The 72,089-nt window shown below is 35.0% G+C and overlaps 1 protein-coding gene across 4 annotated transcripts; it reads left to right on the top strand.

Moving 5' to 3' along the window:
- Positions 1-11,766: 11,766 nt before the first annotated feature.
- On the top strand, positions 11,767-44,425 carry LOC149564450 (uncharacterized). Of its 4 annotated transcripts, XM_089818001.1 has the most exons (5): positions 11,767-11,841; positions 12,072-13,932; positions 34,862-34,929; positions 35,366-35,509; positions 43,887-44,425. In XM_089818001.1, the coding sequence occupies exon 2, from the start codon at positions 12,204-12,206 to the stop codon at positions 13,578-13,580; it is 1,377 nt and encodes a 458-aa protein (XP_089674127.1). In that variant the 5' UTR covers positions 11,767-11,841; positions 12,072-12,203; the 3' UTR covers positions 13,581-13,932; positions 34,862-34,929; positions 35,366-35,509; positions 43,887-44,425. The 4 variants fall into 4 exon arrangements, with proteins under 4 accessions (XP_089674127.1, XP_089674123.1, XP_089674124.1 ...); XM_089817997.1 differs by lacking the exons at positions 11,767-11,841; positions 43,887-44,425 and adding an exon at positions 36,069-36,884 and having other exon boundaries at positions 12,068-13,932; XM_089817998.1 differs by lacking the exons at positions 11,767-11,841; positions 43,887-44,425 and adding an exon at positions 36,069-36,884 and having other exon boundaries at positions 12,068-13,932; positions 34,862-35,005.
- The last annotated feature ends 27,664 nt before the right edge of the window (positions 44,426-72,089 follow it).

The following is a 72,089-nucleotide window of genomic DNA, read 5'->3' as shown; positions in this document are numbered from 1 at the left end:
AATTCCCTCCACAGATTCAGAAAGAATTACCCTTCATTAATTATGTGGACTTCCAGCTAGAACTACAAAACTAGATAGATATGACGAGAAACAAATACTATGAATTGGCTCGAGATCTCCTTGCAGAGGATAGTTATAGAGATTTGCATAGGGAAGATATCAATCAACCTAATAGTAGCACTAGTAATGACACAAATATATTAACAGGTAATTGGGAGACAAAAGTATCTTATGGAGTTGTTTATACTAGTCCTTCTAATGAGCATATTGATGGCCCAGGTAGAAGAGTTGACCAAACCGCCAACGTTGGTAACTCGCCATCTTATTTAGACATGGAAAACACTAGCCTCTTATTTTGTGACATGGAAATTAACTTGGGTAAATTTTATAGTGATACTAGGTTGGAAATTATGTCAGATTTTGAGGAGCAAATGAACTGCAATGTCGGCAAAATAGATGATCAAGCACATGTTGAGTTTGAGGACATATCTAAAAATGTTGATCCTCTGGTGATGAAAAATCAAAAAATTTCATAGAGAGAAGCCCACTTGTGTTTTAAGGAGATGGTCAAAAACCATTACCACTCCTTGATTTATTGGATATGCTTTTGGTCAAAGAGGACAAGATTGTCCAAGTGTTGACAAGGATGGATGATTCTTCCAATTTGATTGAGGATCTCATGTGGAAGATTGTGATAGAAGAGAGGCATGGGAATGTATGCGGCGTCACAAGTCCTCTTTTACATACTATCTTTGAAATGTTGAAAATGATAAAATATGAGTACTTGCAACTATTAATGGATAGAGATCTAGCAATAAAATTTGGAAGGGAAAAGGAGAGTGAGGTAGATGAGCTATGCCTTCAAATGAGCTTAACACATTTTTCCATCCACAAAGCTGAAAATAAAATGAGTGGGGCAGCCACTTATGACGAAGATAATTGGGGTTCAAGGGTATAAGAAATCATACAAATCATTGAAGGAATTCATGAAGTGGGTAGATGTGAAGGCGAACAATGTGATTCAGTCATGTGTTCCCCGTTTGAAACCTTCTATGGTGAGAAAAATTCTATATTTCAGTAGGTTGATGAGTCAGAAAATTCTAATTTTTATGATAGCAGTTGTAAATCTCCACATGGGCACATGGGCACATGGTTAGTGATACAAAGAAGTGAGGGTAATTTAGAGATTTCAATTAATGGTGAACCATTCTCTTATGAAGACTTAGACATAAGTGAGAGTACTTACAGTGGGGTAGGAAGTTTAGATTTATCCTTAGCATGCTTGGATGGATTTTTCAACTTACCTAGAGTTTTATCACCCAACTCTTACAAGATGGCCACGACCTACTTGTTGATTGGTGATTTTTCTTGTTTGTATATTTCCACTATCAATGATTTGCCTGTGTATGTTGTAATATATTTGCTGATTCTATTTGGCCTTCCAAGGTCAAAGAGTTCTTTGCAGGTGAGTGGGGAGATCACACATTACCCTACGTTCCACATGAGGTGTCTACTTTTTTTATTTAGCAGGGTATTGAAGACAATGTCAGCACTCATGGTGTTGGTGATTCACCGATCACTCTTTCATTTACCCAGGATCATGTTGATTGGGTAGTAGAGGATCCAGGAGTTAATAGTATCTTACATCTGGTGGATTATGTTGTGTTGCTACACAACCACATGATTATGATCTGTGGGTTCCAGCCTTCTAACATGTCAGAGTTCCAGAGATTAGGATTACTCCTTTTCCACCAGAGTGATATGGTGGTAGAATCGAATTGGCTTGATCTATCATTGTCATCGAAATAGTTATTGCAGGAGTGGTACAGTGGTACACATATCATAGGAGCTAGTCAATGGTATCCCATTTAGTGCATGAGTTCTCATTTGGGATCTAGGGGGAGCATCGTTATGCATTATCTTTTATCAAGAAGCTAGGAGGAGGGTTTGGTCATTATCATCTTGGGGTGGATATTGGTATATTGCCGAGCTTCCATCATCACTTGATAGTAGAGACTTGTAGGGTCACTCATAGAGTGAGGCATTCATTCTGACTAAGGGTAGTGGCACATGGGTTAGCAACACATGGTCATTGGTGTCCCTTTGTGGTGAGACTTGGGATCCTAGCATTCAGTTATCTAGAATATTGATTCCTATTGCACTGTTTCACCATTCTAAGGTTGGCAAGATGCATGCTAGGGTACATCGGCTGAGGAGTAAAATCACATTCTTGATGCGAGTATGGGATCTTGGCATTTGGTTTCTACAAGTATGAGTGGATTGCTTGAGGGAAAGCAATCTTTGAGAGGGGAGGCTTTGTAATGTTCCTTTTTTTTGGGACATTATAATTCTTTGTGGCCAGCTCACTTCGCCTAAGTTTTGGGGGAGAAAAGGTTCTTCACGAGGTTTGGTTCGAGATTTGGCCTAGACATTTCCAATCCCAGATCCATCAAAGCAATTTTGGCAGGTTGTCCAGATGCTTACTATTTTTAGTAAGTACTCAAAGCTTAGTATTTTTGGTACCTCAGTGCTAGGTTGGAAGCGTCTCGCCGAGAGCTTTCCAACGAGCTATTGCACATGCTTATCAAAGTTGATTTGGTTAGTTATTTTAATGCTTGATGACTATAAGGTTTACTGACTAAGTGACTATTAAAGTTCATTTAACTTGTCACTTTATTTAAGAAGGTACTATGTTCACGTAAGTGACTAAAGGACAAAAAATGTGCTTTATCCCACATTGCTTGAATGAGCGTGCATCACATTGGGAAAAGTAATAAAGATACAACAAGCTCCACACGTGAGGATATATGAAGAATATAATATTTAAAACAAATATTGATTTGGGAGCTGGAAGCAGTTAATGGTTATTTCTTCGAGGATGCAAACCCTTGAAGAAGCATTTGAAGGTTGGATGCAAACCTAACCTTCTTATAGGTTTAATCTACATTTCCAATATGACTGTTATTTCTATTTATAAGATTGGATCATTTGGATTGTTGCATGTTATTGTATTGTTGTTGTATAGTACAATAACATTGCTTAGTGGCTATTTGTATTAACTGCTGGTTATGTATGTACATTCTGATTATTGGAGAAATAAAAAAAAGTTTTCTGAGTTCCTTTGAATGCAAATCTGCGGGTTACAAGTTGTTTAAGGTTCTGGAATTTGTATCAAATATTAGTTTGCTATTCGGATTTAAATCTACACGTATATATCACTTTTTTTTGGAAAAACATCTAGAAAGAGATATTTCAAATATCAACACATGATACTCACCAAGTACTCAAAAGGTTTTGATATCACATCTAATATCAAGAGCATTGGTCTCCTAGAATATCAATGATATTCACCAATTACTCAAAATAAGGTTTGATATTACATCTGATATCAAAAGTATTGGCCTCCCAGAATGTTAATGATATTCATCAAATACTCAAAATAAGGTTTCATATATGTTGGTAAATAGATTTGTCACTTAGAAAGTATGTGATTTGGCCTAGTGGAATGTGCGGCAAATTAATTTCTCCAGCAATTGGAGTTGGATAGACCCTTGGTATACGACCTTCAACTCCCTCCTAAGATGTAATTTGGATTTTAAAATCAAGATATTTTCAAATTTAGAAAGATATGAAGAAAGCTATTGAAAATGAATGCACCAAAATATAACACCTCAATTAATTTAATAACCATACAAAATATTATAGAAAAATATAGTATTTAATATTTTTTTTAATAAAGCAGTGAAGCATTACAACAATCCACTTTAAGTTTAGACTTAACAAAATTTCAAGGATGAAGATACTATAGAAGTTTTAAATATTGCACACCTTTATGATATACACATGCTTGACTAAATGATCAAACAAAATTAATCATCAAACTATACTATACAAAATGAAGGCTATTTATGCACTAGGGAGACTATTAAACCCGTACAATCAATATTAAATGTTTTAGTGTATAGTATAAATATATAGTATTATAGAATATTTATGATAAAATATATAATTTTAAAATATTTTAACATGACAAAATATGAATGTTTCTAATTTTTTAAATGTTCTTAAAAAAAATTTAAATACTTTTATATGAATTTAGAAACTTGGTAAATTTATTTTTCAAGTATTTTTAATTCTATCTAGTTTTTCAAAAAAAATCAAAATATATGGATTTAGAAGTTGTTTCCTAAATTATAATTATTTTCTTATTATATATATATATATTTTTTATTTATGATCAATAATTTATAATTTTTTATAATTAATTAAGTCGAGAGGCTTTCTACAGTAGAAGCATTCTTCAATGTAAACATTTGCCTATTTTAATAAAATTTGACGTTTGTTTTCATGTCTTGTGAAGTGCTCAACTGATAAAATGGTGAGTTGGCAGATTGCACTTATATTTTAAGAATTAATACTAATTTATAGCCTGTCCATTCGGCTATAAAGAAGGGTGTCCATAAAAAAAAATTTAAATAATATAAAATGAACAAATTGATAGTGGCAGTAAAGATTATATTTGTAATTAATTTGCGTTACTTTTACCTGGCATTTAATTAATGTGCGCTTGTCACGCAGATTGCCAGACTAGGCCAGCGTTACCTCTACCAAAACGTAAATGGTTGAGTGTTATAATGAAATCAAGTACCATAATTGTTTCAAATGATGGCCACATTGATTGATGGAGATTCCAAAAAATGCTAATAGTTTGTGTTGAATTGAAATGGTTTATAATGGATTGTTTCAGCTTCTTAGCTTATTATATATAATGTATTTGTGCGTTCTCATTATATTCTATGAGGATTTCATCAATGAGATCAAAATCTAGTTGTTTTTAGTTAAAGGTTCAGCGATCATCATATAATTTTTTTAATGCATAATCCCATTCTAACATTTTAATTTTTCTTGCTTTGATGTTCAATGATAGAATTTTATATTTTATATTTTATTAAATGATGAGTTGCACGGTAACATGATAGTTAAACAATTTTAAAATTAAAGAGAATTACTTTGAAGGGTTGTCGACTGCATTCTTGTATGTAATCTATAAATTATGGCTTTTATGATATGTAATTGCACTTGTCTTCTCCTCTTCAATTCTTGATGAGATATAATGCTTTTTAATACTTCATTTTTCCGCATCAACATAGGTTTAATGGATATTGTGAGATAGATTAAGTTCTTTTCGGTTTTGAATATGGGTTGAGTTATTTGTTGATCAGGTCTAAATTTGCATTCTTCATGTGGGTTCTAAAATCTAAAGTAATATCTTAGTAATAGAATGAATGTGGAGAAATACTTACAAGCACACCTAATGTATAAAATGATTTATAAATATTCATGTATTTATAAGTAGTATGTTTTTAATTTTGGTTCAAGTTGTTTTGGTAATTTACTTTCTAATATTTTGGTTCTGCACAAGATTTAGACATATTGAGGTTTACAAATTCATTGAAGAGATTTTTAACTCATGAAATTGTGGAATAATGCTAGAGGGACTAGGGCTGGTTTGAATGACCAAAATGTATGGAATTATATGAAGTTGTCCACACATAGGTTCGAATGACCAAAATGTATGGAATTATATGAAGTTGTCCACATATAGATTATATCTGTAATCATGCTTATTTGATAGACAACGCTAAAGTCTTTAAAAAATATTAACGAAGAAATTTTTAACATTTCATGAAATATAAAATTTGAATTCCTGATGCCTCATTTTAAGGTGTATTTTTTTTATAAAATAAAATGGACGGAGCCACTATATATATTATTTAAGGTGTATTAATCTTTCAGTTTTAATTAATAGTACTAATGGAAAGTTTTAGTTAAAATAGGAAGTTTTAATTGATAGTCCTAATGGAAAGTTTTTATTTAATAGTTATGAAAAGATTCTATTTTAATTTTATAGAAATGTGATTCTATTTTAATTTCATACACAATTGATCTGGTTTTTAATAGATTCAATAGAAAGTTTCCTTTTTTTAATTTATAGATTCTATTATTTAGATTTGTTTTTATATTTATTTTAATCTCATAGAAATCTAATTTTGTATTTTGGACTTGATATAATATTGAAGTGTTTTAAATTCCACCTTAAGTGAAACTTGCTAAACATTTACCTTAAATTATGAATCATGTGTTTCTAATATGCATAAAATCCAATCAAAATGAATGCTTTTTAATTTAGTCACTAATGTAACTAAATTTTCAAACAAAACACATAAGAACTGAAAACAAGACCAAAACTATGATGTTACATATAATTTCATTCAAATATTTTATAAAATAATTGTTAAATGTGAAATTCATCCTTCATTTCTTTCTCTACCGCAAGTCTAGATTAATTATTTGTATTTTATCACTTTGAGAAGAGTCAAACCCAAGACCTCCCACATACTAGATTATTTAGTATCATTTATTACAATTTATTATTTTTATTACCATTGTATCATTCAAATAAGTAAAAAATATATTGAAAATGGTATGTATATGTTAATTTCATTAAATTACAATTATATTTTATCCTTGAATTTAGAAGAATCAAATATGGTCATAAATTACAAAGTATTTAGATGTTTAATGAACAATCAATTATACAATAAAATATAAATTGTATAAAACTTAATATATAATTTTTATCTATATATGCTTATGTGAGCTCTCCATTTACATGACTAAAACAACACCTTCTAAAATCTACTCCAATCTAAGATGATGAAATGTGATCACTTGATTAATAAGACCATAAACCTAATAATCTAATTCACAAAAAATAAGAGTAACCAATACTATAAAAAAAAAAAAATTAAAGTAATATATAAATTTATTCTTAGTTGGAGAAAAAGGATAAGTAAGTGGATGAGATGGTGAATTTACATAGGGGAGAGAGTGTACAAAGCTAATTATTGTGGGGGGGGGGGGATAATGGAGGCAGGGAAAGGGATATGGGAGAAAGGGAGAAGGCAAGAGGGGAGATATTATTTAGACAAAGAGATAACAAGGATGGAGAGACATTTTAGGTAGAGAGAGAAAGTGAGTAATTATGGCATGAAATATATTGACATGATGATGAAGGAAGAGGGGGGAGAGAGAGAGAGAGAGAGAGAGAGAGAGAGAGAGAGAGAGAGAGAGAGAGAGAGAGAGAGAGAGAGAGAGAGAGATTAATTATATTAGGGGGAAGAGATGGTTACGAGGGCAAGGATTTAGAAGAAAGGGGAAAGGGGAGAGATGAGGTAGAGAGAAAATAGTGATGGGTAGATCGATGAGGTAGAGACAAATATAATAATTAGGGCATGGAATAGATGGACATGGTGAGGGAAAGAGATAGAGAGAGTTTAAATAATGAAAGAGATGGTAAGAAGGGGGAGGGGAGAGACTGAAAATGAGAAATTAGAGAAAGAGAGAGAAGAGGGAGAGGAGAAGATACAAATGGTAATTAGGGGGAAGAGATGGTGGAGGAGATGGATGTGTGTGTGTGTGTGTGTGTGTGTGTGTGTGTGTGCGTGCGAGAGAGAGAGAGAGAGAGAGAGAGAGAGAGAGAGAGAGAGAGAGAGAGAGAGAGAGAGAGAGAGAGAGAGAGAGATGAGGCAAGGGACACACGTGTGAGAGAGAGTGAGACAAGAGGATATAGGAAATGAGGTATGAGGTTGACATAGAAATAGTAAGAGATAAAGAGATGTGTGTGTGTGTGTGTGTGTGTGTGTGTGTGTGTGCGTGTGCGTGCGAGAGAGAGAGAGAGAGAGAGAGAGAGAGAGAGAGAGAGAGAGAGAGAGAGAGAGATGTACTTTTAAGAGGGGACATGTGTGAGAGAGAGAAAAGGGGATTTAGGTGAGGGATGAAGTAGACACCAAGAAAGAGGGCTAGAGAAATAGATAAATGATACAAGGAGAGTAGGTAGAAATAATATGAGGGGATATGATAGAGAAAGTGAGACAAGGGGAGAGATTTTAAGATACATCATGTAGACATAGAGAGATGATTATTTAAACAGAGAGAAAATGATGATGGGGATACATTTTAGGTAGAGAGAGAGAAAGTGAATAATTATGGCATGAAATATATGGACATAATAACGGGGTAAGGAAAAGGTGGGGGGGGGGAGAGAGAGAGAGGGGGAGAGGGAGAGGGAGAGGGAGGGAGGGAGGGGGGGCACAGAGAGAGAGAGAGAGAGAGAGAGAGAGAGAGAGAGAGAGAGAGAGAGAGAGAGAGAGAGAGAGAAGGGTGATATACAATGATAAGATAAATGATCATTAAGGGGATGACATGGTAAGAGAGGGTGGAATGTAGGAGAAATGAAGAATAGGAGAAACAAATGATGTAGAAAGAGACAATGTAAAGAGGGAGAGATAAAGGAGGAGAGATAATAATTAGGGCATCAAATAGGTCGAGCTTATGTGAGCTATCCATTTACATGACTAAAACAACACCTTCTAAAATCTACTCCAATCTAAGATGATGAAATGTGATCACTTGATTAATAAGACCATAAACCTAATAATCTAATTCACAAAAAATGAGAGTAACCAATACTATAAAAAAATATTTTAAATAAAGTAATATATAAATTTATACTTAGTTGGAGAAAAAGGATAATTAAGTGGATGAGATGGTGAATTTACATAGTGGAGAGAGTGTACAAAGTTAATTATTGGGAGGGAGGGAGGGAGAGAGAGGGCGGGGTGGATCATAGAGGGAGGGAAAGGGATATGGGAGAAAGGGAGAAGGCAGGAGGGGAGATATTATTTAGACAAAGAGATAACAAGGATGGAGAGACATTTTAGGTAGAGAGAGAAAGTGAATAATTATGGCATGAAATATATTGACATGGTGATTTAGGAAGAGGGGAGGAAAAAGAAACGTCAAGAGGGAAAGAGGGAGAGAGAGATTATATTAGGGGGAAGAGATGGTTAGAGGGGCGAGGATTTGGAAGAAAGGGGGAAGGAAAGACATGAGGTAGAGAGAAAATAGTGATCGGTAGTCCGATGAGGTAGACAAAAATATAATACTTAGTGCATGGAATAGATGGACATGGTGAGGGAGAAATAATAAATTAGGTAGAAATAATATGATGGGACATGAAAGAAAAAGTGAGACAAGGGTACAGGTTAAGACACATAATTATTTAGACATAGAGATAATGAGGACGGGGAGACATTTTAGGTAGAGAGAGAGAGTGAACAATTATGGCACATGAAACATATGGACGTAATGATGAGGTAAGGGGGTGGCGGGGGGGGAGAGAGAGAGAGAGAGAGAGAGAGAGGTGATATACAATGATGAGATAAATGATCGTATATTTTTGAATTGAAAATAAAAAAACGTATAATATATCCTAATAATATTAAAAATTTAATAATTAAAATTTTTCATAATAGATAAACTATAAAGAATTATAATTTAAAAAATAATGTCTTTCATTTTGCATCGCCAGTGCTACTAGCTTTTATATATATATAATAAGCCGAGAGATATCCTTTTCAAGTATTTTTAATTCTATCTAGTTTTTCAAAAAAAATCAAAATATATGGATTTAGAAGTTGTTTCCTAAATTATAATTATTTTCTTATTTTATATATTTATTTATTTATGATCAATAATTTATAATTTTTTATAATTAAGCCGAGAGGCTTTCTACAGTGGAAGCATTCTTCAATGTAAACATTTGCCTATTTTACTAAAAATTGATGTTTGTTTTCATGTCTTGTGAAGTGCTCAACTGATAAAATGGTGAGTTGGCAGATTGCACTTATATTTTAAGAATTAATACTAATTTATAGCCTGTCCATTCGGCTATAAAGAAGGGTGTCCATAAGAACATTTTTAAATAATATAAAATGAACAAATTGACAGTGGCAGTAAAGATTATATTCGTAATTAATTTGCGTTACTTTTACCTGACATTTAATTAATGTGCGCTTGTCACGCAGATTGCTAGACTAAGCAGCGTTACCTCTACCAAAACGTAAATGGTTGAGCGTTATAATGAAATCAAGTACCATAATAGTTTCAAACGGTGGCCACATTGAAGTACCATAATGTTCTTAAAAAAAATTTAAATACTTTTATATGAATTTAGAAACTTGATAAATTTATTTTTCAAGTATTTTTAATTCTATCTAGTTTTTCAAAAAAAAATCAAAATATATGGATTTAGAAGTTATTTCCTAAATTATAATTATTTTATTATATATATATATATATATATATAAAATTTATGATCAATAATTTATAATTTTTTATAATTATTTTCTAATTTGACTTTTTTTTTTTTAATGGAGGTCATCCACAAAGACGTTTTAGGTACCCGATATGAGCCCACACGTAATTGCCAAAGACTAAGGAGCATCCACGCTGCCAAATTCACCTAAGGCATGATTCCAACTTCATCCCTTATTGATGTCTTTGGACTTTGCACTCAACAAGACTTGATCCCTAGTGAGCTCTTTGTAAGCCATTCAACTTTACTAGTAGACCAAGGCCCTCTTGACCCTTTTTTTGTTCAATAAATATTTTTTCACAAAACATAAAACTAGCAGTTGCACGTTTATGTACGTGCAACAATGAGTCGATAGGTTGTGGCATGTAAAATAAATTATGAAAAATATTTTAGAAAAAATATCATAGAACTCTTAAAGATTATTGTCTTTAATAAATTTATATAAAAAATTGGTTATTAAAAATATGTCATTTTATAAAGCAATCAAAATTACTTAAAATTGAAGTGTAACAAATTCATTTTAAGGAAAATCAAATTTCAAAATTAAACTAATTGAAAATGAGCATAATTTATATATTTATATAATTATTATGAAAACAAATAAATTAACATTTACAAAATTTTAATTATGTGATTTGTTCCATATTACATTTAAATAACTCTATCATGTTTAATGTCAAATCTAATTTTTAATATTAAAAGTTTATATTAAAAATTTCTCAAAATATAATATTAATAAAATTGTTACATTTTTTATATCTCATATATATTTCATATATATTTATAAAATCGTATGTGCATCAATATTTGAATTATATGATTTACAGCAATTCACAAAAGACATCAAAGAATTAACAACTTAAAATAAAAGTAGAAAGTAGAGAATTAGCAACATAACAAAAAAATAGAAAGTTTATATAAAAAGGATATTTATTTGAAAGAAGAAAATAAAAACTATTGGTTATAGAATTTTTTTTAAAAATGATGTTATCAAAAAGCTACCGTGAAATAGAAAATCGATTGAGCTGACAACTTTTCCGTCGAAATGTAATTTTTTGAGGAGCAAAGCTCCCATTTAAAGCCTATCGGTTTAATTAAAAAAAAAAATCGTATGTGCATCAACATTTGAATTATATGATTTATAGCAATTCACAAAAGACATCAAAGAATTAACAACTTAAAATAAAAGTAAAAAATAAAGAATTAGCAACATAACAAAAAAAAAAAGTTTATATAAAAATGATATTTATTTGAAAGAAGAAAATAAAAACTACTGGTTATAGAAAATTTCTAAAAAATGATGTTTATAAAAAGTTAACATGAAATTAAAAACAACTTTGACAACTTTTCTGTCGAAATGTAAAACAACTTTGACAACTTCTCCGTCGAAATGTAATTTTTTGAAGAGCAAAGCTTTAATGAAAAGCCTGCCCGTCAAATTCTAGTACTGCTCCTGGGTACCTTTTACTGATTTTGAAAAACCTCGGTTTTCTCCTATAAAAATACCCTACGGACATTAGATAACATCTCATAGTGAATTAAACAGAGCGGGCTGGAGGAGAAGAAGAGGAGGAACAAACAACGACGGAGGAAGGAGGAGCGATCAGAGCAACACGAGATTGGTAACAAATTTTTACTAGTATCATCATCGACTTTATTAGTGACATCGATTATCTTAGCGACGAGCAGATTGAAAATAATAATTTTAATTTCCTCAGCTGCATGTTTGCTTCAATTTGAACAAATAATGAGAGGTGTGTTTCTGTTTTGCGTCGAATTGGGGAAGGGTTTACCGTGCCCTAATTTCAGTAGTAGAAGAATACACTAAGTGGGTTTTACTTTTCAAGATTAGTTTTATTACAGGCTGATCTTGGTTGCGGATTACGAACGCTCGGAACAAGTTAACTCCGGGCATTTTTATTCGTTTCGAAGAATTATTCTAGTATTGGCTATTTCCTATTGGATTTTGAAATTTGGGTTAGGGATGAGGACTGTAGCAAAGAGAGTAGAGAAATCCACATGGCATTTCCTGCCTGAAATGGCACAACAGCAACAATGTCAGCATGTAAACTTAGCAGAGTTGAAAGCACAGTTTGTGAAGAAAATTGGACCAGAGAAGACTAATAAGTACCTGGAACAGATTGAGAAGTTATTAAGTGGTAATCTGGTTAAGATCAAATTTGATGAGCTGTGCTATATGACTATTGGTAAGGAAAACATTCGCCTGCACAATCATCTTATAAATTCTATTTATCGGAATGCGAAGCATTCGCAGGATGCAGCTTTCAACAAGAATCTATCCAGAGGCCTTATCAATGGTGTAGCGAGAAAAGCTACGACCAATTCTACATTGCATGCGAATGGGGATTATTTGAGCTCTTCCATTGGAGATGGTCATGCTGCTTTTGGTGGGTCCCATAGGAAGATCCGGTCTGATAGAAGAACAAGGTACAGTCTTTCTGTAAACTCTCCTAGGCCTGATGATTCTGCTGCTCGTCGTCAAGGAGTAGTTGTCAAGACTGACACAGTATTGGAGAATGGTGATCTCAAGCCCTCTAGTTTGTCAAGACCATTGACACTCTGTTCAGCACGAGTCGGGGCCCCTCATTTACCTGCGGCAGAGTTTAATCCTAACAGCAAACGGCAGCGGCCTGAGGCAGAGGCTAACCCTAGTGTCAAAAGGCAACGGCTTGAGGTCGTAAAATCATCATCGGTGCAAATTCCAACGGATGATAAAGTTGTCATCGAGGGTGCTGATGTTGGAATTGAGAACGTGGAAACAGTTGGAGAGTTGAACGAACAGGAATTTGCTGTTTGGGTAGACAAACCAGTAACTGCACCGTTGGGAATTCCATTCTGCCCTGGGTCCATTGGTTCTGCGAGAAAACCAACTCATACTAGGTTGAATCACGATTCAACATACTGTGTAGATTCTCGGCAATTGCCTGATACAGAGACTCTTCACAGAATGATGGACCGGGCAGCCAAAGCCGAGGACCTGCAGAATATGAATTTGGACTGTGCTATTATATCAAACTATGGTGTAGATGCCTTATTAAAGAGACTTATAAAGTCTGCGATAGACCTAAAGAAGGGGGCCTTAGCCAAGCGAAGTCAAGAACCTTATAGTCAGATTCCTGGTCAGTCAACACAAGGTTTAAACATTTCAAGGGCTGTTTATCCTTTGCATATGGACATTGCAAGTATTGGAAAGGATGCCATCCAGACAGAGCGTTTTGACCAGTCTTCAGTTTCGCTTCTTGATTTTAAGACAGCAATGGAATTAAATCCTCAGCAACTGGGTGAAGATTGGCCCTCAAAATTGGAAAAGATATCTTTTTATCTTTTGAATCGAGAGTAGAGCCTTGACCTTTATGACATATTTATCACTTTAATTTTCACTTTTGCACCATATGCCCTTGCGAGTGGCACCATGTACAGATTCTGTAACTGAAACCAAACTGGTGCCACATTGAGAGAGAATGTTTAAATATTGAGTATGACAGTGCTACATTATTGATTGCAAGTGACAATAGTGGGGAAAACTGAAAGGGAGTCGTAAAGCATTATGAAGGAGAAGCAGATTATGGCCAGAGGAAGATAAGTTCTAGAGCATTGCAGCGGCAAATCCATCAGTGCTTTTGATTGACACAGCCATACAGTTACTGTCTAGAAGCTGACAGGAGAAGACACATAAGTTCCTTTGAACCTTTGTAAGTGCTTATACTCTTGCAACTGTCCCTACAATGATTTGGTTTGTTGATTCAATTTTTCCAAAGATACAGAAGCTGCTTTTTGTTGGTTTTGTAACTAGACTTGATTTTATTAGTAATTCTGACTTCCTCATAAGTAAAGCTCTCATTTTGCATCTGTTATCATTGACAGTCTTTTATGTTTTTTATCATAAGTGTTCTTAAATCTGTTTGAGCGCTTCTAGATGTTATGAAAAGGATTAGGACTTTGTATTTAGACGCAAAATTTTTCTTTTCTTTTTCTATTGGACAGTTTGGCAAGGTATTGCTAGTCCATTTAGTTTCTATCTTTGAAGATTGTAGCTGCAATAGAGATCTTTATCTCTGATTTTGCTATTGAGAGAATACCTCTATATTGTATTAACAATTGGAGAAGATATTTATGATAATATTTGAGATAATGTCATATGAAAAAAGAAGTGTCATACAAAGAGTCATGCATTTGGAAACATGAAGAGCCTTGTATTTGTAAATTGAAGAGACCTTTGGGTGTTATATGAAGAGTCTCTCATTTCAATTTATATATGTGATTGGTTAGTGTAACGTGATATGGTATCAAGTGGAAAGCATTGTACTTGAACATTTTATTATCAAGCAGCCTATGTCTTGGCTGCTCCTTTCTGCATGTTCTATGTTTCTCATATTTTTGGTGAGCTTAAGTTCCTTATTACTTCTATTTTCTTAGTTTATTTTTGTTCATACGTACGAAGGAAGCATCATGACCACTGTTTCTTGTATCGGGCTTACTTGGCGTATTGGTTACTTGGCATAATAATTGTCATGTCACCGCTGATTAGCTGCCAGCAACCACATCATCTTTGGTTCTGTGCTCTTCTTTCATGGTGTCGGCTTGTATTTTCTTAACTGTCGTAAATGTATTGTAACAGCTGTTGATTGCAGTATATTCACCACTTACCATTATTGGGAGGTGCCTGTTGATGGCTCGTTGTATTCTTCTCTTACCATTATTGGGAGGTGACTATTGTTATGGAAATGACTTTTCGTGCTAACCATACATTACTTTCATGCTTTTGGTGTTCACTTCTTGAAGTGTGAAGTGAAGATTTCAATCGTGGCTCTATGTGCGAATAGAGCTCTTTATTATTCTAAGTATCGTTTTTAAGCTTGTCATAGTTCCATTTTGTATGGTGTTCATTCAGGTCTCTGTAGCTGAACTGCAGAATTATATTCTTGTGCACTACTGATTGGATTCATCAGCTTTGTCTAGACTCCTCTCATATGCTTATGGTGTTGTCTTAAATGCTAACAGCCTTCTCTCCATTCTTGATTTTTTTTGGTTAGTTGCCTGGGCTCAAATTTTATGTTGTGAAATTTGTTGTATTCCATTTATGCTGTATTACTCAGAGTTTGTAGAGGAATGAAGCCTCTGTCACTTCTATGAAAGATTCATCACTGGTTTTCAATAGCAATCGAGTTCTTCATTTTTATGGCAAGAGATCAAAAGAAAAGTTTTCGTCCTTGCATATTTATGCTTGTTGTCAGTTACTCCTTGTCCAGCTGTCAACGGCTATTCCTTCTGTTGTTTTTTTAGGATCATTTCTGCAAATGTAATAACATTGCCAATGTGATTGATGATTTCCAAATGCAGATTTAGATCTTATATAAATATGAGAAGTGGAGACATGTTCCTATAGTTAATCATCTTTAGTTAACTATATGTATACTCGCCTTTAAGCATATATGTAATATTAATATATTAACCATATATATAATATATTATTATATATATAATATATTACATATATAATATATATTTTATATATATTATATAAATCATGAATACAAATACTCAATGTAATGAGTATATCACTTCAATTGATGCTATACTTCAACACTCCCTCGTAGCAAGGGAGAAGTGACAAAAACATTTTATGACATATCAGTATCAAGGATATCTATACACAACATATTATTTGACTTTAACACTCTGAAATAGTGACTTGTCAAATAACTACAATCACAATGTTGTGAACACTATCATAACATATATTTTGATCTCTAATTGTTCGAAACAATATCTAGAGTAATCATAATGCTTTTGTTATAAATGACTTTGACGCAGAGGATAGGGTGATGGACCTAAGTAACAACCCAAAATGAGCAAATTTGTAACAATGTGCCAAGTGACCCTTCTAGGTCCTAATGATGAAATCCCACAAATGGTCAACTCCGGGAGGTTTTAAGGCTTCAATGAGTTTGTTTGGACATATTCACCATGTTCCAACCCTTACCCTTGAGTTTCAATACCTTTCAAGCCAAAATGCACAACATGCCAAAATGTTGTCAATGCAATTTTACAATTCTGTGACAGCAACAAGACAAATAGGTGGATAACTTTTGTTTTTCTCAAAAGACTCCTTGAATAAATGGATGTTTTAGATACCCTTTATTCTTATAAAAAACATATGTAAAACTGAGGTACACTTCCTTTGGCAAATATCAAAGTTTCTTCACAATGACCCCGTCTTTAACAATGGAACAACTAGTGCATTTACAAAGCAACATATAGCAATACTTAATGTATGGACTTCAAACTTTGTATAGGCTCATCAAATGCCTTCAATTAGACGATTACACAATCAATTTCAGTCTATGGCTTCATTAGCCCCGAAAGTCCCAAATTTGCCCTCTTGAAACCCTTGTTCCTAGGGCTTTCTAGATCTCCCACGTGCCAGAACTTCCAGACCCAATTGGAGGTGCAAACATCATTATTCCAACATTCCAAACATTTAACCATGCCCTCCTTAAGGCCAAACTCCCGCTGCTTGAGCCTACTAGGTTTCACCCATGTTAGTGGATAGTTATCCTTCAAACCTTGTTAACTGCAAATGTTAGTGCATATCTGTAATGTACATGTTAGATTTGAGCCATCCCATGAAAAACAGCAGAAATATCTCATGGAATGACCATGATTATTAGTAAAAACCCTCAAAATTGCTTGAAAATGTGAGTTTCCAGCCAATCAGTGAATAATAGGTTAACAAAATGCAATGAAAAGTCAGTAGATCTTCATGAAACAGTGTTAAACATCAATGGAAATGATCATACCACTTACTCCTACCAGATTGGAACTCAAAAACACCAAGAAATTTTCAAAATGCACTAAAAAACAAGGCTTTTACATTCCATTTATGGAGCAGTCCGTACAATGATAAGGTACAGGCCGTACCAACACATATTTATATGTTTGGGAGATAGTTATTAAACCCCTTAACTGACTCCAACTCGTTTCACTTCCTATTCCTTCATAAAATTTAAAGTATGGAGTTTCCCTCCAAAATGCCCATGTAGCCGTTACATTCAAGATTTGAATTTTCTAAAGCAATAAGCTAAGTTTTAAGTGACTTATTGAATGTTTAAACTTATGAAATGACTTGAGATTATTATGAGACCTTATTAGGACCTATCTAATGACTCACTTACCCTATGCAAACCTAGACATTACTATAATTCAAATCTCATGGTCCTTTACAACTTTTCAATATGAAAGTCTTTCAAAACATTATACAATATTATGACTCTTTATGCTTTCAAATGCCATGATTGGTTGTAAAATGGACCAATTGATGCCATGAGATCCTCCATGACCTTTGTGATGGCTTGGATCTCCAAGTTACCTATGATGAGCACATGATGCCCCTACATCAGACTTCCGGTGTATCTAAAAAGATTACCCTCTATCTGTTTATTATCATGGTGTCTGGCAAAATCCGGCCCAAAGAACCATGATAAGAGGGCTGCCATTTATAAGATTGTCATCTTATAATGGTTACCTTCTGTTTATATATGTCAATGAAAGATCGACCTTTCATTACATATCATATGTGAAATAGTAACCATCATGAACCCAGTTAGAGGGTGGTACAAAGGGTTTCACCTTAATTCTCTCTCACAGAGAAGAATGCATTTCAAGGATTTGTACTTAAAACTTCTTCTCATAGAGAAGATATCATTCACAAAGGATTGCATCTCAAAAATTCTCCCTCTAAACATCGATTTGTTAATGTTTAGCATCGGAAGAAGCAAAATGCATTACTTAATATATTGATAACACTGTTGATGTCACATACAATACAGGGATCTATGCACACATATGTGTATATATTTCAATATACTTACACATATATGTATGCATACATCCATGCATTATTATACCTGCTATTGGCATCACAGAGATCATGTTATTATACCTGTTATCGATATTCATAGAGATAATGTTATTATACTTGTTGTCGGCATCACAAGATTATGTTATTAACAGACTTCATTGTGTTTCAGCACTTATGTTATTGCCTTGTTATCGAGCAGTGATTTCTTATCATGCCTTATCATATTATCGGCACCGACGATACATTAGTTATTTGTTTGTTTGTATTAACAAACATGCCTCCGAAGAGGCATAGACATGACTCTTCGGAGTCATGTCCCTTCACAACTTATATAAAGGGAGTCACTGTTGTAGGGAAAGTATCATTCCCACAGCATCCAAGTACCTACAGTCAGCGATAATCATATACATTGCTCCTCACTATCACTTGCATATTATCTGTTACTATTATATAGAATTTCAATATTACTGTCACTGCTAAAAGAAGATAATCAAACAGATATCATTGAGTTTGCTGCCAAAGGAAATCAAAGTCATTCTGCATTATACAAGTAAGATACTCTCTGCATACATTTAATTGTAATAGTTTTATCTATTAGAGATCCACATCTTTAACATGGTATCAGGGCAGTACTGATAAGAAAACTATTACAAAATATTAATTCTAAATTTGAGACAAAGTTAAAGGAAAGAAAATTTTTTGTTAAGCTTTAAAATGGTGAATCACGTAAGAATTGAAGATAGACTAGATGGAGCATCTAATTTTTCATCTTGGAAAACCAGGCTATTAATAATTCTAAGAGAGATGGAATTAGAAAATCACATTGAAACAAATTTACCCATGCCTGAAAATGAATTTGAGAAAGCAACATGGAAAAGGCATAATAATAAGGTAATGAAAATAATCATAGATTCAGTAAAGGATCATATACTTCCTTCCATAGTCAATCTTAAAACTGCATTTGATATGTTCTCCACTATTCAAAATACATTTGAAATTAATAATACAAGTAGATTGCTAACTCTGAAACAAGATCTACTTTACATAAAAATGAAAAATGGAGAGTCCATTACCTCTTACTTCCTTTAGAATTACTAAGTTAAAGGATCAGCTTGCTTCTATGCAAAGTCAAATGGATGATAAGGAACTAAGCATGATTGCTCTTAGAGGTCTTCCTCTATCATGTGAAACCTTCATACGAGGTTTAAGCTCACGCTCTGGACTTCCAAAATTTGATCAACTAAAGAATGAATGTACTCAAGAGGAGTCCAGATTAGCCTCTAGAGGTCTTATTTCGAATCAAGATGGTGACATCCAAGCATTGTATTCCAAATCAAATAAGAAAAGAAAGTTCAAGCATAATAAGAAGGACAACAACAAAAATCACAAATCTCACAAACAACGTGATTGGTCCAAAGTAAGATGCTTTAAATGTGATAAGCTTGGTCATTCCTACTATGTGTGTCCTGAAAAATAGAAAATTCAAGCAGCTTTAGCAGAAGTTAAAGAAGAAAATAATGAGAAAATAGATAAAGAAAGTTATGCATTTATAGTAGCTCTCTCAAGTGAGTTAAGCACTAACCACAACACCTGGATCATAGACAATGGAGCTTCTCGTCATATCACCAGATTTAAGGATAAGTTTGAAACCCTCTCAAATCATGAATTAGAAGAAGTAACTATTGGAGACAATTCCTCTCACTATATTAAAGGAATTGGTACTTGTTCCATTCAACTGAATTTTGAAATCACTCTTCAAACTCAAGAATGTCCTGTATGTGCTAGGGATTAAAAGAAATCTTGTCTCCATCTCCGGACTTGCTGATCAAGGGTACAAAATTGCATTTCAAGGAGATAAAGTTCTATCTTGGACTAAGAACTCATCTATTAAGAAAACCATCTCTATTGGGGTTAGGGATGGAAGTCTTTATAAGCTTTGTAATTATCAAAATCCAAAGTTAAACTTAACTCTTAGTAACGATAAGTCAAATTCCATTGAAATCTGGCATAGAAGGCTAGGTCACCTTAACTTTCGAGCCTTATCATCTATAAGTAAAATTGTAAAAGGGCTATCAAATCTAAAATTAGATCATTCAAGTATTTGTAAAGGGTATGCTTTAGGTAAAAATACTAAACACTCCTTTCCAAATAGTGTTCATAAATCTAAAAACACACTTGAATTGATTCATACAGATCTTTGTAGTCCTATGTTAGTTTCCTCCCTTAATGGATGTCAATTCTATGTAATTTTCATTGATGACTACTCTAGGAGAACATGGATTTATTTTCAAAAACAAAAGGAGTCATCTGAGGTCTTATCCAAGTTTAAAGAATTTAAAGCCTTAGTTGAAAATCAATCAGGACAAAAAATCAAAACCCTAAGGTCTAACAATGGAGGTGAGTTCACATTTGATATCTTTAAAAACTTCTGTATTTCTGTTGGGATTAAGAGGGAGTGTTCTATACCTTATAATCCTCAACAGAATGGAATAGCTGAAAGAAAAAATAGAACTATTGTTGAGTCAGCCAGGGCCATGTTACATGATCAAAATCTTCATTACTCCTTTTGGGCTGAAGCATCCAATATTGCTGTCTACATTCAAAATCGTTGTCCTCACTCCATATTAGAAAACACCACTCTAGAAGAAGTATTTACCGGTGTTAAACCAGATTTAAATCACCTAAGAATATTCAGATGTCCGATCTATATTCATATTCCAAAAGAAAAGAGAACCAAATTGGAGCCTTCCGGGAGAAAGGGAATATTCATTGGTTATAGTGAAACTTCAAAAGGGTACAGGATCTACATTCCTGGACAAAGAACAATTGAGATTAGCAGAGATGTTATATTTGAAGAAGAAACTGCCTTCAAAATTTCTAGTAATAGTGATGAATCCATTTCAGAAGAAGATCAAACTACAGAAATTGAGAGGGAGGATAATTCTAACATCTCTTCCATGTCAAATCATACGAATCAAAAAAGAACCATACCTATAAGAAGAGACCTCTTTGAGCCAGGAAAATGTTAGCTGAAAATCAAGTTGAACCAGATGATGTAATTCAGGAAAGTAAAAGAACTAAGAATCAATCTTGTTATGTTGCACTGCTATCTGAACTCATAAAATCTGAACCCACCAATGTTAAATAAGCACTTTCATATCAATCCTGGAAGGAAGCTATGATTGAGGAATATAACTCTATCTTGAAAAATGATGTATGAGACATTGTACCAAGACCCAAAAACAAATCAGTTGTTTCCTCCAAATGGTTGTTCAAGATTAAACATGTTGCAGATGGCAGTATCGAAAAATACAAGGCAAGATTTGTAGCTCGAGGTTTCTCACAAAAGGAAGGTATTGATTATGATGAGACTTTTGCACCTGTCGCCAGGTATACTTCAATCAGAACAATTCTAGCTATTGTTGCATCTAAAGGATGGAAAGTACATCAAATGGATGTCAAAACAACGTTTCTCAATGGAAAGATTGAAAAAGAAGTTTATGTTGAAAGACCAAAAGGATTTAATAGTTTTGATTGCAAGACTCGTGTTTGTAAATTGAAGAAAGCATTTTATGGTCTTAAATAGGCTCCCAGAGCTTGGTATGAAAGAATAGATAATCACCTACTGAAATTGAGATATGCCAAAAATGAAGCTGATCCAAATCTATACTTCAAATCTAAAGGTAATAATATGGTTATCTTTGTATTATATGTTGATGATTTGTTAATTACAAGTGAGGAACATCTTATAGAGAAATGTAAGCAAGATCTCTCTACTGAATTTGAAATGAAGGACTTGGGGTTACTTCAATATTTTTTGGGGTTAGAAATTTAGCAGCTGGATAACTGTATTATACTAAATCAGGGAAAATATACAATAGATATCTTAACCAAATTTGGAATGATGGAATGTAAACCGGCTGCTACTCCTATGAAAATAAATTTGCACAAACTAAAAGATGAGATGAACAAATCTGAGGATGCAGACCCTACTTACTATAGATAAATCATTGGATCCTTGATGTATTTGGTCAATACTCGTCTTGATATATGCTATGCAACTCACACACTAAGTCAGTTTATGTGTGCTCCAAAGAAAATACATTTACATGCAGCAAAATATATTTTGAGATATTTAAAGGGAACAATTGGAATGGGAATCAAATATGACAGAGTCAACCTTGAACTTCATGGATATTCAGATTTTGATTGGGCCGGAAGCTCCATTGAGAGGAAGAGTACTTCAGGATATTGTTTCAGCCTTGGATCAGGCATGATTTCTTGGTTTAGTCGGAAACAAACTTCAGTAGCTCTAAGTTCCACCAAAGCAGAGTACATTGCATCTTCCTTGAGTGCTAGAGAAGCAGTATGGCTATGAAAGTTGCTATCAGATCTCTTCAAAGGACATTTGAAGCCCATTGTGATTTATTGTGATAATCAAAGCTGTATTAAGCTCTCTTTTAATCCAGTTTTTCATAATCGCTCCAAACATATTGAGATTCCATTTCATTATATCAGAGATATGATGAATCGAGGAGTTATTCGTCTAGAATACATATGTATAGATGAACAAACAACTCATATCCTTACCAAGCCTCTTGCTAAAGTGAAATTGAAATACTTCAGAGAAAAACTTGGTATGATTAATTGTAATGATAAAAATTTGAAATAAAATATATTTCATTTTGAGTTTATGCTTCTATTGATTATTTAGTAGCATTTAATATGTAATGAAAGGTGATGATCTTTCATGAACATATTCATTTGAAGGAAATTATTTATAAGGTGACGATCTTGTAAATAATAAACCTATGTGTGTATTATATGGGCATCTCTAGACATTGCATAAGTGCAAGTAGAGATTATATGGGCATCTCTAGACATTGCATAAGTGCAAGTAGAGATTATGAGTGCATCTTTAGACATTGCTTAAGTGCAAGTAGAGATTATGTGGGCATCTCTAGACATTGCTTAAGTGCAAGTAGAGATTATGTGGGCATCTGTAGACATTGCTTAAGTGCAAGTAGAGATTATGAGTGCATCTCTAGACATTGCTTAAGTACAAGTAGAGATCCTTTACTATTCATACTGTGATGACTATGTGATGATTCTGACCTATTGATGTCTTCTTCTTCCTAGCTAAAGAGGGAGTGTTAATGTTTAGCGTCAGAAGAAGCAAAACATGCATTACTTAATATACTGAGAACACTGTTGATGTCACATACAATACAAGGATCTATGCACACATATATGTATGCATACATCCATGCATCATTATACTTGCTATTGGCATCGCAGAGATCATGTTATTATACCTGTAATCAGTATCACAGAGATCATGTTATTATACCTGTTGTTGACATCACAAGATTATGTTATTAACAAACTTCATTGTGTTTCAGCACTTATGTTATTGCCTTGTTATCGAGCAGTGATTTCTTATCGTGCCTTATCATATTATCGGCATCGACGATGCATTAGTTATTTGTTTGTTTGTATTAACAAACATGCCTCCAAAGAGGCATGTCTCTACGTGGCCTGGGGACCACATAGAGACATGACTTCGAAGAGTCATGTCCCTTCACAACTTATATAAAGGGAGTCGCTGCTGTAGTGAAAGTATCATTCCCACAGCATCCAAGTACCTACAGTCAGCGATAATCATATACATTGCTCCTCACTATCACTTGCATATTATCTTTTGCTATTATATAGAATTTCAATATTGCTGTCGCTGCTAAAAGAAGATAATCAAATAGATATCACTGAGTTTGCTGTCAAAGGAAATCAAAGTCATTCTGCATTATACAAGTAAGATACTCTCTACATATATTTAATTGTAATAGTTTTATCTATCAAAGATCCACATCTTTAACATGATCATGGGAAGTCAGGTCCTTTAGTTACTTCCTCATAAATTCTTTTCACCCAAGGATGCCTGTCGAACTCACTTTGAATCAATTGTCTGATTTTTTGGTGATAATTCATCACTTCCTCATGATATACATAGGAGTGGGCCCATCACATCATGCAATCACCCACATATATTTCTAGACTCCCTCTGAGTATCAATCTTCTAAGCTCCTGCGTTGCCTTAAAAGAAGTGTCATACTCCCTCTTAATGTAGAAGAATCTCATAATCTCAATCATCAAAGATGTTTGCTTCAAGGGCCTCACTTTGTCCAGCCTGATAACAACTTCTTTTAAGCTATTGTCATAAGCTGCCTAATGTGTCATTCTTCTTTTCTTGCAAGATCAACTTCAGATACAAAGGAAAAGATCAAGGAAAATAACTCTTATAGTATGTGTAGAATCACAAATAAGAGAGAGACTATCATAAGCAAGTAAATATAATACTCTAAGGATAATAAATACATATTTGCACATTGCTCCAATGAAGGTCCGTATGTATCAAAGAAAATGATGCCTCTGTATAAACATTTTTCAACCAATGGGAATGAAACATTGGTTATTATTTCCTTTCACAATGTAAAACTCCCACTCATTCCATCAACATTGTTAGTGATACTTAGTTCTCATGAGAGATAATTTCGTTCTATGTAGTTCATATCTTGAGGAATGTATTAAAGTTCTACTTCCATGAATGATCCACCATTGTTATTGTTCCTCATATCATCATCTCATTGGTGTATGTAAAATTCCCTCTATATAGTTGCTTTGATTCTATCTGATTTTCCAATTTCAAGAGGGTCTTTGTAGTTTCCTTGTAGAATACTTCTTACCTTTCACTTTGATATGTAGTAGGGTTTACCTTGGATTTAAGGAGACTGTATATGTTTTACTCTTCAAAATACATGTTTCCTCTATTTGCTTCCTCTCTTTCAAGGTTGCCTCTAATGAAATGCTAGTTTCCCTCTTAATCTCAATCTCCCTCTTTTTCTTGCAATAACATTCTCGGAGGAAAAGATGAAATAAAATAATTCTTTTAGTACGCATAGAATTACAAATAAGAGGTTGAGTGCAATAAATAGATAAATGTAATACTCAAGCAATCTTTTATACTTCTTGATTCATCATCCTCTTTATACTAATATCAATACTTCCTCTAATTTATATCTTTTACATTATTCTTATAGTTGGGGAATCCTTAATCTCAGTCATGTTGGTGAAGATCAAATGGAGATCATTATCTTACATATCAACATTATAAAGATTATAGAAAACAATCATGTTAGTTAGATCATCAATCTTTCCATACATAATATTTTATATTAATTATAAAATATCACTTCAAATATTTTAAGAGTCATAATATTGAATAAGTATTATTCCACTTATATCTACCTATAAAGAAATAAACAAAATCATAACATAAAAAATAAACAAAATCATAATATAAAAAATCATTGTACTTACTTCCAATCCTTGTGGTACCTGCAAAATGACTTTCATATATCTTTAATTTGACTTACCTTATGGCACTTAACAGTGAATTGGAAAACTCAAACTTCTTGTTGATATCTTTTTCTTTAATGTTAAATTCTGTCACCACTTCCCATCTATGGGTTTTAGACAAAGATTTTATTATGCTCTCCCTCCCTTTTCATGCTCCTATCCACACTGACATCAACTTTTGGATCACTTTTTATTTTATTTTATTTTCTCATCCTCTTTCGGTTCTCCTTCCAATTTTATTCTTTTACCATGTAATATATCTTGCCTTCTGTAGTATTGTTTGCACTGAACTTTCTATTTCATGAAGAAAGGGCTTCCTTTGCATTTGAAAATTGTCTTTGAATGGATGAGTTTTTTGTGTGCAAGGGTTTTAATATTTGCAGCTTGGAAGAAATGGGAGTCATCATGACCTTTTGCAATCAGAGATGGTAAAAAAAATTCCATCCATTTTGACAATCATATATGGCTTCATCCAGGAGCCCTGATAGTTATTAATTGCATTGAAATTGGAGAAGTTGAATTAATTTTATCAGCTATAATTGTAGAAATTCTAGTCCATAAATTCATATCGCATCATCTAGGTTAGAGATTTTGTCGTCAATAAGGAAGTCGTCCCTTGTATTGCAGTCGTGTAAGTCCCTTCTCCAGTTGTCCTTTCTCCAGTTTGGTGGCCGAGTGGAAAGAAAGGTTGGTGGAAAAGCTTTTCGTGTGAGATTGGATCTGCCTTGTTTCAGGGATTGTTCTTTCCTTTAACTATTGCATTTTCGATTATCCACGGATCGACTATAACCCATTCCGTGTTCCGTTAGAAAGTGACTCTGCACCCTTTTGATTTTCTTCAATTCCATCGAATGTGTGACGGTCTTTGACACAATCTCCGTGAGTCGTATTGCCTCTGATTTTTGGAGGAAGGAGAGATTCAATTGATCGTGGCGAAGAGCTCATTCAAGCAGAAGCATCCTCCAAGTGTGTTTTGTACCTTTCCCCCTTCTTTGACTTTGGTGATTCCTTCCTATTCGACAATGAATGTTTTTCTCAAACCGAAAGTTGACTTCCTTCATTTTGCCCATGAATCATTCAACCTTTGCATAGAAGTCTCCAATGATCAGATGTTCATTGTTATCATTTGTACGAACGATATGTTATTTCCAATATCTCTTTCTTCATAAACTTAGGTAAAGTCCATGTATTATTTGCTCTTCATGGGCATCGTGGTTCCTCCTACTGCATAATTTTGTTATCATTGACTATATCCTTTGCATTTGTCAAACTGTGTCAGATAATGTAATTGTGCACTCCTCTCTGTGTCAATTATCTTTTATATTCTACTATGTATCAATCTAAAAGGATATTATTGTAATGATCTTCGTTGCCCATGATTGACGATGTCTGATAATTTCCATCTCCTTCCCTCATTCTATTTTTTACATTTTGCAGCTTGTTGCTCTGATACCATGTTTTTTTAGGATCGTTTCTACAAATGTAGTAACATTGCCAATGTGATTGATGATTTCCAAAAGCAGATTTGGATCTCATATAAATATGAGAAGAGGAGACATGTCTCTTGTAGAGACATGTTCCTATAGTTAATTATCTTTAGTTTACTATATGTATAACTCACCTTCAAGCATATATGTAATATTAATATATTAACCATATATGTAATATATTATTATATAATATATATATTATATAAATCATGAATACAAATACTCAATGTAATGAGTATATCACTTCGACTAATGCTATACTTCAACACCTTCAACGTCGGGCATATTCTATCCTCTCTCTTCGTAACAACCACGCATATTTGGCTTTCATAGTCACTTCTTCTTTGGTTCTTTTTATGTATTTTTTTACTTAGACCAATTGAGATCAAAGACATTTTTTTTGAGCTATTGTTTGGATCTCCAAGTACGTCAACAAAAGGCTTTGAGCTTCATTTTCATCCCTTCCTATGCCTTAATCACTAAGAACAATCTCCCATTCAAGCTCTTCCCCAACTACTCCACTGTTGAGTACCATCTCAATTGATCCTTTGCCTCTGTTGCTGCTTCTTCTCCTTTTAAATTCCCTAGTCATCAACACATGATACAAGGAGCAGGGTTTCCTGAATTTGTATTTATGGTGGAAACTTGTGTTGCAGCAGAGGATCTTCAGCATTTAAAAAATAAAACCCTTCATGTAATTAGCCAGTTGTAGAAGAGTACTATCTAGGGTCTAATCTCTTTCAGGACATGGTCACTGTTCATGATCATTACTACAACTTCTGCTCCAAGGTCATTGCCTTCCACAAAGAGCTTTCCTCATTTCAGGTACAAGATGAGGTTTGTGTATGCTCACTTTCCCTTTAATTCCACCATTGGAAAAATCAGCGCCAACATTGAGATCAAGAACTTTATTTGGGGCAGAGAAAGATAAGTTTTATTGTGCTTTGTGTGATCTTTTTTAGTTTGCATTGTGTATATTGTCATGCATAATCTATTTGTGGTGGTAGTATCAGATTTTTGGTAGTAAGATTTATCTACGTTGATGCCATAAGCATTGCATTGGTTGTAGAGGCAAAAGACAAAATCTCGTCTATGTTTATATTTTTGTGCATGTTGAGATCAGAAGACAAAGATATAAGTATTCTATGATTATATCTCTTGAATATTGATTATAAATAGTCTTTTGATATTTATGATAGGTTGATCTCTCTTCATTGTAGGATGCATCAATGAGATGATGAGAGATTCATGAACATGAGGATGCTGCATGGAGTGATAGGACTGAATTGATGATACAAGAGATATTCAGAGGCAGTGTTTTTTAAATTCAGAGGGAGCTTATGTGACAAAGGGAGATGTCTAATTCTTTGTATTGGGAGTGTAACTGCTAAAGCTCTTTGTTTGGTCAAATTGGAATCAACTATTGTTGTGGTGATCAAAGTTGTCTTTATTGAGAGGAAGCCTTTGTTGAGAGAGAATCTTAGTCATACATGCTATTAATAAGTTTTTCTTTATGAGAGAAGTTTGAGGTGAAATCCCTCATTCCACCTTTTGCAAGTAGGTATGGTGGACCAACCTCTGCGAATAGGCATGGTGGAAATGTATTCTTCTCTGAGAGAAGTCTGAGGTGAAATTCCTCGTTCCACCCTCTATGTGTAGGCATGGTGGAAATGCATTTTTCTTCAGAAGAAGTCTGAGGTGAAATCCTTCGTTCCACCCTCTGCGAGTAAGCATGTTGGAAGTCATGTGTGTGATTCCATGAGTTTAATTTAATGTGCTTATATGGTGAACACACATGACTTCCATCGTGTCTACTCGCAGAGGGTGGTCCAACCATACCTACTCGCATAGGGTGGAATAGGGGATTTCACCTCAAACTTCTCGCGGAGAAGAATGCATTTCTAGTGCCTACTCGTAGAGTGTGGTCCACCATACCTACTTTTAGAGGATGGAATGGGGGATTTCACCTTAGGCTTCTCCGAGAGAAGAATAGATTTCCACCATGCCTACTCGTAGAGGGTGGAATGAGCGAACTTCTCTAAAAAAAAAACTTATTAACAACATGTATAAGGATGACTAAGATCCTCTCTCATTAGAGACTCCCTCTATAGGGACAACTTTGATTACCACAATAATAGCTGACTCCATCAATGGAACTTTAGCAATTATAATGCCACATAAGCTTGCAAAGAAGTAGACATCTCCCTCTGTCACATAACCTTCCTTGAATTAAAAAAATTGCCTCTCAATATGATTTCTTGCATCATCAATTTCATCCCATTACTACATACAACATTCTTATGTTCATGAATCTCTTATCATCTCATTGATGCATCTTGCAATTGAGAGAGATCAACCTATCATAACTATTGAAACACTATTTATAATCAATATTCAAGAGACATAATCATAGAACATTCATCTCTTTGTTGTCTAATCTCAACATGCACACAATTTTACACACGGAAGAGATTCTATTTTTTGCCTGTACAGCCAATGCAATGCTCATGGCATCAACATAGATAAATCTTACCACCAAAAATCCGACACAACCACCACAAATAGATTATGCATGATAATATACATAATACAAAATAGAAAGGATCACACAGAGCACAAAAAAACATTATCTTTTTCTCTCCCCGCAAAAAAGTTCCCAATCTCAATGTTGGTGCTGATTTTTTCGATGCTGGAATTCCTACAGAGAGATAAGTATTCTATGATTACATCTCCTGAATATTGATTATAAATAGTGTTTTGATATTTATGATAGGTTGATCTCTCTTCGTGCGAGATGCATCAACAAGAGATTCGTGAACATGAGTATGTTGCATGTAGTCATGGGACTGAATTGATGATACAAGAAATGATATTCAGAGGCAGCTTTTTTTCTTTTTTTCTTTTTATAATTTAGAGGGAGGTAATGTTACAGAGAGAGATGTCTAATTTTTTGCAAGCTTATGTGGCAATGTAATTGCTAAAGCTCCTTGTTTGGTCAAATTGGAATCAACTATTGTGGTGGTGATCAAAGTTGTCCCCACTGAGAGAGAGTCTCTGTTGAGAGAGAATCTTAGACATCCTTAGACATGTTAATAAGTTCTTTATGAGAGAAGTTCGAAGTGAAATCCCTCATTCCACCCTCTGCAAGCAGATATGGTAGACCAACCTTTGGGAGTAGGCATGGTGGAAATGTATCCTTCTCTAGGAAAAGTCTTAAGGTGAAATCGTTTGTTCCATCCTTTGCAAGTAGGTATGGTGGACCACCCTTTATGAGTAGGCATGGTGGAAATGTATTCCTCTCCGAGAGAAGTTTGAGGTGAAATCTCTCATTCCTCCCTCTACGAAGAGGTATGGTGGACCACCCTCTACGTGTAGGCATGGTTGAAATGCATTTTTCTCCAAGAGAACATGACTTCCACCATGTCTATGTGTAGAGGGTGGTTTGCCATACCTACTTGCAAAGGGTGGAATGAGGGATTTCACTTCAGATTTCTCCCAGAGAAGAATACATTTCCACCATTCCTACTTGCAGAGGTTGGTCTACCATATTCTCTTGCAGAGGGTGGAATGAGGGATTTCACTTCAAACTTCTCTCACAAAGAACTTATTAACAACATTTATAAGGATGGTTAAGATTCTCTCTCAACAGAGACTCTCTCAGCAAATACAACTTTGATCACCACAATGGTGAAATATGTTATGTTGAAATAACATGTTTTGATGAGAATCCATGTGATGAGAATTTATCATTGACATTTTTTGTTGCAACTATGTGTGTCTGCCATACTAAAAATCTCTCTCTTTCAAAGAGAGAGAGTTGAAGATTGTTGCTGTGCTGCGATAGAGATTTTTATCTTTCATTTTTTTATTGAGAAAATACCTTATATTGTGTCATCAATTGGAAAAGATATTTATGATAATATTTGAGACAATGTCATCTGAAAAAATACGTGTCATGCGAAGTCCTGCATTTGGAAACATAAAGGGTCTTGTATTTGGAAATTGAAGAGACCTTCAGGTGTAATCTGAAGTCTCTCATTTCAATTTACATGTGTGATTGGTTAGTGTAACGTGATATGGTATCAAGTGGAAAGCATTGTACTTGAAGATTTTATTATAAATAAAAGAGATTTTTTCTGGTGTGGCTGGGGTTTCCCTTCAAGTTGAAGGGTTTTCCCAAGATAATTTTTTGTGCCTTTTTTCTCTACTTTTGTTTACTGCTGTTTATCTATATTTCTGGGCTTAACTTTAACATCTTTGACGTTTGATTTCCATTAATTCTTACAGTTCATTTTACCAAATAACTTAATGTATCAACATTATAATATTTGGTTGATTCAAGCACGATTGTTGACAATGCTGGATGTTCTCATGAATAAGGATATTGGTTAATGATTATTAGTATTTGGATGAGTATTTGGATGTAGAATGTTTGGCTCAGAAATTGAGCATAAAGGAAGAGTACATGCAGATCGGACAAGAATAATATTCACACAAATCTGACAAGTATTTGAAAACCAGATGCCATGAGTGGAAATAAGGAGATGGATTGAACCAATATTACACTAAAAGGAATAACATTTAGCATTTTTAACAAATCCGTTTTGGTCTGGATTTTTTTCAGATCAGATGGATTTGTCTAGTTCGGGCCACATTTTGTCAGAATTGTTTTGAAGTTTTAAACTACTACTTGTTTGACTTTTGAATCCAATTGAATTCAGTGTTTGTGATATTTTTTTGGCAAATTGCCGCCAGTTGGGGTAACTCCCATTCTATCAATAATTAATTGGGATAGAAAATTCAAGTGACTTTTCAAGTAATTCTGGGCAAATGCATGCAGAATGAATGAATGATTTCATTAGCATCCATGAGGCATAAGCAACCTATGGAACCCACAAACTAGCACACACCCCTAGGAGAGGGTGTCAAGAAACTTAAACCAGTTGTAACCTCTTGTTTACATCTGCTCTCCGACGATGAATTTTGATCATCCTGTTTGCAGTTCTGCCTAACTGTTTTTCTTCAAAAAGGTAGTTAAAGCTGCCTGCCTCTGAAATATCCACATAACCAAATCTGATGTTGTAAGTCAGGCATTCCATGATAAAATATTGTTCAGTCCCAACCAGCTCCATATTGCAAAATAGGCATGTCCTGTTTTTCCACCCTTTTTTTGTATCAGCCACCTACCTGTTTTGTACCTCAAATGGTGAGAGCTAGTTCTAAGTTGGGCTTTATGCATTTTTGCTTTCCATTTAATATTTGCTCCTATATATGCTTTTTCCTCATGATCAGCAGTAGTGCTCAATTCTTCAAGATAGTATTTAATACATCCATTTTGCTTTGACCATATGATACTCCTAAATTTTCTTCTACAAACTTCTTTATTTCTTCATTGCTAACCGGGCAGTCTTGAATGTTAACATCCCATTTTCTCATCTACTTATCATTTTGCTTCATCCACGTGCTCTTTCTCCCTCTGTCACTAGATTTATATCTAACACGCTGCTGCCCCAAATTTCACATCCGTTAAGGATCACCAGTGTCCATGTAACTAACAGACTGAATAACATTTTCCTGGTCTTCCAATCCCACTGCTCAGCGTTCCTACATTTATTTTGTAGAGAGTATAACACTTTCTAGCTTTTAGCCTTTTATCCCTGCATTTATTTTGTAGAGAGTATGGCACTTTCCGGCTTTTATCCCAATGAAGTTTGTTTTGAAAATCAATCCCCAGATATTTGTACTCATTCACAATCTCCAAAGGATTTCCTTAAAAAAGAAATGTGCTTGGAGTCTTCCTGTTTCTTTTCAATGACAAGATGATCACGTTGGTCTTACTAGTGGTCACTTGCATTCCCACTTCATGACAATAGGTTTCCAATGCCTTCAAGCGTTCTCTCAGCCCATTAGCTGTTTTGGCAACTAAAATGAGGTCATTGGCATACAGAAGTAGTTTTATCACTTTTTTAACTGGACCCCTCGCCATTTGTCGTGTTTTACCTATCTTCTAACTTATCAATACTCTGTTTTACCAATACTCTGTTTCATGAATCACTTGCTCAGGTGTGTAATGATGAAAGCGAAAACATTCTAACATCCCTTCTGCAGTTCTGATTTTAGCCTTTTCCTGCTCATAAAGTCACAGCTGAGGTCAGTATTCATTATCAAATATTATCTGTGGACTTGCACCATAATTTGTCCAGATTGAAGAATTTATGTGTGTTGTTTATTTATGTATGCATTGAGCAAATAATATAATGGTAAATGAAAAGGATTAGATCCAGAAGGTAATTATGAAAAAACACTATGGCACATATCAGTATGGTTTCTCAAATATGTCCATTTTGAATCATCAGGAAAAATGTTAGTTATGGGTAAAAGTAGAAGACAGAAAACATCCAATGCCTAACTCGTATGCTTTATTGGAGAATATTAATTGCAAGCTTTAAGGTTGGTGTAACTGCATTGTTTTGCAATGCTTTGTGGTGACAGATCTTGGATAAATAACGCAAAAGTATAACAGTTTTATGAATCACTAGTAATGTGGTGTAGGTGGACATCCACATTCAGTTTCAGTGGTCAAACTCCTATGATTGCAATGTTGGATGTATTGATTGTAAAGATCATTGTATAAAATTCATTGCGCTAATGAAGGTTATTTTAGCATGCCAATGAACCATTGGATAGAACTTAGGCTTGCAAGGGCTATCTGTTCTTTGCTTTTTAAGATTTGTTCACTTCTTGAAAGTGCAGTCCTCTGATAGAATCCACTAGGATGTGGACAATTTGAGGGTGACAGTTGCACTGGATCGTGGACAATATAAGATTGAAGCCTTAACTAAAACTATAGCTTCTGGAAGGATCTTATTATTATTTGCAGATATCAGAAATTTAAAATGGAACTGATTGGAAGGACGGCCATTGGATTATTAATAGTCTCAACCTCAATTGGCATGTACTTTTATATAGCTACCTCCAAAGCTGCAAGTAGTTGATGCCACCAAAATGGATGCAGTCTTTGACTTTTTCTATATAGAAAACAAATAGATCTATATGGAAAATGAAACGACTGGATACAACATAAGCAAAGAAATTTATGTACCATGGACTAATTTTTTCAAGGATCTGTGATTGTTTCACACTATATCAGTTAAGATGAAATATTATCAAACTCTGCCCCATTAATAATCCAACAACTTGTGGCATTTTGTTTATGTAAATTCCTGGTGAAGGCATATGATTCTGAAGAATTGGAGGCTAGGCAGTAGTATTAAGTGGTGAATCTTAGATGCTGCAATTACAGAAGGTTTTTCTGTTCTTTCAGGCTATACATGGTGACAAGAAAAGAATGGACTAAGATGTATTATTTTTTAGCATCAGCTGAGGTCATACAAGATTGAGAAGCCACAAAAACTCGATTTCAAATGTATTAGTGACATGAGACTTAAGTGGAGCATGAGGGACATTAGATAACTATGTTTGTTTTTTACATTTCAACTTTCAAGTACCGGACAATTATTGGAAATTTGTTCCCTACATTAGTAAAGTGTGAATTTGTTGCAATCTTTGCATTTTAAATTTTAATTCATTTTTTTTGTTTTGTTCTCTAGTGCATTAAATGAGAGTCAATGTTGAAAATGACAGAATCCTACACAGGTGATTTATTTTATAAAATGATATACATAAGATATAAATTTTGAACAGAATTCAACCTAGCTTGAAAATCTATTTATTATATTATAATAATTCTTGTACATTATGATAGTAATGTAGCTCTACAATTTACTTTTTGAGTTCATATTGCAGCAAACCTTTCGTTCCAGGTTTTACTGATTGCTGTGTGTTTAAACTCAGAATGCAACAGGATGGACTTCAAAAGCCAAAAGCCTTCCAATACTCTGTTTCATGAATCACTTGCTCAGGTGTGTAATGATGAAAGCGAAAACAGTTATCGTGGTTGTGAATCTTAGTTTTGCAAACTTCACCCATGCTTATGTGGTATGTGAGGTCTCATGAGCCATGTATGATCCATTGTTTACTGTTTTCATAAATGAAGCTTCAAAAGAATGTTACACAGTGCATTTCTGAAATCAATTATCTTGTTTTGCAATTAGAATTGATTGTTCTCAATATGCTATATGTTTAATTTATATTGCCGTGCATTGCTCTGGCTCATTTATGATTGGGATCTTGTGGAAGTGAATTTAATGCAAAAATGTATATGCTAAGCCAGGATTTCCTGTACATCTTGAAAATGATATATTATATAATCATACAATTTACCTTTTGAGCTCATATTTCAGCAAACCTTTGCTTTCAGGTTTTTCTGACTATTATATATTTGATATCATAATGCAGTGGGATGGGCTTCATATGCGAAGAGTAGATCAATATTTTGCTTCACAAGTCATTTGCTTAAGGGTGTAATGGTGATGAGAGGGAAATGTAGCTTTGCAGTCTGGAATTTTGTTCTCCCAAATTCCCCACGTGCTTGTGTGCTATGTAAGGTTTCTTAAGCCTTTAATGCTCTGTTATAATTTTATTTCTAAAAGAAATTGTTTTTATAAAGGTTATAGATTTACTGCTTTTCTGCATTCACAGTTATCTGGTCTTGCTGCTATAATTAAATTCAGTGCTGATCAATATCCTCAGTTGGATGAGCGTACTCTCGTAAATATATCATTTACTGTAGATGAAACGATGCACATGCACTTCTCTTGGCCTTGCTCATTCATACTTAAACATGACAATTAATTTAGTGTTAGACTAATCATCTTTAGTCCAAAGGCGATTGACTGTCTTTTCACTGTGCATTGCCATGAGTCGAATGACTGCCCATAATTTGATTGATTACTCAGGGAATTGATGATTGCTGGCGACACTTATATTATGTTTTCAGTTTCTTGGATATATTATAATGATTAATATATTCATCAACTGATATATTTATTTATTTAATTATTTATTAATAATTATTACATATTTAATGATCAACATATACATGATTGCTGTATTCAATTACTACATAATTATTTATTTATTAGTCAAATTCTTATTACAGATGGGATATCACAATATGGGTCACAGCACACATACCAAACATGTGTTGACCAATGCTGTTTGGTACTTCTATAGGATGAGCTGGAAGTGTGCAATAATTCATACACTTAAAAAGAATGGTACCCCCATACTGGAGAAAGGTGTTTTTAGGTTCTTTAAATCACACAACGAGAAATTGACCAAGAAGATAGCTGTTTGGGTTGTGTGAAATTTGACAAAGAGTTGACATATGCAGGTTTCACTGCTAAAATTAATGCAGTATTTGCTGAAGGAAATCCTAGATACAACTGTTGTGAAAGATTGTGCTCTCTCAGAATGCAAAAGGAGCCACATGACAAAAATTACTGATATGACATCAATATTTCAGTTTATCTCTTGTGCAATTCAGGTTATAAATTTGGTGGAAGTTGGAGGTAAAGATATTCCAGCTACCTGACAAAGAAGCTTAATTGGATGGAAATGAAGCAGATCATGTGATAGTGTAATGTCCTGTACTGTAATTACTTATCATTTGGTGCGATGTTTATACAACTTCAATTGCCAAAGACTTCTTTCTATTAAATCTTATTATTCAAATTGGTTTTAGAGAGTGTTAATGTCTTTTAATGGAGATAAATTATTGCATTTTAATGATCTGACCTCAATTTAATATATTTATCTAAACTCGTCAATATATATGAACCTTGCATGAAGGCCAAAGTTCTGATCCAATATATGTAATGAATTACTGATGTATGTGATGACCCCAAATAAGGTACAGGACTTTTGTATAATGCAATTTCAAAGAATTATATTTATCATCACTGATATTTTCTCAGCGTGTATGCAAATGGTATCATTTTATTGCGATACCCTGATCTGGATGTTATATACGTTATCCAATTTGGTAATGACAAATGTTATAATGTTGGTCTTATTCAGATTTCCTGAATAGAATGCTGATCTCAATATCTTTAAAAGATAAAATTCCCAATGGTTAAGAAGTTACTGCCAGTTCCTAAGTTTAAATTACAGAATTCAATTGCCTCATGGTTGTATGAAGTGCTGATGTGTTGTACTTTGTTTGTCATTATGTTCTTTTAACCCATTTATGCCAAATAGGTACTTACTCATATGAGCAGATCTAAAACAAGGTTTCCCCCAGGTTATCCCCATTTGAATGAAATAGATTTGACCTTATATATTTTGCTATAGGAAGGGATGCTATTCTTGAATAATGAAAGGACACGTCTCTTGGAAATTGGGTCTCATAAAGCATAACGAGTATATTTGTTATTAAAACTGTAAGTCCTCATAATGACAGGTTTAATTAATGATATCAATGAGTTCTTGTATAATCGATGTCTATCTACTTCACTTTTTCCTTTCATCATTCCTTCTAGGCTTAATGTTTATTGTTTGATATATTTTACTGTTTTTGGATGTATCCGAGTCACTCCATGTAATGTCTCTATAACCTCTGACGAATTCATACAATTATTATGTAATTTATCATTGATTCCCCTTCCAAAGGCTGAGAATTTACTTGAGTCAACTAGATAGGCTTGGGCGTACAATAAGAAATATCTTATCTTGTGTTTTTTCTTCTTTGTCGCTGGTTGAAGATTTACAGCAATTTGTTTCTATTCTCCCAAGCTCATACGTCATTGAGCAGAGGAAGATGAGGCTGCTGTATATCTAATACTCTATGTTGGCTGATACTCTTTGGTTGAAACCAACTTCCTGTCCAGGCATCTCTATCTCAAACGACTCAGTTTATATATATAATATATGTGGCCCCCCCTTCTATCTCTATCCTTAATTAGTAGTCCTTGATGCCTGATGATTATAGAGGGAGCTGACTGTGATATAACTGTTGAATATCATATCTATCCTCTTAGTGCACAGTCAGCTGCATTCCATTATCCCCAATTTTGCTCTGCCAACATATGTCTGTTTGCTGCTGCAGGAAAGTGCATTTCTCTTCTTTACAATAATTGTTCTCTGTCCCTTATTTTCCCGGGTTTTTTTGCTCCTCCTGGTATTTGTTCAATTTAGTTATCAAAGCTTAATAACACAACCCGTTTATATCCTTTTATTTTTTTGATTCTATTTCATTATTCATCCTTTAATGTGATTATATATCACACATGCGTCGCTTTAGTCATGTCGATAATCATACTTCTTGTCTTCTGTTTGTATGTTTGACCTTCCTGACTGCCACTTACTTTTCTCCCTGTGTCCTTTCTTCTCATGGGGTTCTCCTTTCTTATTTATATGTTTGGTTGCTTATGAAAGATTGCGACCTGTAGTCACAACTATGTAAATGTTTATACACTAATGATGTTTCTTCTTTAATATTTCATTAATATAGTTTAATAATAATCTATATTATAATGTTTATTGTTTTTATTTATTTATTAAATTATTAGATATACTATATAATAATTATTTTTTATTGGTAAGAGGCTGAAGCCATGAATAATTAATATGTGTTATGACTAAGTTATTATTATTTATTAAGCGCTCGAGTAGATTCGAACCCAAGACCTCTCAGATAAGAGGCTCACAATTTACTGTTGTGTTGTAGGCTCTTGCTTGATATGCTATATAATATTATTAACAATATCTTCTTTCTTTATTATAATAATTTGGATAATAATATTTTGTAGTTTATTATTATTTATTTAATTTAATTAACGTGATTATTATTATGATTATAATTACATTTTATTTATTTATTTGTTTAATCTTGTATTTAGGCTCTATTATCATTCAAATTGATCTCTGAAATGAGAACATTACAGAGAGACTGCAAAAGAGTACATAGATAAAAGAAAGGCAGTCAATAGGGTTAAACAATGCATAAATTGAAATTAAGCTGCACCAACATCTAGGGCTTTAAAACCAGAATTCAACAAATGAATGGTGTTGAAAACCTTGACCAAATGGCCAAGATACGGGCAATCTAGTAGGAAGGGGATAATTCCATTTTGCAAACGTTGCAACCTGCTGAAAATAATTAGACTTCATATAAAGGCTGATGTGGCAGAAATTGTGGCATTGCATAAAATGGAGACACAGCAAGTCAATATAACCAGGTATGTAATTGAAAAAAACAATGAAGTATTTATGAGAGGGTTTCTCTGCCTGCCAAGCACCATGTCTTTTAATTTTCTGGCTTCCAAAAGAGCCATGATATTTTGATGCCATCTCCTCTGTTGTCTACAATGTCAATATGGGTTCCACTAGGGTGAGCAATAAGTGGCACTAACAAGCCACATTAAAATGGACCCCCAAAATAGATAACAACCACTACAAGCTGCAGTTTGACATGTACAAGATGAAGATGGGCTCCATGTTGTCAAACATTTTAATACATAACAAAAACATATTCCCATTTTGGTGTTTCAGAGGGTTGTCCCAGGGATTCAGGAACTTGAAGGAGATGCCTTCTTTTTCGGAACTGGACAGCCTATGGTATTTGGTTTAAATATTAAAAAAATGTCTCTATAAGATCAAAATGCTAAAAACACATAAAAGCCTAAGAGGAGGTTTGTCATTGCAAATGCACCACATTGTATTTCCTTTTTAAAATTCCAGTTGCTCATAGTTTGTTTAAGCTATTTTAAATAGCCAAACCAATGCTGTGTTGCTGTCTCAATTTTTTTTTTTTTTTTTTGCCATCCTTGAAACCTTGTCCTGATGACCTTGCTTCCTCTTATCCTGGAAATTCAAAGAAACAATTGCCTGACAACAATAAATTCCTTAAATAAAATAATTGGTTTGGGGATGCTCCCCTTATTTCAGGTGTGGACATCCTGCTCTTTGGTTCATAAATAGAAAAATATGAGACTAGAAAAAATGCTAAAAACCTATAAGAAGGATTCAATAAAATAATTGGTTTGGGGATGCTCCCCTTATTTCAGGGGTGGACATCCTGCTCGTGGTTCATAAATTTGAAAATATGATAAAAGAAAAATGGTAAAAAACTATGAGGATTGCTATTGCAAGTGTAGCATATTGTTAATACTTTTTACAATTCCTGTTGATATTAGTTTATGTTATGTTAAAAATCAACCCCCTTTGCCACCCTCAACACAATTTTGTTTGGAAAGCTTGGCCATCCAACCTTGCCCTTGCACCTCTGCATTCCAAATTGCTAGGAAAGGAAAGGTCCTTTTATAATCCATGACACCAGTCATATGTTTTTTGGTCTACATATGGTGAAAGCAATATTGCAGGAGGCACCTTACTCTGCTACAAACAAGGCGTACATACCCTACCACCTTGTGGATATGAACCTGTAGCCTCTTTTTCAAGAGCACAAGTTCTCCACCACTAGGGCAACTCAGCTAAAAACCTAAAAGGAGGATTGCTATTGCAAATGCAGCATATTATAAAAACATTTTATAATTCCAGTTGCTATAGTTTTGTGTAATGTTAAAAGTCATCCCCCTTTTGTCACCCTTCCAACACAACTTGTTTTGCTATCCAACCTTGGCCCAACATTTCTGCATCCCCCAGGCTTGGAAAATAGAATAATCAGTGCTCCAATTAGAATCCCCGCGTTTGAAAAATAAAAACAAATAAAACACTGCTCCAATTACAATTATGCCTTAAATGTAATAAATGGTTTGAGGATGCCCCTACCTTCAGGATTCCTCTAAGAAAGAATGCTAAAAATCCCAAAGAATAAAAAGGAGGATTTTCATTGCAAATGCATCTCATTATATATACTTTTTAAGAGATTCTAGTTGCTTTTAGTTTGTTTAAATGAACTCCCTTCCCATTACAATTACTGGTTCTGCTACCAGAAATTATTTCTATTTAATATTGGCTTAGTCAAAAAAATTAAAATTAATAAGCCCACCTTTAAGGGGGATGGTTGTTGTTTAATGGTGGTTGACCACATGCTTAAGGGTTCCCTTGCTGGAAGATGCAGCAGTTCACAATTTGAAGATCCTCAAACGCCACTAGGGAAATGCCAATAGATCATGTATTATTGTGAACAAGGGCTTTGAGAAGATCAGCTATGATTTTCATCACAAAATGACAAAATTGAGCCTGGACAACATCTGTGGCTATTGCGTTTTCATTAATGTGGGTTGGGGGCTGTTGGCTATTTTTGCTCCCATTCAGCCTAATACCGATAACTGATCTGAGAGATCTTCAATGGACTGGATTCTTTGGTGGGTTAACACGTCAGTTGGTGGTTAACTTTTCATGGTGTTCTTTGGCCGAGTGGTTCAGTCTTGTTCTTCTCCCAAGTAGCTCGGTTACTAGCTCAGTTTGTTCTTTGGCCAAGTAGCTCAGTCTATTCTTTTGTCAAGTTTCATGTTATCCCATTGCGCTATTTCGCAAAGGTCATTTTGGGCAGCCCACGAAATAGCGAAAGTGTTTGTTGCTTCTACTTCTTCCACCATTCATCAGGAAATGTGTCGATCATCAAATTAAAAGGTTTCTTCATCAACGATTGTGTTTTAATCATTCATTGGGAGATTTTTGCAGCATTTGGGCTGTCCATTCCAAATGGAAAGATCTATATTGATGGTCCACCAATTTTGGGGCAGATATGATCTTTTCCATGTGGGTCAACTCTACAGGTGTACGCGGGTGGGTTAACATTGCAGGTTATCCTTTCCTGCATTTTTTGACAGCGGCGCGATTTGACTTCTTACAGCCATGATACGTTACAAGGACTGTTTCTTTAATGTTGAGTGACTTTTTAGGCCTTGTAATGACAATGCCAATGTATCTCCGTGTTTGCTTATTGCTTGAAACAATCTGATTCTTCAGATTTGATCTTCTATGTGCTGGGTGCATTCATTTTGGGTTCCTTCCTTTCACTTCATTTGAGCAAGTTGTCTCAATGATCAGATTTCCTTCTGATTTCTTTATTGCTCACCGCTGCAACTTAACTCCACCGTGGTTGAGGTTTGAACTAAAAGTTTCATTTGAGTTATGCTTGAACTATTTAAAAAGGAAAGTTTGTAAATATTTTTATGGGTTCTTCTCTGTTTGCATTTTGCAGTTGTCTTATACTCTGTAAATGCGTTCTTTTTGCCTTCCATTAATGAAATCTCCATTCCTTACCTTTTCTTGCCATTTTGCTGTCTAGTGCATTTATGTGCCCTGTAGTAAATGTTTTCTTTCTATTTTCTTAGATTTATATGTTGTGTTTAATCTGTTGGCAATTGCTACATAGTGAAAATTATCTTTCCTTTCTGCATTTGGTTAGTTTCAAACTTGCATGTGATTTCTTGGAGATAGATTAGAGTTGAAAGTTGTGTATTTGGGTTTTCATTGATCTGTAGTGCATTCATAGGTAGAGATAGTAACCACATCTCAATCTGGTGCATCACCCCTTTTCCCTTCAGCAATTTACATTTCATGCAATTCTCTCTCCCTTTTCCCTCAAAGTTTAGTTTAAATGCATCTTGATTGTGCGGATGTATCTCATTTACTTTGGGGACTTATGTGTTTTCCCTGAATATGATTGTGCATTTCATATCTGGCATCGTATGCTCTGTGGCATCAAATGCTTGCTGGCAGTTCTTGATGACATGGCATCTATTTGGAGAGTCTTGCCTATTTGGAGAGCGTTTATTATATTGCATCACTGATGACATGAATGAAATATCTATTGTTTGCTGTTGTTGACACTCTTAATGTTGTGCTTTTGTGTATCCCAAGCTGGTGTGTATGTTCATAATGCCAAAGTAACTCTATGCAGCGTTTCTTCTGGATGCATTTGCATTCGTTCATTCTCTTGTTAGTATGTCTTCTGGTTATGCCCCTGTTTTGTAGTTATCATTTTTTGCAGAGATTATTCTCAGAGAAGGGATGTCTGGATATTGAAGTTCTGCAATCATTCTTTTATATGCTTTGTGTGAATCGAGCTATCATATGTAACTGTGTTATACTTCATTGGTGGTTATTGGATATAAGTGTATTGTGATTCTTCAAAATAATCGTCTGTAGTAGTTTGTGGACATGATCAGTGTATGATCATTTGCAGACAAGTATAGTTAATCTTTGTTTCTAAGCGAACTCAAATCTTATTGACTGTTTAGCTGTGAATTCAATAAGGAGTTTTTTCCTTTTTCGTATTTGGCATTAATCTGAGTAAAGGCATCATCGATTTTTTGGACTGGGTTGTTTCCCTCGGAGAGCAAGATTTTTCCCAGGATACCTACATGTGTTATCTGATTGTTTTTGAATTGTGATTTTCCAATTGCCACTATGCTATATTTCTGTTTGTTAATTTTAAATTGTGTATGGACTTTTAGATGCCTCTAGTGATATTTAAATGATGACAGTGTGCTATTATTGTAAGCTCAAATACTCAAGAAATTCAAATAATATGGTGGCACAACATTGCAGAAGCTAAATGTGAATGCTGTCTTGCAAATTATGATTTTGATGCTATTATTGCAAGTTTGTTGTGACCAAAATGAAGAATGTCATCACACCTGTTGATCTATTATCAGAATGGCAAAACTGCCTGAACATCCATCCCACTATAACACATTCCTTAAAAAAGAATCGATGAAATATAAATATGAAATAAGAGGTTTTATTGTGCAGAGAATTTCAGCCCCTAACATATTCCAATGATGATACTGTGCCACAATTCCAAGTGGTGGGTCAAAACTCAAGACATTTGTCTTGTTTTACCATTTAAATCCTAGCCTATGTCCTAATGTTTTCCCTAAGCTGTCATAGTAATTTGATAGAATTATAATAATTAATGAATTAAATGAAATAATATATCTTAGGAAATTCAAATAATCCATTACTTACTAATAATGTCAATGAATCAATGTGCAAAATACAGGGCCCTTGTGATCCAGGGAAGAAGATGAAGACTGCTCGTGAAGATTACCAGAGATTATATAGTTGATATCTGTTCCATAATTTGGAAAGAATGGCTGTAGGCTCCTTCATTCTTTCCTCAGCCAATTCAGATGTCTTTTATCAACTCTAACCTGTGTAATCTATTTAGTTCAGGTTCATGCAAAATGCTATATAAGTTCCCTTTTGAATTGAGCATGATAACTTGTTAACCATTTCTTCAATCTGCCGATTCAGAAGCAAGGCCCACTCCTCAGCTACCCGATGATGATCTTTATATGTGAGTATGGTTTATGTATGTTCAGTAGTTGAGTTGATCTACTAAATTCTGTTCAGGCTTCAAATAATATTTGGAATAAACACTTACATTTCCAGTGAGTCAAGACACATTACACAGATCCTATTGCTAGTACTGCAGATCCTGTTGTCTGACTTAATAGGTCTCGTCAACAGAATTCTGTCCACATAAACTACTGTAATTTCAAGGGTTATTTCATTTTTAACAAGATTTCAGTTTATGCAGTCAGCATTGTGAATGTTTTATGATTGATAGTGTGTTAGATCTTAGCATAAAAGATTAGCTTAACTTGTTTGGTTAATGTAGTTTACAAGGAATTGGTTTAAGACTGCAGTTTCAGTGTTTCTACTAATGTTTAGATTTTTGTTTTTGTAAAATATATTTCATTCACATTTAATTAATTTTCAGCCCGTACATTAAGAAACAAACTGAGGAAGTCAATATGAACTTACCAAAGATTGATTTAAGCCAATTACAAGTATAGTTTTACCCCAAGTCCAATCCACAATTTTGTCCATCACAAGCGACTTGAGAAATAATAGGGTGCCTCAACATTGCAGAAACCTAATTTGAATGCTTCCATCCAAATGAATGACCTTGATGTCCCCATTGACCACTAACCACAACTTTTGTGATAACTTGTGCTATGACAAATCCTTGGGTGGTTGTTTACTAAGGTTAGCATTTTAAAAAATTTGTGCACCAAAATATTAACATTAAAACTAGACACAACAACTACCATGGCTATAACTCAACTAAAATAATAGTTTACACAAGCTTTTTCTTCTCAAGCACTATTTCTCAAATATCGAAGTCATCAAGAAGGATATTATTCAAACCAATCTCAAGGATCATAAAATCCCTCGTCTTTAATGGTAGCCAGAAGTGGGATTGCTTCCAAGGTAACCTTAACAATTAGCTTGGTTTTATATTGAAGGACAAACTCGATTCACTAAATTTAAGAATTTAGCTTCTTAATCTAGATATATGTGGCTGAAATAATAAATTCCCCCATCTTGTATGGTAACCTGAAGTGGGACTGTTTCCAAGTTAATTGATTTTATATTAAGGACAAACTTGATTTTAATCTAGATATGTGTGGCTGAAAATGACTAACATTAACAAAAATGAATTTGAGACAAAATATGTCGAAAATGATTATTTTCCTTGCAACCTAAAGAATAGTAGGATATTCTCTTTGGTGGAGCTTCACCTCCAATGCAAGATTTTGCATTAGGCTTTGGACACTTGATTTTGGTTTTGGTAAAGCAACAATGTCCAAATCTTTGTCCGCATATGAATGGGGTAACTTTTAAAGCTTTAGAAGTATTTTTTAATGCATTACATTGGAATCTTTTGTTAACTAGCAAATATCTTTTGTAGTGGGCATAGCCAAAGCCTTAAGCAAGGCTAAGTCTTAGTCCTCTGGAATCAGTCTCAATTACTAAAAATTATTTCCTTGTTTATTTTATGGGTATTACTTGCAAGTTCGAAGGAGATTGGTCTGAAATTGTCCAATATCATTGTATTAAGTGTTGATGTTTGGCAACTTCAGTCGCATAAACCTATGAGTATATATAAGTTATATATGTGTTCATTATATATGAGGTACAAGTTAAGATACATGCATGCACACCTGTACGCGCGCACACACGCACACACATGATTAAATTTGTTTGTTATATGAATTATCTAACACACACACACACACACACACACACACACACACACACACACACACACACACACACACACACGCACGCGCACACACAAATGATTAAATTTGTTTGTTATATTAATTATCTAACAAATAGACATGCCCCACGAAGGGACATTTCTCGTCATTGCTTATGCTCGTTATAAAAACAAGAGGTTGTTGCCTTTGGAACACGCATTCAAAAAACATGGCAGTACAAATAAGTTTGTAACAATCCTCTAAAAACCATTGTATTAGAGAAGGCTTTAGTGAAGTTTTATAAATGACAGAAGCAATATGTACAAAATTGTAAAATTTTGACCTATTGTTTTGGACAATGATAATAGTAGTCACATGGAAAAGGTTACTGTAATTGTCAAAAGTGGGGTTCTTCGATGTCTTATTTTAAGACATGTAGTGTACCCAACTATAAAAAACATATAGGCTGCCAATTAGCACATATCACGTTCTTGTAGCGTACATAGAATATTGGTGTATCATAATGACAGTGACGTGATTCCATGAAAGAAAAATTGCACAGGACAATTCTACACAATGAATCTCTGTTGTTGGTAATGGGACAACTCAAAAGAGATAGAGGAATCTATCGAACAATACATACCACACAATAATATGATTCACTTGACTTGCCTTGAATGTTGATAAAGATGTTTTTGTCCTTTCCACAGTAGAAAGTGAATAAGCATTGAGTTGTGATGCCTATTAGCTCCTTGGTAGAAGTGAGTTTGCATTAAGGTTTGGAAATTGCAACACTCAATGCACAAGCATTTTCGTGGCATTCACGTAGGACAAAAGTATACATGACATCCACATAAGGCGAGGTAAATTGTCGGTGGCAACACAAGGAGACATCGAAGGTAGTGATGTCAAGTCTACACTACAGAAGACACAAGTGGATTGATCAAACACCACTAACATGAGTTGCATACGTAGAGGACACATTGGATTAGGAAGGGATTGAGAAAGTCAGAGATAAAGTAGTCTTTCCTATAGAAAATCCAATTCATCACATTGACCATTGTGTAGGATGAAGTTGTGCGAGAGCAGGTAAGGGCATTCACATTTACAGAGGTTGGGAGGCATTTACATTTTTAGTCCCTGTGGTTCCTTTAGGGCAAGGGCACAGGAAGCAACAAGGTTGCCTTACCTTGGATGAACCAGAGTAACAGAGGGGAACCAAGGTTTCAAGTAACTAAGAAAAGAGTTTTGAATAGTGGTAGAAACTGGTTAGATCTGCAAACTCCCTCTTTCTTGTTTTCCTTTTCTTATACTATATTTGTCTATGAGCTATCTGGAACCCAAAAACTACATCTCTATCTTTTGTCACAACAAAACAAGAACTCAACCTAAACACACAGAGAATACAAACACATAGTTGTAGATACTATATTCGAGGTTACACACAAAGATCTTTCAGTAGATACTTAAGGGCCCAAACAGGGCTTCTCCATTCGACGTGATTCAGACAGGGATAGAGTAGTGCTCCAGAGTAGCAGAGGGAATTCGACCAGAGCTCAAACTCTCTGTTGTTAGGGCCTGGGGTTCGTAGTTGTGCCCACTCACTTGAGCTAAGGGGTTGGGAAACAAGGAAGCTGGGACTTCAGGGTCTATTTGGCCTCTAGTTCCTTGAGAAGCAATGTAGAATATAGTGAGGTTAAGAATAGGGGGTCCTTTATCGAAAACCTAGGACCATGATAGACAACAGTATGGGAATCTAAACCAATGTTTGAACAACCTCAGGATGGCATTGTGGTCACTTTGCAGCCCTCAAATGATATCACAACCACGGGTTATCATAGATTGACAATACAACCTATCAGAGACACAAGAGGAGGAACATCACAATGTAAACACTAAATTCATCTTTGTAAATGAAAAGCAAAACTTAGGGATACTTAAACGAAGACAGATTCGAAAGAAGAAAAAACAACAGCAGAAGAGGAAACTTATAATGATTCTACCAAGGACAACTAAAAATCACCCAATAACTGATCCAAAGGACCAAACAACTGATGATTCACCAATACAAGGGGGAATCCAAGAGTCTATGAAAGGTATTCCTAAAATAAAAGCTGAGGTAGACAAAGAACTTGCAAGGGGGGCTTCCTACAAGAATCTTACAGCCCCTCCTCTCCTTTGCTTTGGTTGTCAAAACTGTATGTGAATGACTTGATGGACCTGAAAAGAAGGATAGAGGCCTTGGATGAGAAGGGACAACAAGAGAGTGAAAAGATGCAGGAGGTCACAATAACCGATTGGGAGCTTGAAAGAGAGAATAAATGGTTGAAAAAGTAGGTCTTAAGCATTCAAGACGACATCAAAAGAGGTCAGCAAAAAATAATCACTCTCTAACAAGCTTTGAACGAAGGGAAAGTAATAGTAGAAATAAACTTGGAAAAAATGACTAAATCAGATAACACAACAAAAATTGAGGAAGTTCAAGCAACATTAGCAGACATGGCACTAAGAGAAAATGAACTAAAAGAACAAATAAAAGAGGCCAAATCACGGGCACTAGTGGTTAACGAACCATTCATGGAATAAAAGGAAGTCATTCAAAAACAAATCAAGAGACAAATCAGAGAGGAGAAAGAAATACAAGAAAAGGTTGTAAACATCATTAGTAAATGTTTAAAAGACTATGGGGAATGTGGAAAAACGGAGATTTTGACACATGACTTCCTTACGGACAAATTAAATTGGATGTGCAAAATTCGACAAGCAAACATAATTGGGAGAAGTATGGGAATGGGGAAAAACAGACATTTGAGAGTTACTTTAAGCAACATAGAAGACAAGAGCACAATCTTAAAGAATAAGGGGCTACTCAAAAGACACCCAAATATACTTAGACGAGGATTTGACCATTAACCAACAAGAGGAAAGAAGGAATGAGTGGGAGAAAGTAAAATCAACAAGGGTTGCCTACAAATGGGCTTGGATGAAAAAAGTAAAGCACATATTCTTGATAATTTAATGAATTAGAAATAGTATCTTAGGGCTCCACGAGAGAATCTAAACATGGTGAGTTGGAATTGTAGAGGTTGTCCATGGAGAAGAGGATTGGGGTTGGGGCCCATAACTGATGGGCAAGACATTATTTGTCTCATAGAAACACATGAACATGAATGGTGTAGGATTCCAGATTTCGAAGGTTACAATAAATTCTTTGTGTAGAATGAAGAAACAAAGACAGGTAAAGGTCATGGAGGGATTACTATCTTGATAAGAGATATGTGGAACAAAAACATAAAATTGGAGAAAGAGGACTCAAATAAACAATTTATACGGCTGAAGATTGAGGATGACGAGGAGATTTGTAATGAGCCTTGCTCAAATCTGATCACCTATTGCCTTATTTGTTACTTTTAAACTATGCAAGCAACAACTAAGAGAATATGAAACATCTACAGCCAATAAATCTTTACAAGATCTGAGTATAAAACTAATATTTGTAACAATCTACTAATTTTTCCTCATCCAATACAATGCCAATTTTCAAACCCAAGACTCTGGTAATATATGTATGAATGAATGCTTAAAAACTGACAAGACCTCCACCTACATCAGTAGCATATAACATACATGAATAAATAAGGGAAACTTGGTTATGTTGCAGCCTCCTTAAAGTATTTGATTCTTCAAAATGAGGTTGCCAAACGGCTCCAAATGATGTGCCCTAAATGAAACCCTAATGACAAGTAATAGCATGTTCCTGCAACAGGTGCCTATAGCAAACCCCCAGCTTATTTTTTCTTCTTCACGCTTGGCCCTTGGCCACAAATTCAGCACAATGAAGTGACTAAACTATCACCTCCGACCTGCAATAATTCAGGTGATGTTTCACACCCTCAAAATTGCTATCATTGGGAGTTTTCGTTCCCAAAGACAAATTGATTATCTGCAAGCTCTTGGCTCCACAAATACATAGGCAAATGTCAATACAAATCTGGATGCCTTCCCATGAGGCTCTCTCCTTTATTTATATTATTCCTACCCCCACTTCTAGAAGAATCATATGTGTTATCTTATCACACTATTCTAGAAGCTTCCTCCTTTCCAACAATAGATGAGTTGTGCTTCTCAATGATTCCCTAATATTAAATTAATTAAATCTAAAATCATCTCTTTTAATTTATTTAATGACTTTATAAGAAATCAATTTAATTATTTCCACTTAGCCTTCGAAGGATGAAAGGCTAAGAAATTTATTGAGAGGCTAAAGAGATGGGGACATTACAAGATCACATGGCTGGAAGTGTGCTATTTCGCACCAAAAAGCTCTAAATTCTACAAAAAGAGAAATCTAGACAACGAAGATCCATTTGCAGTTCTAAAGAAAGATGTGCTTTCTTTTAGTCATATTGGAAACACAATCCTTATAGGAGATTTTAATGCTAGGACTGCGAGTAATCAATCTATTCAGTTGGGCAATGACCTAACAGAGGACGTCAATCCCTTGTGGCTAAAAGAAGATGATGACATAATCAGTAAAAGGACCTCACAGGACGAAAAAGGTGTCGTCTCACTTTGGGGCAGAACTCTTAGGGCTATGTAGCCTCCACGAGTTGGTTGTTTGTAATTGTATGAAGATGTAGCCAAAATCAAACAGAATCACTTGTAAAACATATAACGAACAAAGTGTGGTGGACTATATGATATGTTTGCAATCAACCATCACCGAGGTAGCTGATTTTAGAAATGAACAATGTCCTTTGGAGCTAAATTCAGACCATATGCCTCTCTATATTAAATACAATATGAAAGTCAAAAGGCTGAAAAGGGACCAGGTCCTAGATGGCAGTACAAAAGGACATAAAGAGGGCAAGATTCTTATAAACAATGAAAACAAAAAGGTATTTTGCATCGCTTTTGAACAACAGATCCAAATGTACCATGACATCATGAATCTCAATCAAAATAATGATAAGAAAGACCACGTTAGCAACAACTCATTGATCCCACTAATTCAGAAAGTGCTAAAGGGATGTAAGAGAAGAAGGATAAATAAGAGCATCTCAAACATCTTTCTGGCTAAGACATTGTATGACAAAGAATGCAAGGCCGCAAAAATGAACCTTAAAGGGAGAAAAGAAAACAAAACAATCATAAAAGAATACAAACAACTGATCAAATCCAAAAAAGAGGAATATGTAATTAACCAAAGGAAGGAGCTAATCATGTTAGAAGAACATAATCCTAATGGTTTTTGGAGGAAGTTACAAGCAACTAGAAAACATGTTGAAAATAAAATTATGGACTGCCAATGGCTAAAATATGCAAAAATTCTTTACAAGAGATCGGAGGGTAGATTTTCACTTCCCACAATTACCAGTTCGGTTGAACTAGTTTTTGATGAAGACATTACTCTAGGGATAAAGAGATTAGCGAGCGGAAAAACTCATGATATTGATGGGCTGAAGGCTGAATCTCTACAGTGGGGGACATATTTGTTGGCTGTGCACATCAAGAACATCTTTAATAAGGTCACACAAGGTTGCTTTCCCACGGAATGGACCACCAGCATAGTTATCCCTCTTAATAAAAGTGGGGATGTCAACAATCCTTCCAACTACCGCACCATCATGGTGAACCCCTTAGTAAGAAAGCTCTACGGGAGTATGGTAGAGTGTAGAATCAGTGGATATGCAGAAAAAGAAGGAAAAAGAGCTACAGGTCAGGCGGGTTTCAGACCAAACCACTCCACCATTGATCACTGCATTACCCTAAGATATCTCATCGAGAAAGTTTGGGATAAACATGGAGAAGAGGCTTTTTGCTACTTTGTTGACTTTAAGAAAGCTTTTGACATCGTTCCTAGGGATAAGTTATGGAAAATGATGGAAGAATTGGAGGTCCCAATAGAGTACATGGTTGTTGTTTATAAGCTTTATGAATAGGTTAAAGCGAAAATAAGAACCAAAGAAGGCATGCCAGAATGTTTTGGCAGCGACATAGGGGTCAAACTAGGGTGCATGTTATCTCCTACCTTGTTTGGCCTATATATTGACAAGTTAGAGGAATTGCTAAACAAAACTAATGGAGAGGGAATTTGGCTGGTTGATTATGTGATTAGATTACTTCTTTATGCTAATGACCTTATTCTCATTGCTAAAACAACACAGGGGCTGAGGGAACATTTGGGTAACTTAGAAACCTTTTGCATAGAGGTAGGGATGGAGGTCAACACATCTAAGACCAACATCATGGTCTTTTCCTTAAGGAAAATAAAACAACAACACACTTTCATATTTAATAGCAAAGTTCTAGAGATTGTAGAAGAATACAAGTATCTGGGGATCGATTTCCATTACTAGCTAAGTTGGGAAACATGCATATCAAAAATGATACAGGGGGGATGGAAAGCATCTTATCTCCTTCATAATAGGTGCAGGACAATGGAGTTATGGGATTGGAAGACTAAGAAAATCCTCTTTGGGTTGTTGGCGATTTCGATTATTTTGTGTGGTAGTGAGGTATGGGGGAGTTGCGTATCAAACCATAAATGGCGGAAAATTGAAAGAATTCAAAAGCACTTCCTTACAGCTAATCTCAAAATCAAATCAACAGTTCCTTACGAGATTATTTTGGCAAAGGCAGACATGTTCTCGGTGGAGGCCTTGGCAATTGTTAGATTGTTGAGCTATCTAAAAAATGTGGGTGAAATGGAGGCACATCGTTGGCCTAGTAAGGTGGTTGATGGAGAGCTTGTCCATCAGAAGAGGACATGGAAGAAACAAAATGAATAATTTTTCAACAAGTGGAACATTGACTACTAAGAGTGCCCAGAAAACAATTTAGAAATAAAAGAAATGGGTGGCAGAAAAAATTAGATTTTCCATATGGACAAATCAGTTAGATAGAAAAAAATGTATTATGTCAAAGAATTTAATCCCACATGTGAGCATGACAACAGAGTATTTAGGAGCTGAGATTAAAGGAAAGGCAAAAATCTTAATCGCCCAACTGAGATCTGGATCACACCGCGTGAGATGTGAAACTAGCAGATGGAAGGTCCCTAAGGAAGAATGGGAGGACAAAATTTGTAGATTTTGCAACAAGGGAGTGGTGGAAATAGAGTGGCACTATGTGAAGGATTGCACCACATACAAGGACATTCACAACCAGCACAAAGAAACTTTAAAGGTGAACAACATAAAAAAACTTTTCAAAGGACCAAGACTCCTCAAGGTAGCCATCTTACTTATGCATATCCATAACAAAAGATTGAATAAGGGGTCTTATGTTGGTCCCTTAGACTTATGGTCTCATGGGCGTCATTAAAAGATCTTTCATTTCATTTCATTATCATAAATAGATTAAATGCAATGAATGAATGAAGATGTGCACTTGGGAAAATAGAGGAGACATGTCCTCATAAATGAATTTCATCACTTCGCCAAAGAGGAAACATCGACCACACGGAGACAGTGACCACATGTATTTGTAGAAGTATTCATAATTAATATTGGCAATTAATGTTTAATGAGGAGTGTAATCGCAATTAATATATTAACTTGAAGATAAGCATAAAATAAACATGTTAGAAGAAGGTGACGTGGGTGCTAGCACCAAGCAAATTAAAATTCTCTCTTATTTTCAGTACATGACATGTGAGCACAAAGAGACCCACCACAAATTAAGTGGGATTAAATGTAGCATATCTAATATGAGGTGATCTGTCATGGAATATAGAATGTTAAAATCAAGGTATAATTATATTTTAATCAATATTTGATATTATATGTTATTTTTAATCCAGTCTTACAATTAAAAATATAAAATGAAGAGTCATGTTATGTTGTAGTTAGTAATAGACATGAGTTAAATTACTAACATCCAAATTAACATTCTAATTTGTATTTCTATATGTATTATAAGAGTTATGTGCCTTGGTCTTTTCCTCCGAGAATGTTCTTGTAGGAAAAAGAAGATTGATGTTCAAAGGGAGTTTGACACATTCATCTAAAGGGGCGGATAGAGGATATGTTTCAGACGATCTTTGAAGATCTTATCATATCAGAATCAAAGGAAGTTTTGACTTCATGTAAACTTTTGGTATCGTGCATGTGAGTACATGATTTAATGAGCCTACCCCCTATGTACATGAGGAAGTGACGACTTTCAAATTATCAACACTTGTATTTGTTGAAGTTATTGGAAGGTGACGATCTTACCATAACTAAGTCATGATATACATTTTATGTAAATGTTGAAATAAATCATGATGGATTATATCTTGTAAATCAACAACTAAGTGTTAGATGTCATTCACTTGACAATCTATGAGTTGTTTGTATAGATATATATTATATATTTGGTGAATATCATGTGTTGATATTCTGATAGGTCAACACTTAGAGTATCTGGCGAATATCATGTGTTGATATTATGATAGGCCAATACTTATATTTGGTGAATATCATTTGTTAATATTTTGACAATATATATGTATATGTATATGGTAAATATCATGTTGTAATGTTCAGATTGACCAATACTCATGATATCAAAATGGTGGATATCTTTTGATCAATGATATCCTTAAAATTTGTCATGCTTAATATTACCAATGGTGTAATATCTATCTTGAGTTCATCCTCCCTAGCTAAGAGGGAGTGTTGATGTTTGGTAGCTTCAATCAAATAAGCTTATGAATATTTATAATTATATATGAGATATAATTTTATATGTGTGTTCACTATATATGAGATGTAAGCTCATTATTATATGAGAGGAACTAATATAATAATGTGTGTGTGTGTGTGTGTGTGTGTGTGTGTGTGTGTGTGTGTGTGTGTGTGTGTGTACTTATATTTGTTGTTACATTAATTATCTAATTATTATTAGACATGTCCCATGAAGGGACATGGCACATGTCTCTTCATTGCTTATGTCCATTGTAAAAATAAAAGGCTGTTGCCTTTGGAACATACATACAAAAAATATGGTGTTGCAAATAGATTTGCAAGAATCCTCCTCTGAATACCAACATTAAGCACCTCAAGCAACAATTATATAACCACTTCATGATAATATATAAGAAGAATGAACTAGAGTTTGAAGGATAAAAACTTAAGGTGGGGATGATATGAATGACTCAATAAAAATATCTCTGGACCATGCAAAAGTATGATTAGAAGACAAATTGGAAAATGCAAAGAAATTGGTATCATAGTGAATCTTGTAATAGAAGATAAACAATGACACAATTTCTAGGAGCCATTTAAAAAAAATCAAGTCACCTTATAAGATTTCAGACATTTGCATAAAATTTCAACCTTGAAACATTTGATCCAAAGCTATTCACAAAGAACCCTTGTTGTTCAAAGTGTTCGAATAAGATAAGATAAGATAATTTATCAATGTCCAATAGGAAACCACAAATGAGTCTAAGGGACTGAGAATACAAACAGAAGCCAGAAGGCAACTAGACCACCAAATGGTGTTTGAGTACAACAAAACAAAATGGAAATAAGCAGATCAAGAAGTAAAGAAAGAGTAATAACAACAAAAGGGTGGTTAGAAAACCGCAAAACTAGTAGTTCGTAATCGTGGAAAAGTAGCTCAAAACAAAAGGATAGCTAGCTGTGTATAGAGAAATCTGAGCTTGATGCCAGGTAGAGGAGGTATGCTACTGGTGGTGGTGTATGTGGTCTCTGTGTTGTCTCGTCGATCTAGTGAGAATATCTGTGGATGGGCACTGAGGCCACTTGGTTCCCCTAGGAGAGTTAACCAAATTGAAAAAGAAAGTGATAAGAAGATGAAGAGATGTAGACCTATGGGCGAATAACTCCCAAAGGGTGAAATCTCAAAGATGGAAAGCCTCCTGTAGAAAAAGAGCAAGGTACCACTGATCATCATACCTAAAAAAGGAGGAAAAAGACCTGCACTCTTTGAATAAGCAATGGAACCTCCCTCTAATCTCATAGTATATGGAACAATAGAATATAAATTGTATCTTGTTCTCGACCACATACATGTCACAATACTGACAAATCCTCTCAACTCTATTGGTCTAATGACCTGTCTGAATATGGAGCTGATGAGAACTCGCTCTGAAAGAGCCCAACTGGATATGTAAGGCATGAGGCCATCATCGAGAAGAGTAGTAGGGACGAACAATGATGCCATCTCGGATGTCCAAAAAGTGCTCCGTATAGAAGGCCATACGAGGAAGGAGACCCCCTGATGGGTCGACTCGAGTCACTTAGATATGCCTCCTGTAGATGTCCATCCTGGTAATCTCGTTCATCTCTGACCGAGGGGGAAGGAGATGAGTGGGAGTGTCCAACAAATACTAAAATGAGGGAAGGTGATCAATATAAATACCAACAGTGCTAAGGAGCCTAGAAACTTGAGCATACCAGCAATGTGCACGACTAGTTGGATCTGAGTTAGCAATTGAAGCTAAAGAATAGTAGGTTAGGTAAGAATAATGGCATCTTCCATCAACAGAGTCCACAAAACCCCTGAGTCTATGAAGTAACCAAACTAGATCAAATATCATGCAGTTTAAAGGGAGGAGCACCAAACTTGGCTAAGATAATACTGGTAGGAGTAGTTGGCTGAGAACGAATGAGGCGTCACAAAAGGAGAGTCTAAACTCTCTCCACTGAGGTCCAATCGGTGGTCAGGAGGGAGGGCCCCCAAATAATCAAACTGTAAAGGACAGTAGGTCTAATCACAAAGTCTAAGATAGACATCTTAGATGTAGTATCTTGGTAATGGTGTTTGAAGCACTGTCGCTCAAGCAAAGCTAGAGAACCCAACCCCTTATTTACCCATGACGTCATGGCTAGTCTCAAATTGAAACATAGTCCTAAAAAAAAAATGCCCAAATAGGTGTAGCTAGAGGTCCTCTCGACCTCGATCCTACTGAAAAAGAATCGGCGATCTAAGATTTTCGAGCTATTGAAAACCATAACTTGAGTCTTACCCAAGTTGACCACCAACTTCCAAGAATCACAAAAGGAGACCAAACCATCCAAAAGACATTGTAACCCATCAAGTGAGGAGGAAAGAAGCACCATGTCATTTGAAAAGAGAAGGGTGGACACTAGAACCTCGTGAAGATAATATCCATCCTCATGATGTAAAACTCCCCTCAAGAAAGTCTCAAGCTCATCAATGTAGATGCTAAAAAATGTAGGGGAAAGAGAGCAGCCCTGCTTAACATTGATAGAACTTTGAATGAAGTTCAATAAGTCATATGGAGTCCTAAGATGTCCAACAACACCCTCGTAAAGTCTCATGATGACAATGAGAAGAATCTTGGAAACCCCAATATCTCTGAGTTGCTGAAATAACGTCGTCTGGGGGACCGAATCAAAAGCTTTGCGAAAGTCAACAAAGAAGCAACAAACTTTCGCAGAGTGGTGTCAAGCCTCCTCAATAATGTCCCTAAGGGTGAGAATATGGTCAGTAATCTATAAATCTACTTTGAAACCAACCTAACCTCTAGCCGTACAACCCAAACTGTCCGGCTGTCTCATGAGAATGATATGTAGTACTGTGGCATAGAGTTTGGCAAAGGTATGCCCGATCATAATAGTCTTTTAGTCACCCGAATCAGACATCGAACCAACCTTATGGATCAAGTGGATAATATGGTGAGACAAAGAAGGTGGAAAATCAATGCAAACCACTCTGTTGAAAAGAACATAAGGAGATGATCCAAGGACCGAGATCCCCATCTTAAAGAGCTCCACCTAGAATCCTTCCTCATCAGCAACCTTGCTACAACTCATGGTTCTAACAGCCTCAAAAATGGTAGAGACGGTAAAGATGTGGCAATGGAGGGAGGAGTGATGCATAGAGGGGCTTGGTTAGGGATGTCGTAAAGGGTGATGATGTGGGAAAGGAGGGAGCCAAATTCTAGGTCTATGGGGAGAGAGAGGGGGAGAGGAAAGAGCATGCACAAAAAGTGTTTTAGGGAGACCTGAATGGGAGGAGTTGAGAGACCTGCATTGCTCAAGGTAGAAGAGACACTTCTTCTAGTGAAGAAAGCTATGGTAAGAGAGCTTGACTAGGGGAAAGGAGGGATCCATAGAAATGTGCGTGGAACAAAGTAGGTGGTGGAAGGACTTGTAGTCATCATCAAATTACTGATTCAGAGGATAGGAATTGGGCTGGGAGGGACGAGCAGTGAGAGTGATAGAGGAGTGAAAGGGTGGTCGACTCACGGATCACTGTGGAGATAAGGTTAAACTTGCTAAAGGCACAAGGCAGGTCGGTGAGGGGAGTAGCCAGAAGGAGGTGCCAAAGGTGGCTAAGGAAGAGGTTAGGATTGACATCAGTGAAGGAGAAGGTGGTGTGAGTGGGGGAGGCCAGATCCGAAGGGCAAAGGGGATGGGGGTTTATGGTGGGAGCTAAAAGGGGGTTGAGCAGAGGGGCACAAAGGGTGAGACAAAGGAGGGAGTGGTCCGCCAATGGAAGGTGGGAAAGAGAGAAGTGACTAATGAGAGGGATGAAGGAGGTATAGAAAAGGATGCAATCAACAACACTAGCCCCACCACAATGGGGCCAACAGGTGAACGACCAAAATTAGGGAAGCAAGAGAGCCTATTAAGAACCACAAGAGAGGAAGATTCACAAAGTTGAAGAAGGTGTTGTCCATACCATGTCAGAGGACCCTCGATGTCCTTAGATGAATGTTGTAGATTAAGATCATCCCTGTCAAACACGGAAGTGCACATAGAGATTGTTTGTTGATCATGAAAAGGGGCCTGAAGATCCCTAGTGCTATCATTGAAGTCTCCCAAAATGATTAAATTCCCTAGGGCATAAAACCTATCAATCCAGACACGGAGATCACCATAAGGGTCCCCCTCGGAACCATGGACCACGTAAGGAGAAGTAGCTGAAGGGAAATAACAAGCCACAATGAAAAGATCTCTAGCCAACATGCCTCTAATATAGATCCACATGAACCTGGCAAGGTTGTTGGAATCCATAACAGTTGTTCTGTTGACAAGGTGGTCACAGACGAGACAAGTGACCCCACCAAATCCCCTGATACCTCAAGAAACCCTAACCTCATTATGATAAGTAGATAGCAAGTGAAATCTAGGAATCCTAGGAAGTGGACGAGTAGGATTCTCATGTCTCTGTAACAAGAATAATATCTGCAGTACCAATGACATCCATAAAAAGATCGGGAAGAGACTAGAGAGTACCATTACTATTCCAATAGTGGATAATCAAGGAGTCCTTGCACTCCTTCCTTTCCTGAGCCTACCATTGTCATTTAGTCTTGGGGGCTAACCCAGAAACTCAACTAGGAGGAGGACTATTTCTGATAATTTCCTTAAGGTTATAGATAACTGCCCATTTACCCTCAAGGCGGGCTACTACAACTAGTGTTTGGGCATGTTTGTCTTCATCAAGGTAGATTTTTTAAGGCAACAGGAAAAAATTTCTACAGGCCCTTAGGACCTGTAACGCATCTAATGTGTTGTGGAATTGTATCCTATCCAAGCACTATCAATGAGAATTACGAAGAGCTCTAGATGGTCACAAAGAAAGGTATAATGCCTTATCCACTGGGTCAACGGTGAAAGGTGGGAGGCCGTGAAACTTGAGCTTAAGTTCCCTAGCCCGCCGAGCCCATTCATTTGAGAGCTTGGACTGAACAAGCTTCTCAACTCCCTTTAATAGAGGTTGAAGTTGATGTTATTGTTGTTGTAGTTGTTCAATGTTATTTTTCAACATGTTATGATAGTCAAGGAGTTCATCTTGAATATCCTTAATGTCTTTGATCTGGGCATCATGGATGGGGGTCTCATCAAAGTGTTGCTTATGCTATAATTTGGAGATATAGGTAGCGTACTGAAGTATTTTACTTTGGAGCTTTAAGTTCTTTGTTTGTAGAGCATCCATTCTCTATTTGAGGATTCTATTGTCATCTTCCAATTTCTCTAAACTGTTAGCCTTAGATTCAAGCACAAGCACCCACTTGATTATCATGTGAGAGAGCTAGGTAAGAGAGCTAATAGTATCTATCAGAGCTTTGTTTTTAGTTTCTACAACTTCTAACCAATCAACTATCTGTTGGAAATCGACAAAACCAAATGGAGGAGGACTCATTCTATCAAATGATTAGGTGAGACGTCTCAGCTCACAATAAATTTCCCACTGTAATTTCCCCCTGATAACAACTACAGGCCCCTAAGATAACCACTCATATATCACTTGCCACTCCCAACATTTGATCGAGCCCTTCAATAGAGCTATTATGTCAAACAGCTCACCAGTCTAAGCAATTGATCGATTCCTTCAATAGAGGTATTCTGTCAAACAATTCAAGAGTAACAACATACCATTGGTGAGGTTGCTAGACTTCCAGGAGACCATTACCTACTTCAACATTATGTCAAATAGTTCAGGTGTCCTGTCAAAGTTTTCAAGTTCTGTAAACGCAAAGGTCTCAGCTCATTGGTCGACAATAGGTATTGTTGTTATTATGTATTAATTGTTCATAGAAACAAAGAGAAATAAAATTGTAAATATAAATGCTACAAGATTAAATAGACAATATAAAAGGAATATAGCACTAGGAGAATGCAAGAAAACTCTACAAAATGAATATATAATGCAATAGAATGAATGCAACTAGCTAGGTGTGAGTATATACAAGAAATTGGAGAGGGGAGATGGAAGAGGTGGAAAATACAACTAGTGGGAAGCAACAACCACAATAGCCTAAAAAAGGCAAGTGCGAGTCTTATAAAAGATGTCAATGCCTCGCACTCGCTTTAATAATTACTCACTTTATTTTGTTAAACAAACTTAATCAAAAGTGTACGAAAAATCTTGGAATGAAATATAGCCCACTAGGAAATAAAAACTTACACTAATACCCCCCTTAAACACAACTTAGATGGGTCAAAAGATGATATGTCTCGACAAGTAAAGCCATGTTAAATGAAGCCTTCACATCTATTTGATGAAGTTCCCATCTATTAGTTGTAGTAATAGAAAGGACAAGTTGGGATCAATTTCATTTTGACAACTCGCGCTTAAGTCTTAGAGGAGTCAATCCCATGAATTTGGGAGAACCCTTTCGCAAGCAAGTGAACCTTATGTTTAACAACTGAACCATATAAAGAAAATTTGCGTCAAAATCATTTTCTTCTTTTAAGAAGAGTGTCAAGATCCCAAGTGTGATTTCCCACCTCTCGATTTTTGCAGGATTGTGTGGTTTCTCTCCAAGGAATTAAACTCTTCAACATAATAGCATCTCGCTTGGGGATACCTAAATCTTTTTTAGAGCACTGTGGATTAAAAGTTGAAGCAATGAAGAGATGTGGGGATTGCTAAAATGAAAACTACGTTCTTCTAGCATCTAAAGGATCATCAACCTAGTCAATTGCTAAATCTAGTGTCTTACAAGCCCAAATATATCCTTAGAATGAAGAATCTTGAGGAGAATCATTATCCTCTAAATGATGTCTATGGGAGGAATGTGAATCCTCATCATTACTATCACCATTTGAAGTGAAGAAAGATAACTCCTCATCAAGAGGAGGATCAAAATCTTACAATAACTATTAGCATAATGCAATGGCTCCAATGTGATAGTGGATGCAAAAGTGTTAGATAGAGAGTTAGAATGACTCTCCTCAAAAAAAACACTCCTCTCAATGAATGATTCATGACTGGTAGGATCTATAATTTTATAACCTTTGACATCATATGGGTATCTAACAAATATGTAATGCTTTCCACATGGATCCACAATCTTGCATTTCTCTGTTGGAATGTGAGTTTGTGTATGAGAACCAACCAATTGAAAGTGGTTAATTGAGGGTTTTCAACTAGTCCAAGATTCAAAGGGAGTAACTCCCTTCACAACTTCGTGATAGACTCAATTAAGGATATAATACAGTTAATGGATTCTATCAAATTGGCAATGCCAAAGATTTGGAGTTGATCGTATAGTTGGCCATTTCTTTCAAGGACTAATTCTTTTATTCTACAACTTTATTTTGTTGACAACTTTAGGGAAATGTACGTTGCAAGTAAATTCCCTTTGAAGTACAAAACAACTCAAATATGTTGTTGATATATCCCCCTCCCCCATTATCTACATAGAAATTTGATAGCTTTCTCAGTTTCTCTCTATATATGCTTTGAAGTCCAAGAATGAATCAAAGATTGGAAACTTTTGTTTGAGAAAAAATACATGTTTGGAAAATCATCAAAAAATGTTGGGCTCTATTGAAAAATGGATGTGGAAATGACCTACCAAATCAATGTGTACTAATTCCAAAAGTTGTGAAGCTCTCCAAGCTTTGCCTTTGTCAAATATCTCTTCTAGATGCTTGCCAAGAACACATCCTTGACAAACACTACTAGAAAACAAACTAGAGGCAATCTTGTAACAATGTGATGTTGACCAAGTTGCTACAAGTAGGGTTAGTTTAAGTGGCCAAAATGTTGATGCCACAAGTTACTTCATCAGAATGAGTGAGAAAAGAAGACAAAGGAGAATCATAAACAACATGAGAAAATAGATTAACTCGCAACTAATGATTTTCTCTCCCAATTGCAACTATAGAATCATTGTGCAAATCACAAATTTCCATTGAACAAGGAGAGAAGGCAACTTTCTTGGAAACTAGTGTGAGTGATCGAATATATTGATAGGAGAATAGTTGACAATGACGGCACATAAAGAACATCATGAAATCCTCTATCCCCCATGTCAAAAAACCATTTTCTGCACACATGACAAAAGTGTCAACACACACAAAAATAAATGACATAAGATATTGCTCCAAGATTACAAGTTCTTCCTTTGATGAAGCCATATTGTGCAAGGCACTCAAATGAAAAACCCAAGTGGAGGGTGGCAAAATCAACGCTACAAGGGCCTTGCCTTTTCCTTTCCCCTTGTTGTTTTCTTTAGCCATTATACCCTTGATTTGAACTCTATTCTACTAATATAGAAACATTGATATTACTCTTTTCTAGAATTTGTGTCAAATGATCAATTTGCTTCTTCAAACATTTATGTTCATCATGATTGAGTCCTTTACAATAGGCAAATTGGACCTTATCTTTCTTAGGCTTTCCAACATTAGAAGACTGGGTCTTACTAACTTATTTATGATTCTTCTTCTCATTGTTATTCTTTTGTTTCGATCCTTATTGTTACTAATTTGTACTTTCTATTCTTGTGTGCCTTTGTTGGCAACCAATTAATGTGAATTAGAGGATTTTAGAGTGCCCATCTATATTAGCTTAACTTGTTCTTATGTGAGAGAAACTACAAAATCACTCAAATTGTTATTCTTTTGTTTCGATCCTTATTGTTACTAATTTGTACTTTCTATTCTTGTGTGCCTTTGTTGGCAACCAATTAATGTGAATTAGAGGATTTTAGAGTGCCCATCTATATTAGCTTAACTTGTTCTTATGTGAGAGAAACTACAAAATCACTCAAAGATAACAAGGTAAATTGAGTACCAAGCACACCCTTAGTAGCATAGAAGGTAAAAAGAAATATTAAATATTTTGAACTTAACTTAGAGTGAATATTGAGAATCATTTGTTCCTCTTTCTTTTTAATGCTACATTGCTTTAATTAGAGAATAATTTTAAAAAAATTTTGAAGAAATTTGTGATTCTGTTGTTTAGGCTTAGATTTATGAGTTTGTTTTGCAACATATGACCCCTTATTTTACTTGCCACAGGCAATGTACTATTGCATTCACTTCTCCGCAATTTGTAAATTACTATATTCTTTTCTGCTAATTAAGAGTAATTATTTTTTCCTTAATGGAACATTTTTAAAGTTTTGATACTTATTTATTAATTTTTTATATTATATAATTTATTTATGTTGAATACGATTGGTTGAATTGATTTTGTGTTATAGGAGCCTTTTTTCAAAGGTTTCTCCATATTGCATTTTTTCCAGCAAAATTTTAGGCAACCATTTATATGAATTGTTAATAGTAATATAATTATATTCAATAAAACTAATTAATTATATAAAAAATCTATTAATAATTTTTTAGTGAGCATATTGATCTTCGTATTGATTCACTACTTATTGACTCTATTACCTTTATTTTTTTAAGATACAATGTTCGTAATAGTTGGGTAGGTTCAATGACTAACCCCCCTCTAAATTGCATAAGGTACAACTCCCTTATTGATTTTTCAATGAAGTCCTAAACGAAAACATATAAGTGTGCTTTTGACCCAAAAGCATGAAGGCAACCCGACTCATTCTTAGACGAGATGCTAATGATCTAAAAAGTTTAGAGTTAATGAATGAAACATGAAGATAAAAAAGCCCTTAAAGTATCTTTAAGTTTAAAACTTATTAGAAGATTAACCATAACACAAGAACCAATTGAACAATCATTTTCAAAGATCAAACAACATATACAAATTAAGGAGAAAACACTCACAAAGTAACATTTCTCATTCTAATCATAGATAACAAAGATTTAGATTATTTTCATAAGACCAATACCATTTACTCAGATTCAAAGCCCAAGAACAAAATAACCTCTGAAGTTTCATGTTTTATTTGATTCATATATCATCATAAAAAAGATAACATTCAATAATTACTAACAAAGAGAAAAAACTGAAATGTCTTTTGTTTTCATTATCTTCTAACCCCTAAAAATGTCTATCAGTTTGAGATTTATAGTTTTCAACATCAAGGGGGTCTCCCTGAAAACTCGACCCCCTTAACGGTTAACCAAAGCAATTATAAAAACATAAAAGTTTGAAAAGGACACATGTCCTCCAAGTTCAAAATGATATAAAGCAAAATAAAGGAAAATTCATTGTGTGGGTGAACAATGACCTCCATCTTCAGTCTATACCTTGTCACCTCTTGTTCCACGTGCTAGCTTCCAAGCACGATAAGCACTTATGAACTCCTATACGACATTGGAACTTGGGTTCCTTATTCTTAGAAATTAAATTTTCCACATGTCTTTATCCCATTTTGTCTTGGTGACTTGCTCTGTGTAGTCTAATAGGTGCTCCATGCAAAGGACCATCATAGCTTTTATCTGCACCACCTTTGTGAGATCTACAGGTGTAGGGTCAATCGCTTCCTTGATTTCTTTCAAATCCTCTTAAAAAATAATTTATCAGAGGTCCAATGTCAATGTTCCCTTCATCACATTGGGCTACAGTATAAGGATTGATAATTCACATGTCTTTGATAAACCATTATGCATGTCTTTGATCTATGTTTTAATTCTATGTACCTTAGTGATAGTTGACTTATAAATTGAACACCTCCAACTCATATTCCTTTTAATTATGTATAGAACATTGACATCTATCACTTTAAGAGTATTCTCTATCAGGAACTTTTCTACACCATACTACTCCACATCTGAGATTTGTGTAACAATAATAGACCACTTGCTCTCTTCTACTTCCTAGGCTAAGAGTTGTGTTTGAACCTCGCTTAATAGAGCATCAAGATCATTGAAAACTATAGAAAATTGCTGAAGGAACTCTTTTCCTTTCTTAATTACAACATCCACCCATTCATTTGCCACTATCTCTATGGCCTTGCCATGCTAAAGTTGATTCAACAACTTCTTTCTATCTAGCAAATTGGGATCAAAGTTTTGAGGAGCTTGAACTAGGGGTAGAGCACCACAACAACCTAAAGAGTCAATGTACTCTGCCATCATATTGATTATTTGTTTCAACTCCCTTTTCTCCTTTGCATCTTTTTGAGATTGAGCCAACATATGTTGAGAAGATTGATCTAACCAATGTTCCTTAGTTTCTTGGTTCAATACACCTAAGCCCATCTTTGTGATTTCAAAGTCTTCAATGCTCAATTCTATATAACCATCTTTTGGTTTGTATAAAGTGACCTCAATCATGACATTCCCTATTTAGGCATCTGTAATTCATTGAATGACACTCTTCATCCTTTTAGGCTTTTGGGTTTTAGCGGTATATTTACTCACCATATCTTTCATAGGTATAGAAACTGGTACAAGGCTCCTCTTCTTGCTTATTGAATTCATGAGCCAATTTGGTACCGATGGAGAGGGTTCAACCTTTCTTGTGTCCTTTGTTGGTGTATTGAGAGAGTCCAAAACCTTTGAAATATTGTCTAAGATCGATTGTACCTATTGTTTATTATTCCATTGAACCTATGCTATGTTCCATTTTAGTATCAAGATCTACATGAACTTGTTCCTACGACACAATTTTGTCTTTTTTCTTGAGCTTAGTCCATGGCTTTGTCCTCTGCACAATAGGCTAGTTTTCATCTTTTTCTGTGACAAATGCTTTTGAACTCTTACTTTCACCTGCAAAACTAGTGGAAAAAATAATGTTAGTATTAGGGGAGGAAAGAACTTCTTGGGTTTTATCTTTAGATTGAACTTGAGGCGTGACCTTCTTTTTATATTGAATCCATGTTTTGGTGCGTTCAATGAAATTGTCGATCCTCCACACTATATCATCTTCTTTCGATTCTCACTAGTCAATGAGAGGTAGGGGTGTTTCTTGTTGTTTTAAGTACTCAAGTTCAACAACCTCTAGATTGTCCTCTTGAAATCATTTAATATTCAATTTCAACTAGAAATTAGAGACTTGTGACAATAAAAATCTAGAGACCCCGTAGGGGACCTCGTCGCCAACGACACTCCTCTCGTAGAACTCAACCTCACCAGAGGGCCTCTAGTAGCCGCCAACCATATCAGTCATTATTGGACTTTTTCCCATTGAGGATGGATACCTAATCTTTTTTGTGATGTCTCCTTCTTTCTTCTTCATTTATTGTACTTGTTCTTTTGTGGACACCATTTGGTGCTCCGTTTGTCAACTATCTTCTTGGTGTAAGCTTCTAGTCCCATAGAACCAAGTTGTGGTTTTTTGTTGGACATTAATTAAATTATCTTATCTTATCTTATCTCTTTTGAACCTCTCTTTCACTCAAGTAGTCTTCCCAGTAATCCTCTAGGTGAGGTAAGGGTGTGAATTGATCTTTAGCCTCCAAAACTTTTCTATTGAATTCATTATTGTCGAACCCTTTTCTTGCATGATAAAACTTAAAATAAAAACCATACAAGTCACTTCCAATATTGAAGGCATCTTCTAAAATTTTGCATGAAAGCTTACCAATTTTCATAGGTAACAAATTATCCAATTTATCTTCAAGAATAAACTTCTTTGTTACAACAACTAGTTGCCAAAAAATATTAGCTAGTACAAAGAAATCCATGGAAGTATGGGTAATCTTAGAGGCTCTTCACCAAAACCCCTTATCCTAAGGTATGTGAGCCTGGGAAATTGACTGAACATACTACCATAAATTTGAGTCAATTGTAAGGATTCTAATGAAACTCTTTTCTCTGTTATACCCGTTAGTTCAAAAGACAACTTGCCCAAGAAAACATCATGAACCATCCTATAATTAGATAAGACATGACTCCTTTACAGTGAGGGGCTAAAATTATACATAAGGATATCATGATCCCAAGGTTCATGAGGCGAGGGAAAGAGATCCTGAGTACAAGCCAGACAATAAATAAGATAAGAAGACATAAAGAAATCCTTTTTGATTGTCTGGGTTAATTTCAACTATTGCCTCATTGAACTAGCTATGATCTCAGCCCAGTCTAAATACTTCTTGAATTCTAAATAATTTTAGTGAAGTGAAACATCTAGTCTTCAAACAAAAACGCTTCTTGGGAACCTCTAATTCTATGTAATAAATCTACTAGATCATGGATGTAAGGTTTCATGTGTTCTTTATTCAAAATATTTGGGAGCTATGAACCACCTTTATGAAACTTTTTGGTCCAGTGATGGGCTATGACAAAGTTGTATTTATTAGGGGTTTCACTGAATTTGGCATAGGAATGATTTTGAGTGAAATTGACAAATATCTCATTAGGTAATTTAAACACAAACATCATTGTGACCCTAGTAACTAAGAGAAAGACACTTCCATCATTCTTTCTAATACATCTGGACTTGATATCATAGTGGTTTACACATTCTTGAACTAATTAAGGGCTTGCGGTAGCTTAGGGAAAGACTACGGCTAGCAATAAACCATTGTCTAGAATTTCACCCATGAATTCACCATCTACATTTTCTTGCATTTTTATCACAAATGACATCCACATTAGCTCATTTTAAGTCTGTATCAGTCAACAGGGGACCTCTACAATTCATATTGATGCTATTTCCAAAAAAAAATGAGTAGAAGACCTCATACTTTCCAAATCACAACACAAGACCAATCTCAAAGAGAAACTTCTAAGAATTGAAAATTAAATGAAAGGATTATTGAAAGTTTACCTTGAATATTTAGTGACAAGACTTATTGAACCTTCTGAACCTCTTATCTTGCGTTCTTCATAGCTAACATTTAGACAAAGAGTGAACTTATCATTTGGAGGGAAAGCTTTTAAAATACCAAACCTTATGAGTAAATTACAAGGGTAGGATTTTGAAAGTTTTGCTTGCCTGAAAGTACTGTACGACAAGATTTCTCAAGGTAATTTCCATAAATGGATTTCTTTTCACTTTTTACCCCTTAATCATCATTATTCTTTCATGTGGTTACCTTCCTTCGAATTTTGAGCCTTATTTTGCTTACTTGTCTATACACACTGTTAGAGTTTTAGGTGACTCTACAACACCCCCAGGATCAAGTGAAAGACCAAGGTAACTTCCACAAGAGATTATCAATAAAAAATGCTATTATTGATAATGGACTTGATTTTCATCCAATGGATTGATTTAAAATGTACATAATGGGACTCCTTATATAGAAAAATCACATCAAACCAATCTCAAAGAGAAACTGCCAAGAATTGAAAATTAAATGGAAGGATTATCAAAAGTTTACCTTGAATTCGTAGTGACAAGCCTTATTGAACCTTCTAAACCTCCTATCTTGTGTTCTTCATAGCTAACATTTAGAGAAAGATTTAAGTTACCATTTAGAGGGAGAGCTTTTAAAATACCAAACCTTATGAGTAAATTACGAGGGTAGGATTTGGAAAGTTTTGCTTCCCTAAAAGTACTGTACAACAAGACTGCTCAACGTAATTTCCATAAATGGATGTCTTTTCACTTTTTACCCCTTACTTAATCATCATTATTCTTACATTTGGTTACATTCCTTAGGATTTTGCACCTTATGTCATGTACTTGTCTATACACACTGTTAGAGTTTTAGGTGACTCTACAACACCCCCAGCATCAAGTGAAAGACCAAGGTAACTTCCACAAGAGATTGTCAATACAATTGCATTAAGATGCAAGAATGCTATTATTGATAATGGAATTGATTTTCATCCAATGGATTGATTTAAAATGTACATAATGGGACTCCTTATATAGAAAAATCACAACATCAAACCAATCTCAAAGAGAAACTACTAAGAATTGAAAATTAAACGAAAGGATTATCAAAAGTTTACCTTGAATTCACAGTGACAAGCCTTATTGAACCTTCTAAACCTCCTATCTTGTGTTCTTCATAGCTAACATTTAGAGAAAGATTGAACTTACCATTTAGAGGGAAAGCTTTTAAAATACCAAACCTCATGAGTAAATTACAAGGGTAGGATTTGGAAAGTTTTGTTTGCCTGAAAGTACTATACAACAAGATTGCTCAACGTAATTTCCATAAATGGATGTCTTTTCACTTTTTACCCATTAATCATCATTATTCTTACATGTAGTTCCATTCCTTAGTATTTTGCACCTTATGTCATGTACTTGTCTATACACACTGTTAGAGTTTTAGGTGACTCTACAACACCCTTAGGATCAAGTGAAAGACCAAGATAACTTTCATAAGAGATTGGAAATACAATTGCATTAAGATGCAAGAATGTTATTATTGATAATGGAATTGATTTTCATCCAATGGATTGATTTAAAATATACATAATGGGCCTCCTTATATAGGAAAGGCGATAAGAGACAATGATAAGGAGAAGATAAGTTATCACCTACACAAGGTGGAATCACATGTCCACCAAAGGTGGATCATCCTCCATTATGCAATGAAGTATGCGTAATGATGAGGATGATGATGTGATAAGTACATCATGATGTGATAAGTATACTAAAGGTGGATTGAGATAACAACTATGACCATCTAGAGTCAAAATCTTCTACACTATGTGTTTAATTGAGGTGCAAACTCTTAAGTATCTCAATGGAAAACTACTATGCAATGCATTATTCTTAGTAAGCTTAAGTAAGTGTAATTAGTGAATATTTAATTACACCAACACCCCCCCTTAGGTGCAACTTAGGGAAATGCACTTAAAATCACAATGAAAGATGGGTCTCGACTAGGAGGTCATTTTAGGTACCCATGTACAATATACAAAGCAATACATGAAATGCAATCTCTCATAAAGTGAAGAAAGAGAGAAAACCTCATGGGAAAAGCCCTACAAAAAGCCAGATGAAAACAACATTCATGGATGGATGGAGTACTCAATACCCACTAGGAACTACATACATCATGTGTATACAAAGAAGGATCCCCCCACAAGAAGGAAATAAGGAGAAATGGTATCCCCCCATAATGAAGAAGCTCCAATGTAGATGAAGAGTACCTACAAATAATAGATAATCCAATACACACAAGAAACATGCATTCCCTTAGGAAGAGATAAATACATCAAACGATGAAGAAGCCACTCCATGTGTGAAAGGAAGAATAAGGAAGAAAGTCTCCATATATGCATCTTTGAAGGTTGAATAAGTGTCTTCAAGCTCAAAGATTCCACCACAACATCCAACTAACCGATGAGATGTGACAAACCAAGAGAACATGAAGAGTTGGGAAATACAATCTCCAAATAAGGTGAAGTATTTCCAAGACAAACCTCCTCAAATGTATTAACCAAATCTATATTATAAGACTCATCTAAAAGAGCATCCAAGAATTCATCCCCCATTGCAAGATCTAAAGCAAAATGATCACCTTATTGAATAGTAGAACTCATGTCTAAAGAAGCAAGAGGTGGAGGAGTAGGAAGTTCAACACTTGTCTCAAGAGCAAAATGATTCAAGTGTCCAATGTTCTCTTCACATGAATAATTCATCCTTGATAAAGGGTTAGATACATCATGAATATTATCATCATTATCAACAAAATGTTCAACAAAATATGAGTGTGATTTATGATCAACAACTCCCATAGCAATAACATCTTTATTCTCCATGTCCCTAATGTAGAAATAATCTAGAGTGAACTCAACAATTTTACCTTGTTCCCCATGAGTAATTTGGTAAATGGAAAGGAGTTTAGTGGTCAAGGATGGTACACAAAGAACATCATTAAATATGCCCTCTCCCATAGGAATAGAACCTTTCCCACAAAACTTGATGTATGTATTATTACCCATAAATATAGGTGGAGAAGTAAAATGCTCAATATAAGAAAATAAATCTATAAAAGATGCCACATGATGTGATGCACTTGAATCAAGAAGTCATTTACCTTTCTTACGGTGTGTGGAAGCAATGAGTGCTTGTCCTTTACCTTTGGACAATGATGTAGATGTAGAAGTTTCTTGATGTGTAGAAGGAGTAGACACTAATGAGGGCAACTGGATATTGTTCTTTTGAAGAATGTGAGTGAGTGCATCAATATTTTTATGGAAACATTTATGATCATCATGTCCTAGCTTTTTTCAATAAGCACATTTATCTCTCTTTCTTCTAGATGTTTCCTTTGTTTAAGAGGACTTGGATTCAATATTATGTTGTGAAGGAAATTCATCACCTTTGTCATGTTTCTTACGATCCTTGTGTTGCTTCTAATCTTTAGAAGCTTTTTAGAGTAGAGTCATTTACAACCAATGTTTGATACTTGGAAGGCTTCAATTGACCCATGTGTGCTAACTTTTCTTGTTTCCTTGTAAGTTGAGCTACAAATTCATCAAGTGAAGGCATTTTTTATGCACTACCAAGATCATCCATAGTAACATAGAATGTGGAAACAAAGATTGAATATTCAGGACCTAGCTTGGAAAGAACAGATAAAATTTGTTGCTCATCATCTTTAATAACACCACAATTTGAAAGCTCCAATCTATTGGAATTGAACTTAGAGAAAAAGTCTTGAATATTGTCAAAATCACATGGTCTTAGACCTATAAGCTCATTCTCCAATTTGA

The sequence above is a fragment of the Cupressus sempervirens genome, chromosome 3 (assembly GCF_028749045.1).
Source record: "Cupressus sempervirens isolate cs-2001-9-10 chromosome 3, ASM2874904v1, whole genome shotgun sequence".
Taxonomy (NCBI): Eukaryota; Viridiplantae; Streptophyta; class Pinopsida; order Cupressales; family Cupressaceae; genus Cupressus; species Cupressus sempervirens.
The sequence above is the reverse complement of the archived record's forward strand: the minus strand, read 5'-3'. Positions and strand labels throughout refer to the sequence as shown.

What these genes read in the sequence shown, in the direction of transcription:
- LOC149564450 (XM_089818001.1), top strand. Translation starts at nt 12,204, where the DNA reads ATGAGGACTGTAGCAAAGAGAGTAGAGAAATCCACATGGCATTTCCTG.